This window comes from Leuciscus leuciscus (genome assembly GCF_965113295.1).
Source record: "Leuciscus leuciscus genome assembly, chromosome: 13".
Taxonomy (NCBI): Eukaryota; Metazoa; Chordata; class Actinopteri; order Cypriniformes; family Leuciscidae; genus Leuciscus; species Leuciscus leuciscus.
Genome location: NC_138737.1, coordinates 10,706,166 through 10,767,113, shown reverse-complemented (window position 1 = coordinate 10,767,113; position 60,948 = coordinate 10,706,166). Strand labels below are relative to the sequence as shown.

General features: G+C 37.2%; 4 protein-coding genes across 5 annotated transcripts; all 4 read left to right on the top strand.

Annotated features, from left to right (window-relative positions):
- Positions 1-2,234: 2,234 nt before the first annotated feature.
- rnf220b (ring finger protein 220b) lies at positions 2,235-35,741 on the top strand. The gene is made up of 16 exons (XM_082188489.1): positions 2,235-2,484; positions 3,939-4,676; positions 23,371-23,497; positions 25,042-25,087; positions 25,176-25,268; positions 26,127-26,169; positions 26,913-27,017; positions 27,984-28,027; positions 28,440-28,551; positions 29,320-29,427; positions 29,519-29,618; positions 29,711-29,763; positions 30,632-30,710; positions 33,044-33,152; positions 34,187-34,261; positions 34,422-35,741. The coding sequence occupies exons 2-16, from the start codon at positions 4,055-4,057 to the stop codon at positions 34,491-34,493; spliced, it is 1,788 nt and encodes a 595-aa protein (XP_082044615.1). The 5' UTR covers positions 2,235-2,484; positions 3,939-4,054; the 3' UTR covers positions 34,494-35,741.
- Positions 35,742-38,106: 2,365 nt separating this feature from the next.
- On the top strand, positions 38,107-45,394 carry guk1b (guanylate kinase 1b). Its single transcript, XM_082188523.1, has 8 exons — positions 38,107-39,322; positions 39,430-39,471; positions 39,726-39,803; positions 43,981-44,077; positions 44,175-44,313; positions 44,398-44,482; positions 44,557-44,642; positions 44,754-45,394. Exons 1-8 carry the CDS (start codon positions 39,211-39,213, stop codon positions 44,784-44,786), a joined length of 672 nt encoding a protein of 223 aa, XP_082044649.1. The 5' UTR covers positions 38,107-39,210; the 3' UTR covers positions 44,787-45,394.
- Positions 45,395-45,492: 98 nt separating this feature from the next.
- Positions 45,493-50,829, top strand: armh1 (armadillo like helical domain containing 1). 2 transcript variants are annotated; one of them, XM_082188503.1, is made up of 12 exons: positions 45,493-45,522; positions 46,110-46,334; positions 46,436-46,504; positions 46,780-46,946; positions 47,368-47,564; positions 48,531-48,615; positions 48,700-48,816; positions 49,173-49,239; positions 49,357-49,486; positions 49,700-49,777; positions 50,491-50,572; positions 50,693-50,829. In XM_082188503.1, exons 2-12 carry the CDS (start codon positions 46,129-46,131, stop codon positions 50,719-50,721), a joined length of 1,227 nt encoding a protein of 408 aa, XP_082044629.1. In that variant the 5' UTR covers positions 45,493-45,522; positions 46,110-46,128; the 3' UTR covers positions 50,722-50,829. The 2 variants fall into 2 exon arrangements, with proteins under 2 accessions (XP_082044629.1, XP_082044628.1); XM_082188502.1 differs by lacking the exon at positions 45,493-45,522 and having other exon boundaries at positions 45,530-46,334.
- A 247-nt stretch (positions 50,830-51,076) lies between these two features.
- On the top strand, positions 51,077-57,082 carry mutyh (mutY DNA glycosylase). The gene is made up of 15 exons (XM_082188495.1): positions 51,077-51,521; positions 51,624-51,751; positions 52,195-52,234; positions 52,328-52,401; positions 52,481-52,522; positions 52,611-52,682; positions 53,487-53,600; positions 53,762-53,859; positions 53,958-54,102; positions 54,988-55,078; positions 55,171-55,353; positions 55,455-55,600; positions 55,763-55,912; positions 56,549-56,590; positions 56,693-57,082. The coding sequence occupies exons 1-15, from the start codon at positions 51,413-51,415 to the stop codon at positions 56,822-56,824; spliced, it is 1,566 nt and encodes a 521-aa protein (XP_082044621.1). The 5' UTR covers positions 51,077-51,412; the 3' UTR covers positions 56,825-57,082.
- Positions 57,083-60,948: the final 3,866 nt, after the last annotated feature.

The window sequence follows — 60,948 nt, the reverse complement described above, 5'->3', positions numbered from 1 at the left end:
GTTAGTCACTTCACAGCCCATACACTCCTGATCAGCCCCCTAAGCTCTGTGCACCCGGACTGTTTTCCTTGACCAAAAAGACATGAGGATTTGCTGCGTCCTTTTTTTTTTTTTTTTGCTGCGTCTTTGTCCTTTTTTTTTTAGAAACCCTTATGCATGTTTAGAAAATACACCCTTAAAAATAAATGTTCTTTATTGGAATATGCTTCCATGAAGAACCTTTAACATATTGTTTCGATCCTGTCATGGAAATGTGGTGGCGGGATACTCTGAGTGAAAGAGAATGTGCTGTGAATTTGTAAACAGAGGTGCTGATGGGACACTGAGAGGGAGAGAACAGGGGAGTATCATATTTTAACCTTTTGTTTCCTGCAGCAGGCGCCAAGACTCCTGGGAGGAAGCGATCAATGATGGACACCATAATGCGTCTCGCTGTATTCCTTGTCACACTCAAGCCTTCTGCCTGTTTTGGGAGTTCTTCAGTTCACACACACACATATGCACAGATGGTGAGGCAGTGCAGACAGCTCATCAGTTTGACACTCACTACAGTTCTCCATCCTGAGTCTTTCTCATTATATATACACACATACGTTGGTGCACCTATCATTGAGGACATTCCATATGCGTATTGATTTTCATACTGTACAAACTGTATATTATATCCCCCTACACTAACCCTACCCCTAAACCTACCTACCCATCACAGAAAACATTGTTTCGTATGTTTTTTACGTTTTTTTAATTGAGGACTCAGGAAATGTTCTCATAAACCTTGTTTACGTTGTAATTCCAGTGTAATACCCATGTCATTATACAAATTTGTCCTCATAAAGCACACACACACACACACACACACACACACACACACACACACACACACACACACACACACACACACACACACACACATATGACAAAAGAAAATAACATTTCATATGTAACTCCTCCCAAAATTGAATATTGATATAAAGCTTTTTGTCAATGCATGATATTATATGATGCATCTTTACCCACACTGCTCTCTCGCTTGTCCCAAAAACTTAAAAACAGCAATTAAACTCCAATTAGGTTCATGGCTTTGCAGAATTAACTGAACTAATTTGATTCACCACTGAATAAATGAATTTCAAAAAGAAAGAGTTTGACTCAATATTCAAAAACGTGCCTTCTAGCACACTGATTTATTCGTTTATTTTCATTTTAGGACTCGGATTATGAAGCAAGAGACTTAAAAGACTTTGTTAATGATCTTGGAAGTCATAATTAGCGAGTCTGGAACCTCTATTAAACTGTGATTTAATTTACTCCAGCTAATACCTTAGTTGTTTATGAGAGAGTAACTTTATTTTATCTTCCCTCTCTATACAAACAGTTTATCAATGGCCAATATCTTCAATAAATGTGTTTGTTTTTATTTTAAAAAGTCAAACTTTTTTTTACATGTTTACATTAACCAAATTATATATATTGTTGCTGTATAATAATAAAGTATTATAATATTTATAATGCATAATGTAAATGAGAATGTTATCCAAAACAGAAGTGATACAGGACAGTTTTAAAATTGTTCTTTCAACAATTGAACTTTTGATAGAAGGGACATTTTTTTTTTTTATAATAATTTGGCTTGCTGTTTGTGTGTCTTATTTGCACTGGTTTGCATGCTTGATTCTTGTGGACATCATGTCAGATCAGATTCTGACCAGTCTGGGTGGCTTTGGGTCATTTGTTCTGAGGCCAAAGAGCACAGCGTGTTAGCATCTCTTAAAATAATATAATTGCAGTCTTACCGTTAACAGGCCACGTTTTGTCACCGCTTTATATTTGTGCCACAGTTACGCTTACACTGTTTACTTTGTGTGAAGGATGTCAGATTAAGTGAATTGAATGACCCTAACACTAAAAGTGCTATATGATGTTTAACCAGCAGATGGACACCCGTGGTAGCGTATCGAGTCCGTACTAATACAGATAGAAAAAATGTAGCCTATGTTTGAGGCATTGCATTTTTTGGTGTCCAAATTTATGTCTCAGATGAACTGACATCATCCACTGTAGAGGCGCAGAATGGAGATCTACATTTGACAAAATATCCAAGTCGGACAGGGAGGTGGAAGATGATAAATTTAAAGTTAACAGAGCGGGACGGGCTGAGTGGAGAGAGGGAGAGAGAGAGAGAGAGAGCGAGCGCGTGGCGGTACAGTGAGGGGCTCACGCGCATTAACAGAAGTGCGCGCGGATCGGATGTTGACACATCACGCGCATCTGCATAATCTATATCACAGCGGTCGCACGCGCAACACAGCTCAACTCTTTACACCTCCACTATTGTTCTCAAAAAGCGAAAGAAAAGAAAAAAACTTATAACGGTCTTTTCGCGCTTTTTTCTTTCAGTCGTCTGCAAACTCTCCTGACTGACATCATCTGAACTCGAGCTTGGATAAAACAACAGTTGATGATTAAGAGATGCTTGACTACATTGTGAGTATTATAATGAGTCTTTCTTTGTTATATTTTACTAATGTGATATGTGGGGGACATTATATGTTTTTGCAAGTGTTCTTGTTGTGTTATTCTAGATTTTTTGTTTAATAAGGATCAATCACAGTTTGTTGTTGTTGTATGCTAAGCATTAACTTTATTATTAACCAGAGTTCACTGAAACTTTAATTGTAAGATGCATCAAATTTATTAGGCGGTGTTCGAGGAAAGTTTTACTTTTGAGTACGTTTTTTGCGAGAGATATCTCATTCCGCTGCATAAATTACATCTTTCATTGAACTGAACAACACCTGTGACCCGAACAAGTTATAAAGCATTAAAATAGAAAATTGCACTTAAACTTTGAACATAAATGTAACATCTGGCAGAAACTGAAAGGAAATAGGCCTTTTTTCCCCCCTTTAGATCGAATTGAGTTAAAAGCAGATTTGAGTCTCAACATCAAGTCTTAAAAGCAATATTTAAACGCTTAGTTCACTGTCTTGAAGAAAATCACTCACAACTTATGCGAACTGTTATAAAAATGAGTTTTTTATTAGTTTTTTTTCTATTATAAAAACAATCGTCCATCTGTTTAATTAATTCACATTTGAATGAACTTTATCTCAATATTCATACGTTTTTTTTTTTATTATTTTATATTTGTTTTATTATTATTATTAATATTATTATTATTACGGGGTATTATTGTTGTCTTTGAATACGCAATTATTTCCAAATGACCGAGATCGTAAATAAGTAGCTCGGTCTTTAAAAGAAATTAGGCCTATTCGGTTTTTAAAGGACTGTTAAATTACTAATAAGTTCTAGTGTTTTTATTTTATTTTATTCCTTTAAAATTAGCAATCCGGAAAGTTCACTAATCATCATTAATCTATAAAGTGGAATTGACAAATAAATAATGAGTTAAATCGGAAGTTTACGAATAAAAACCTACGTGACATTTTTTCTTTGTGAACAGCACAGACTATTTTTAATTGATACGTGTTAATTAACGTAGAAGGGCAGTTCTAATACACTATACACTTTATATGTAGCCTAGTGATTTTTCTGAAAATGTATTTTTACCAAGATCATTTATTTTGCATTATTTAGCCCAATTTTTGTTTACCTTTTAACATTAAGGCAATAATAATGGATAGACTACTTATTTTAATAACATCTCTTTGTTTAAGTTCACACAATAATATGCCTCCGACCTGTACCCTATAGGCATTTCTTTAAGGACTCATTCTTAGTCTAATTATTCTAGCAACTTTAGTGTTACTGTCTCAGTCACGTCTTTAAAAAGAAAGAAAGAAAAATGCTCTGAAATATAGACTTTAAGGAAGTTTTACATTTCTGCCTTTTGCCTGTTTCTTAAATAACTGTTTTTCTTTCAACCACTTGAAGTTGTTTTTTAGGATCATAATACTGACTTTTTTTCCCAACAGCTTTCTGTCAGAGAATGACTGGTCTGTAAGGCTCAAGTCTATAAGCATTGTGTCCAGTGCCCTTCAGGCCTCTTCATCACATTACACTGAGTTTGGGTAGACACTCCACTGCTCAAATGGACCTCCATCGGACTGCCTTTAAGATAGAGAACTCCTCCTACATGCCCAATCCTCTGACCTCCCCTGCCCTCATGGTCCTGGCATCAACAGCCGAGGCTGGACGAGATGCCTCTGTACCCTGCCAGCCCCATCGGCCATTTGGAGTGCCAGTCACTTTGGAAAAGGACATGCACCTCCCGTTTTCCAGCGGCTCATACACCTTCGCCTCCATGTACCACCGGCAAGGAGGCTTTCCCACTCGAGACTTTCCCACCCCTCTGCTTCACCTTCACCCACAGTTTGCCCCACCCAATCTTGACTGCTCCCCACTGGGTATGCTCAACCATGGAGCAGTGGGGGCCTTCCGACCGTTCTCCTCCCCACCTGAGGAGCGTGATGCAGGGGTATACCAGTCTGCCTTCCTCCCTGCCAAGCGCATGAAGGGCTGTATGGATCCAGAGGCATCACCCCACCTCCGCTACACAGATGTAGAGGGAAAAGATTTTGACTTTTGTGCTCGTGTCCCTACTGGTTCTCCAAATGCCCTGAAGGTATCTGAGGATGCTGGGAAGAAGCTCTTTGGCTTGTCTGGGCTGCTGGCGGAGGGTTCGTCTGGCCCAGAGGAGCACAAAGAACCAAGTAAGTATCACACACAATATATATATACATATGCAAAAAGCCCCCCCCCCCCCCCCCCCCCCCCAAAAAGGAGAAAACTTTATTATTATTATTAATGTTGCAAAAAAACATGTATTTTAATATATAATTAATAATATGTAGTATATATTATGTAATAACTATATATCATTATACATATTATATTATAATAAATGCATTATATATAATTATTTAAATATTATATAAAATAAAACATTCTTTATTTTTATAAATTTGGGGGTCTTTTTGCTTTTATTCTTATAGGACAGTAGAGTGCAGATAAGAAAAGCAAAGGTGAGAACGGAAGGGGAGAATGGGATTGGGACAAAGCCAAGAGCCCTTATATATCCTGAGCATATGTCCCACTGTTCCACATCTTTGGCATGTACTTTTAAAAATAATAATAATAATAATTATTGGTGCTATAGGAATGTGTAAACAATATACAGGTTAATACAGATCAGCCTGAGAGGACACAAAGATCTGCAAATATTTCATGCAAGCAAGACTGTCATAAAACTAAGTTTTGTTTCTATGTGTTAAGTATGACTTACAGCTCCTGATTTTGTTATATAAGTCCCATGCAGTCCACAGACAAATGCCAAAAGTAGGTCTAGTCTAACCTAGTAGGCTATAACCGTTAGGCTATGCATGGAATAAGTACCGAATCACGAACAAATGATCTTGAGATGACAAAGGCGAAGGATTCGCAAATCTCTCAGCTCTAGACAACTTGTCAATGATAACGAGCAGGAGATGCTGCTCGGCAAGCGCGTCTCTGAGTGCGACACCTCCGGCTCAATATCGCCCCCACGCCATCCATCCTGATTTGTTGACAAATGAGTGGGAGAGAGTGTCAATCTGGGCTGTAAGGAGAACGTGGCTGCTCATTACCTTGCTCTGTAATTGGCCGCCGAGGCGAAGGACCCCACGTTCGTGTGGCGCGGCGGGACGGGGAAAAAAAGACGCTCGAGCTTAAATTCGTAGGACATCAGAACTCCTCATGGGGGCGGAGGGGTAGAACCTGCAACATGAAAGACACGACAGAGGTGGCTGATGAGACACACTATCAGAAATGAATGTCAATAGGAAAAATAATGACTGACTTTGACAGGTAGAAGAGATATTGTTGGGAAAAAGAGCACCACATCAAGGTTCTTTTAGAAAAGTTTTTGCCTCATCTAGAAGTGGGTTACCCACATACGTTTGACAGAGGATAGGATGCATATCCATACACCTCAATACACTAAATTAGACTTGGTTGTGTATGTGTACACACGCAGTCGCCTATTGGCCACATTTTCCTTTCAGCAAATTTTTTGAAATATTATATATATATATATATATAAAATGTTATAATATTTTATAATATTATAAAATAATAAAATAAATGTATATATATATATATATATATATATATATATATAATGATTTTTTTTCATTACGATACAAAAAAAAAATTATGTTTAAAAAAAAAAATTCTAACATAATTATTACGTTTGTGTTATTCTTGAGAACTAATTTAGGTTCATGAACTGTAAATCAGAGTTTAGATTCACGTGGCCTGATAACCTGTACACAACCTCACACACATGCTGTTGTGTCATCAGAAAGAGATTTGTCATTTGTCTGATATCTGACCCTTGAGCCATGACTCCAAGCACTGTGTTATTTCAGTGCTTGTCTCTCAAAAAATTTCAAAAGGACAGAGTATCCTCACAGCTGTTTAAACAGTTAGATCTTTTATATTCTTTTCAAAGGACAGATGTCTTCACTGGGCCGAATCATGTTTATTTTCCTTCGGGAGGCATTTTAAATTTTTTTGGTCAAGAGCTGATGAGAAAGAAAGAGTAACAGTAAGTGTGGGTAAATGCCTTGTGCCCTGCTGCTTTCTGGGCTTAGGCAGTGTGTGCTTGGCATAAACTCTCTCAGACAGTGTACTTGTGAAATTTGCATTGTCAGACTCAGAATGTAAATGCAAGTAGCTTCTCACTGTTTAAATTTAGATGTACCTGGGTTTCCACAATACTTTTCTACATTAATTCCATTCTCTATCTATCTATCTATCTATCTATCTATCTATCTATCTATCTATCTATCTATCTATCTATCTATCTCTCTATCTATCTATCTATCTATCTATCTATCTATCTATCTATCTATCTATCTATCTATCTATCTATCTATCTATCTATCTATCTATCTATCTATCTATCTATCTATCTATCTATCTATCTATCTATCTATCTATCTATCCATCCTTACCTACCTACCCATCCACCCATCCATCATCCATCCATCTGTTTGTCTGTCTCAAGAGAAAAATCTTCATTGATGGTGGCAAACATCAGGTTTTCGGTATGGCAGTATGTTCCGGTTTAGTTTGGGATCATATATTGTGTCAATAACTCTCAAAGTCATCAGCAGGCTTTTAGCTGAAACCTTTAGTATTATAAGCTTGACAAAGTGAGTTTCACGTTCTTGCTATCAATTACCTCAAAGTTGAACATGTGTTGAAGTTATGGGTTGATCTGGTCCAGTCAGACTGGGTGAATTTGCCCCTTAGACGTGCAATCTGCGAATGTGTAGAACAGATAGAAACACATCTGAGCTCTGTGGCAATTGTTCTAAATTAAACAAGATGGCCTTTAAGTTAAATTTCCCAATTTGAAATGCATGAGTGCCATTCCATAATATGTTAAACTTTGGAGGGTTTTCCCAGGAAACCATGGGAGACAGAGCTGTCAGTGTTTGGAATTTCATTTCTAATTGGTTGTTTGGACCATTCTGGCAGTTTAGTGATTTGGTGATTCACAGTCAGAATGACAGTTTTATCATTTAAGCTATTTGTCGTGTATTCTCTCTGTGCCAGAGACTGCTGTAAGCTGTCTGGTTTTCATTGATGTTGGAAATTACATGGATCACCTCATTCACAGAGAGAGACAGAGGCAAACAAAAGTCAGAAGATATAAAGCTTATCAGTGGGACAGTGGCAGTGCCACTGACTGGAATAATTTATAACCAGAAAAACGCCCTGTTTATTGCTGCTTATTAGTACAGATGAGCCGTAATAAGCAGCCAACTAATCTACGGCCAAGGTGAAGGTGTACATCACCTTACCCTGTTGTGGGTTGACTTTATTGCCTGGGGTGGTGAATTGAATTTGCCATTGTAAATATTAAGTCTTTTGTTTCTTATCACACAGCAGGTTCTATCTCTAATCCCCATGATCAAACCTGAATGGTAGGGGAGGGTAACATTATAAATCTGCCCAGACCCTAAAATGTTATCACTGCTTTGCCTTCTATTCCCCGAGAGTGCCAAGAGAAGTTGATTCTTGTCTCTATGGCAGTACTGCCCTTATGAAGCAAAGTGATTGGGCGGCCTAATTAAGGGTGCCTGTAAGGGACAAAAAGAGCATATGTATGAGCTACAGCTGGCAGGTGCTATAAAAGGTGGCTCATTGTGAGAACTGCAGATGGACTGTATTCAACTGGCTGCCATAGAGATCATAAATCTGGAGATTTTGTCCAGCGGCCACAGTGTTGTATTGATCTGCTCAATGTTCCTCTCATCCTCTTTCTGTCCTTAAAGTTAGAGGTTTGCAGCATTTTGATATTTAGTTTGGTTCTGAAGAGAATATACAAAGATATATTTTGGCCAATAGGTAATGCAAAAAAAAAATCCTATATTATATTATATTAAATTATATTAAATTATATTATATTATATTATATTATATCATATTATAATTACATGATGATGTATACAAATGTGGAATTTATTTTTGCAGGTGATATATCTTATAAAAAAAAAAGTAGCCATTTACTTTCACTTATTCTGTTTGATGTTAAACGAGGCTAATTTGATATTTCACCTCCCGCTGCTAAAGTAGTTTACTCTCCTAATATTCTCTTAAGTGGGAGAGCTTTCATCCTGGTCGGGGGGCTTGATGTTCTTCTCTTGTTTTCTTCCTAATTCATCTTCTCCGGATGGAAGGAATGTGAAAGAGAGGGGAGGTCTGTGTACCACCCATACTGTACATCACAGCAGTCTTCAAACTAACTCCAATCAGCGCAGCTCAGTTATTTCTCAGTCGCTGTTTAGTTATTGTATTTCTTTTTCTGGTGATGTAAGGTTCATTTGATAATTAAAATATTTAACTCAATAACTCTTACATTCAGTTCAGTTTCAGGGTTTATGAATGCCTAATATGTTTCAATTGCTATGTTTCGGATGTTCAAACTGTAACCAGATGTGCAAACTTTTGTGCTTGTGCTGCAATTCCGCTATTAAACGTGAATACATCAAGACTGTTGCTTAAGAATAGGAGACTAATTATGTTCTTCATTGGCAACTTAGACAAACACCTTACCGCAAATATTCTATCATTTAGAGATAATAGTCGTACCCTTTTAAGCATAACCTAGCATAAAAAAAATCTCTTTTTGTTTTGGCTGTTGACTGCAGATCAGATTCATTAACATGCCAAACAAGGGAGTTGTAGGCCTATTACTGGCAGGATCAGTATGCTTGTCGTCTAAGAGCTTCACAGACTCTTGGGGCTCTTGTTAAAGCAGCGCTACTCCACCCAGGGCTTTTATGTGTTATTGGGAACGTGAGACAAATAAAATAGGGGCTTTAGCCCCGGAGGCTCAGTCAGAGCTACGATAACAGCTTTCTGCCGCCATTATAAACTAATTTCTTCACCTTTCCACTTTTTTAAGTAATCCTATGCAAATCCTATTGCATTTTTATTTGGAATGCATTAGATTTAATTAAATAACATGCTTATTAATTAATCAAGTTGCATAATTGCATACATCATTATTTGCTAAAACAAACCCAAAGTAATTATAAGACATTACATTATTGCAGCAGATGAAGTCAATATATATTATATTCAATATATTGACATTACAAGTCAATATATTGTTTGTTTTATTTCCATCTGTTTTTGAATGCAAGGACATTATAATGTAATAAAGATGCTATAATGCAATATCTGAAAGAGTACAGATTCTCTGGATCTAAAAACAAGTTAAGAAGAAGCAGAAATAAGCGATAGAAGCATTGCTTACGCACATGTAAGCTAACCTGATCATAACACATTCATCTCATCGGCATATTAATCAAAACTGAATGAAGTTTTGAATGAATGAAATGTTGAACCCACAAAGAGGTATAGGACTGTGCAAGCTTTGGGGGTGATAATGGACTCAATGTTTTGATCATCATTCTGAATCCAATCTGGATGTAGTCTTTAAGAAAGAAAAAAATTCCCACCTTTTTTTTAAATATTGCTTTTTTATTGAAACTTACCCAAATTTAAGTGTTGATAAAGAAGAAAGCATGAAGCTAGAATTTTTTTTAAAGCATAGGCTCTCTTATTTCTTTTGATATAATGTGTGTTCAGGCATTACAACTAAATATTCTGCGGGCCATGATTATTAAAAAATGCTGCTGCTGGCTGGCAACTTCGCTATCGGGGAAAGAGTTAACAGCCCGTGTTTTTGCTATAATCCAGTGGTGTGGCTAGAGAAAATCTTAATTAAATGCTGTTTAAGAGCAGTTTGGACTTATTTAGGCAATAGACAGCTCTGAAGTACATTGACACTGCACCTGAGTGACCAGCATTGTGTGTGCCAAAGCGGCCCTCTCTGATCTCACATCAAAGACCGACAGGAGGAAGACTGGAAGCATATGGGGCAGGCCAAGGTGGGGAGGGAGCGAGGGAAGCAAAGATTGTCGATTGCTGGCTCAGGACAAAACAGCACATCTCGAGTCCCATGAGCCCACAAATCAGTCAAGCAAATGCAGAGGGCAGAAAGGGCAGAATGTGGGTTTAAATAGTCATTACAGAGGGCCGACAGAGTCAAAGACAACAGGCAGACGATGGCTTGACATCTACCTCTCGGGCAACCGCTCTGTGTTATCTGTCTCTCTGTATATCTCTTAAATGTGTACGCCGTTCAGTTTAAGAGCATGTGCAGAGCCTTGCATTAAGGCAGCAATTGAAACATGACTGTTTAAAAATGACTTGATTGATATTGAACTTTAGATATGTTCATGACGGACATGTTTCTGTGTACAGAGGTCTTTAGAGAGCACCGATTTGGGCACAGTGTTGTTTCTGTGAATGACCCTTGAAACTCAGTCCACCTGTAGGGCCTCTTACATCTGGAGCTGTCATTAGTGACTGATGCTTGGCTGATGTTTGTAATAATATCCAAATGGCTATTCAGTCTTTTTTACACAAGTCACACTAAACACACAGCTGGCTCACCGCAAAGCACTCTTGAGCTATGCTTCAGAGGTTAGGCGATATTGCGAAAAGATGACACATGGCACTTTCCTTGTGTGTGTAATGAGTGAATTGGTTTCACATAAAACAATGCTGCTTTAATATATAGCATGCAGGGTTTGTAAGAATTTCTAATATAATAGAAGAATGCAGTGTTCATATAGCTCATATTTTTCCAGTTACTTTGATTGGACATCCAAAAAGTAGAAATACGTGATTTATTGTTACTATATTGGTTATTTGCTGATATTAGAGATTGTTTTTCCAAAGTCTGCCAATATTGGATACTTAATTGTGCATGCCCATTTCCCCATTTTTATATTTACATTATCTTTTCCATAATCATATTGAAAAACACTAGTAAATTAATGTAACACTTAATTTACAATACAGTTTCATTTGTTAACTTTAATTAAACTGAACTAACAATGAACAATACTTCTACAGCATTTATTAATCTTGATGTTAATTTCAACGTTAATTAATATATTTTGAAAATCAAAAGTTTTATTTATTAACAACAGGTAATGCACTATTTTTATTATCAATAACAGTGCATGCCTTTCAGAATCCATCTCAGCATTCTGAAACATTGGCTCTGATTTCAAAGTTTTCATAACATCAAATATTTGATTCACTGGTTTACAAAGTCTTATTTCATCACTGACCCCTGTGCACCCTGGTATATGTGTGTATTTGCATGGGAGCGTGAAAGAGCCTGGGGAAACGTAGTTTAAAATCCATTGGGGATTGTGTCATAACCATAAATCACTCCTTTGCTAATTGGTAAGAAAACAACAGTCAAGCAGTATATAATGTTTTATGTGCCTCTTATGTTTTTTACTGCGGTACTAACGAGGGGCTATGTCACAGAGTGGACAGGGAATTAACCTGAAAGATGGCTGCTGTCCATAAGCCTCAGTGTTCTTCAGCTTCTGTTGCTTAAGATGCCCCTAATTTGCATGTGGCAATTAGTATGCTAATTGGCCTAATTAGCCCATGGGACCACACAAGCACTGTGGCATTAAAAGCTTCAGTATCATTATGACTCAACAATTCCCACGAGTTAGCGCAATCAAAAGGCCATCACACCCTCCAGAGCATATCTGTGTTTTTTCTTCTTCCTTAAACGTGTTTTGTGTTGATTACACTTAATCTGAAATGTATTTGAAAGTCAAGTTATGTTATCCTTTGTACCGTAGGCATTCAGGCAGACATTCAGGAGAATTTAGCCTCATTTGCAGATGTTAAGAGGGCATCGATAGCTGCGTCCTGAGCAAATGAGATGAGAGATTGAACTTTTAGCTCAAAGTGCCCTTACTGCTGATCTGTTTCATGACCTGATTGAATAAGAACAGAGACCTGTGGATCTATATCAGCTCAGCTGGCAGTGGCCTTTGTTCCTCTGTGCTAGCAGACACGGAGTATTGGCTCGTGGGATTGCTGGGGTATTGATGGGGGAAGGATGAGATGAGCACATACACGTACACACCCAGAGAATGACTTTGGCAGGCTGGGCAGATGAGGAGCATCGGCTATTGTATTTACTCAGGGCTGTGTGAAGGCTCTGTATGTTTGGTTATCCTTGGCTAGGTGAACAAGGCAGAGATGCTGTCTGGCCATGACCTGAAGTAATGTCACCCGTTGACTACTCTTTAGAAAGATAGACAGGCGGGACAATTTATAAAATGGGACAAAGGAGAATACATTACTTTAGATTAAAAGTACATTATAATGCCACAAAAAAAAAAAAAAAAAAAACGTAGGCTATACAACGTATACAACATAGTAGGACATAAATTCCTAAAAAAATTCCTAAAAAGAGAAAAAAAAAATTTTCAGCAAAAGGCCAGTTATATAATCAAACTAAATACTATAAGCTATACTATTCGTATTCTATATATTTTAAATGAGGTTTTCACATTATATGAGGTTGTTTACAATAAACATTAAACATCAACATTAAATATACAAAATATGTAACATAAAAAAAATGCTATTCATTGTTTATTTTGCAAATTTTTATTGTCTATAAATATTTATATATTATATTTGTTTCACCATTTGTCTATTACTTGACCCTGATGAGTGTAGTCAATGCAATAAATAATTGTAAGATCTGAGAAAACTGGAAAAAAAAAATCCCCCATATCTTCCCATAATGCTGTAGAAAAATGTAAAATAATGTAATTTCCTGGATGTGAAAGTTTTAAGGAACCAAAATATGGAACAACAGCTAAATATTATCCTTCTGCTATTTATGAGTTTTACATTTTTTTGTCAAAAATTGCATTGCTGTTTTAAGATTTTAATTGGTAAAACAATTAAATAATTTTATGTTAAATAATAGTTTATAAAAACGAATCTTATAACATTTAATAAAATCTTATATATTATATAACAATATAAGTATAATCTAGATATGATATCTATATATTTTATTTTATTTTAAATAAAGTTATCAGAGACAAACATGTACCGTAATGGTGAAAAATGCCTTATTTGGTTTTCTCACCTTTGCTGCATCAGTGACTTGTCAGTCTCTTGTATCTCAGACTTCATGGTTTTACTGCCTCCAAGACAACACAGTGTGGCAGAAATCCCTGCTCTTGCACTGCTACCCTCCACTCGTTAGCTGTCTAATTAGCCTTTAGCTACTTAATGAGCTGAACAATGCAGCATTAGTGGAGCAACAAGCTCAGGGCATGTTAGTGGGATGGGGTTAAGGATGTTGTGTTGAATTGGTTGCCTGGTGGCCGTTTTCCCATTGGTTTCTTGAATTATGCCTTGTTCTGTGGCCTTTCTCAGAGTGAAATTTTATAGGGTGATGGTTTGTTGCTTTTGTTTGGGTTAAAATGGGCAGAGAAAGATTTGAACGGGCTCCTTAGACAAGCCACAGACACACAAATGCTCTATCAGTATTCTGTATCAGTAAGGTCAAATTCTTGCTATGAAAAGTTTTATTTAACTTTTTCATTCATTAAAGTAGTCTCACATACTTTTTTCAGAATAAAGTGTATTACACTGCAGCTTATTTTTGCCATGTAAAGCAACCAACCACATTTCTTTTCGGTTTTAATATGTTTAGTTCTGCTCATGATGCAATTTGATGCAACTAACCCAGAAGTTATTGATTCTGATTCTGATTGGAGCTCGGTGAAGAAAAGACTGGAAGAGGAATATGTGGTTTTGTTGCAAGTTGCTACAACCGCAACAATGCATGTAATATATATAATTGCATTTGTCAGTCAGTGTGCTTCTAGGATTAAAAATCTGCCAAAGCCATGCTGACATATAATGTCTTACATAAACTGTCTGTTTGAGTTAAGAACCGAATTCCCAAGCATACATGGTCGAATGCCGTCCAAAACACAGATGCTATTTCAGCCCATAATGGGCTTCTAGACGTTCAAGATGAAGTCATGTTTTTCTGTGCTGCAGGAGCTCGTCTGTGTTAAACTCTCTTCAGACTGGGTGGCCCAGTCCTCCCACAGCTTCCACAGCAGGTGGAAACCAAGAATTGCTATTAAACGAAGGTCAGAGGACTGTCATTAATAACAAAGTGTTTGTGTTTTTTCCTTCGTCGTGAAAAAAGGCACACAGTACAGATTTAGCTAATGTCAGGTTCTGGGAATTTCAGCAGTTGAAATTGTGTTAACAATAAAGACTGCTTTGCTTCTTTCACATGTTTTCATGCAGCTATGGCCATCTTTTTTTGTGCATTTTTTCACCTTTGAAGGTCACTGCAGGAAGGGGGCGCAATTCAAGAAGTCGTTCCTCCTTCAAATTTTGGCGAACTGAGCATACAACGATCCCTTTTATGATATTTGCATCTATAATTATATGATTTTGGGTAACACATCCTCAAAATTCCTTTTAAAATCTTAGGTAATTTATGTATCTTACCTGTGATTTTTCACACCTAAGGACTATATTAGTGCCCTGTATTACATATTTCAGTGTCTTTAAACCAAAATGAAACGGGCCAAATTTTCTTTCTTTCACCTAATTATTTCGGAATCATTTTGTGAGCTATTTCCTCTGTGGTGGGCAACCTTATTACCATCTTGTCCAATGTTAGAGTTTTTCTCTCTCTGTGTTTGGCACTGGTAGAGACTCCAGTGAGGCAGTTGTGTGCTTAGGCTGACTGTGTCTCGCTGGCTGGCTCTGAACAAGCATAGGCCTGTTCTACCCCGGTGGCCAATAAAATGAGAAAATCAACCACTGTGCCACCATCCACTAGCCAGCCAGATAAATACACTTGTCTCTGTGTGAATGTGTGTCAGCATGGCTATGTTGATCCAAAGATTTCATCCAACTGTTCAAAGAATGATACAGGAAATCATTAAATGGATAGGTCCCCCAAAACAAAATAAAAAATGTCATCATTTACTCACCACCCGATAACAAGTATTCACAGCAGAAAGTTCAAGCTGCTCCTTTCCATACAATGAAAGTGAATAGAGATTTTTAGTGAATAGCTTTAATTTCAAGCTATCACATGACTTGGGATATATGTAACAGACGTAGGCCAGTAAGAGCTGTGTGTGTAAAACCTCACTCTCCTTGAATAGCGACTAACGATTGGTCTTTAGCGTTTTTGTTAGCGCTCACACTGGAAACCTCGGTTCGAATCCCGCTCGGAGCGGGTTGAGTAGGACCGGTTACATTTGGTGCCGTGACCCGGATGGGAGTGAGGGTTAGGGTGGTGAGTGTAACAGACGTAGTCCAGTAAGAGCTGTGTGTGTAAACCTCACTCCCCTGGCCTCAAGAGGCACGCTAGCAATTGAAGCTAGTGGCTGCAGTCTTTAGCGTCCTTGTTAGCGCACCCACCTCCCACGCCGGAGACGCTGGTCCAAATCCTATAATTAGGGGTCAATTAGGACTGGTTACATATAGCACTTTTATATTTTTGTTTATTATGTTTTTTTGGAGCTTGACAGCCCTTGGTCACCATCCACTGTCATTGCATAGAAAAAAGCAGCGTGAACATTAATCAAAACATCTCCATTTGTTTTCCACAAAAGAAAGTAAGTCATATGGGTCATGAGGGTTAGTAAATGATGATTTAAATTTTTAAGTCCCTTTGATCAATTCCTAAGTCCACTAATGGTGTTCCACCGTGCAGATAACTTGCAGGTGCGCTTAATCAGGGTGATCAATTTTGCTCTTTCATCCTTGGGTTATTATTAATTTTCAGAGTGCTTCCGGCTTTTGTGAAAGCCCTGTTACCCTCTTTGAGGAACCTCTGATCACATCCTCCAAAAGCTGTCACAAAATCTGTATTATTCCAAAACAAGATCATCTTCAAAGCATCACAGGCTTTCTTTACCTTGTAAGGGTAGCTGTATTTGACACAGCGAATGTAAGGCTATCTGATCTTATCAGCATGTATGTGGGAGTATGTTGCGTTAGATTCAAATGGATTATTATGGTCTATCTGCCTCATTAGTTTGAGCTGCTCACACCTGCTCCATAAGAATGTATTGAATGTGGGTGAGAATTATATTGAGGTAGAATAATGACAATCATATGGTTATTCTGTATTTTTAATAACAAGAACATACAGTGTAGCTTAGCACCCGCAGGTGGTGGCAAAACCATAAACAGCAACATACAAGAATGTAAAATAATAATTATAAGTTTGTGTATTGGTACATGGGTCTGTGTATAAGAATGTTTGTTTGCATATTTGTTTGTATGTGTGCATTTCTAATTGTTTGTGCGTGTGTTTTACAGTGAGGCTTAGTGCAGCTCAGCCCCTCAAGCTCAAGGTTTATGAGGTGTTAGCTGTCACTTCATTGACTCCCGTCTGGCCCATTACGCTCTGTGCAGACAGAGCTGTCTCAGGTGGAGAGTTGGGGTTTAGCCCCACACACACACTTGCACAAATTAATACACACAGACATAGTCAGAGGCATTCAGATTGAGTTACGCTTAGATTTTTGAATGGGTTTTTTATGCAACTTTATGCAATTTAATATATATATATATATATATATATACACACATGCACACACACACAGTTGTGTATCTAATCTATATAGTATATATATACAGAGAGAGTTTTTTTAGTGTTTATTGATCTAGGTTAATGTTAATTTATAAGTATATTATTGTTCATGTTTGATCATACATTAATGATAATTTATGCCACTTGACGTAAAAAAAAATCAATTAGTATATATAGAAATCACATTTACATACTAATACATACTAATTCTATATATACTAATACGTTTTTACATGTCAAGGGGAATAAATTAACACTAATGTATCATCAAACATGAATTGACATCAACCTATTGTACATCAATAAATGCTTGTTAGTTCATGATACCTAATGTCTATAATGTTAACAAATTGATAATTAGGTTGCACAATTATTGTAAATTGCTGTGGCTAAAAATAATCCATTTAAATTTAGTCAGTTCAATCAAAAGTTCTGTCATCATCATCTCAAAACTTTTTTTCCCCTGTGAAACTTTTTTTTTGTTGAAAATGTTATATTATTATTAATATAACAATTTCAAGTGATCTCATGGCTGTCAACTCCAGTCACAATTTTAATTGTTTTATATAATCATTATTTATATAAATATATAATTATTTATCAAGTCATGATTTGAACTCAAGCAAATTATATACAAATAGTGCCCCCTCAACAAAAAACTGTTCGATGTTACTCCTGTACATAGATACACATGCACTCGCATTAGCTACACACACACACACACACACACACACACACACACACACACACACACACACACACACACACACACACACACACACACACACACACACACACACACACACACACACACACACACACACACACACACACACACACACACACACACACACACACACACACACACACACACACACACACAGGTGTAGTTACTTCAGTTACTCTGTCTGTGTGGCCCTCAGACAGGACTGTCTGTCCTATCCTCTGGTTTGCAGGTGTGCATCTTCATTTGGCCAGTTTCTCAGACTTGGTTTATTTGAAGTGTCTGCCTTCACAGCCCTTTACCTCCTGCTGATGAGTTCTTGAGGAGACCATAAAAGGGCAGCACACCCATCAAATAATGGAAGTTTATCTCAGAAGGGAGTGATAGTCTATGACCATCTCAGTACAGTTTGAGTCATGACACATGGATGGATGATGGTTAACGAGTGTCATTAGAATATCATGCTGACTGCATCATATTGTTGCGGTGTGTATTGTGTAATTGTTCCTCCATAGACTTGACCCATACACAAGGCCATTCATTTTCCCCCTGTGTTATTTTCTTATTGTCTTTCTCTCGCTTTCTTTTACACACACACTCTCTCTCACATAATGGTCTCTTTGCTCATCACTACTATTGATCTGACTGTCTCTGTTATTTAAGATTCCCTGAATGCTCATTAATTAAGCCTGTTGAGGAGATCTAGAGAATAATTCCCACCCTCAATATCAATTACTATCAAAAAAACCTTTTGAACAGACACACTGTAGCCTTGTTGTCTGCTAATAAAAATCTGCAGCACATTTTCTTTATTAGCAGCTATACAGATATATCATGTGTTTAATTATAAGTAAAAAAAAAAACTCCCTCGGGAACACTTTATAATAAGTATACAGTAATAAAGTATTTACAAATACAGTAATAGACTATATACAAACAGTGAGTTCTTTATTCATTGTCACTGTAATTTTTTTATTAGCTCATATAAAAAGAGTTAGATAATGCTTTGTTAACAACTTATTAACCATAAATAGTTCGCACTTTAGATTAGGTCACGGAATATCGGAAAATGTCATTAAGTAAATGCCTTAAGCCAACATTTATTGGACATTAATTGCATTCATATTCAGTGTTCCTTAAAATGTTTACAAGTGTGTGTGTGTGTGTGTGTGTGTGTGTGTGTGTGTGTGTGTGTGTGTGTGTGTGTGTGTGTGTGTGTGTGTGTGTGTGTGTGTGTGTGTGTGTGTGTGACCGCGTGTGTGTGTGTGACCGTGTGTGTGTGCTAAATGTATTTGTAAACATTTTACATATTGTCAACAAGGCATTATCTAACTCTTTACATATGAGCTAATTAAACAATACCACTTTGTTAATTACAGTGACAATGAATGAAGCATTAACTATACTGTATTAACTAGTTTATAAACTATTAAAAACTTTAAACTAATGGTTTGCAAATGATCTACAAGTGCTTTGTTACTGTATACTTATAAGAAAGTGTTACCCTTTCTTTAAATAAAAATTGTTTTTAACAATTTCCTTCACAAAAATCTATATATTTTGAGATTTTAATCTGTGTTGATTCTCTGTAGTCAGCTCTCCTGAGTATCTTAAGGATTGCATGCTTAAATACTTGCTTTTCTTGACAAACCAGACACATTGTATTGATTTTCTGGAGATGAGCTGTAGAGTGGTGGTTACAGAGATTTGTTAAAGGATTGCTGAAAAGGATATTGGATGTATGTTGGTCACACGAACAAGTCTGGTTGTGAGTTATTTTAAGATTACATAATACTGGGCATGATATGAGGACAGAAAATACAGTAATTTGTTTTTTCAACCCCTCCCTTTATCTTAAAGTTGGCATGAAATGGAAATCTATTTTCTAAATGCATTTGATTGATCTTATTATAATGTTTTTTGTTGTTGTTTTTTTACCTAATAATTTGGAATCAAACTAGAAACTAGACTTCTCTCGTAACGTATGCTGGACTTCTCCAATCATTTAGTTTGCTTAAACCCCGCCCCTTTCTTACAACACTACATGCTTACATTTAGCCGATCTGCCTCCATCCAATCAACAATCGATAGATAGAACCAAGTCCCCAGCCTATATATTTTTTTATTTTACAAAATATTGTTTCACTTGAATGTACGTCACAATATCCCAGCTAACTAAAATATGTTCTAAGAATGCTAACGTTCCCATTAAGTTATGAAAATGTCATTTCTGAATGTTTGTTGAAAGTACAAATTTTAAAATGTTTTTTCTTGGTTATGCAAATGTTAATGGAACATTCCATTTTGCAAACATTATGGGATTGTTACTTTTGAATGAAATAAAGTGGTAACATTTAAAAAATCTAAAAGTCCAACTAAAAATGTTCAGAAAGAAAACATTTTCCATGAACGTTGTATAGATTACGTTTCTGTGCTAACGTTTTGAGAACATTATTAAAGACAGATACCTTGCTAGGTTGCTAGAACATTAGTTCTGAGAACATTCCCGGTATGGGATGGAAGAAAAGAAAATGCTTATCTCATGGTGGAAACATAAATTTCATGATAAAAATAAAAAAAGCACGATAAATTTCATATTTCAGGGTTTAAATGTGTAAATTCCAAGAGATTTAATAAGAGATTCACTTGAGTCTGAGCTCAGGGAATCAGTTGTATTTGTTGTCACTCACCTGTCTTCCTGTAGAGCTGAACCTGGTCTTAAATGTTTCTCCAGGGCTGAACTCTTTGACACAGCACACAGTTAAAGGCAGCAATCAGCTCTCTGGAGTGATGAGTGCCACAGCTTTATCGGGCAGCTGTATATATGTCGATCCCTCATCTTTATGGGGACATTTATGATGGAGGGATTTCTGAGACACTGATCACTCTCCTCTGTATCTGGGTCTATAACCTACAGTTTCATGTTTTTTTGTGTGTGCTTTGTTGTTGTTTGTTTACTAAAATAATATATATTGTAAGTATTATCCTGGAGAATACATTTATATCTAAATCAAATATTTCCAAGTTATGTGTACTATTAACTAGCTGCTTTCAGTATGTTTTTTTGTTGCATAGTCATGTTAGTTTTACATGTACCATTATTTTAGTTTGGCAGGAGTTGTTTCAGGGGGTTTTGATATATTCAAATATTCATTAAATATTCATTAACGAGACACTGATTGGCCAGTAAAGTATGCGGGGAGGGAACAGAATAGAATGAGCTCATTGACTTGACAGTAAGGATGTTAATGGAAGCCATTTTCGCTTTAATCTAATAGGTTGCTTTATAATATCGAACGTGCAAGTGTGCACATCTCTCTCACAACTGCGACCCAGCTCTGTAGGATTTATTGTGGTAATATTTCCACTATACCTTTCATTTCAGACATTGATCACTCTCAATAACAGCAAACTTGGACTTTTTTCCACATGTACCTGGTCCAGTGCCAGAGTGATTAAGCCGTTTCTAAGCCGATTAACGAAAGAAGGTCCGAATCAAGAAAAAACCTTTGAAAATGAAGGAAATGACTTTCCACAGCAGATGTGTTGCTACATTGCCTATTATGTTGCCTATTAAATAGCCTTTTTCAATGGCCCATTATTTTCCTCAATAAAAACACTCAGTGGAGCTCGCATACTCCCCTGCACTTCTGAAAGCATATTGAAGGAACGATGAAATCCCCTGTATAAAGTGAAACATTTGATGTCTTAAACACGAACCAGACGGGTTCAGGCTACTTGACGGGGCTTCATGGCAGGTGTGGAGTGGGCCAATTCTGTTTTATAACTGCCACTCTCCTCAGAAAGTCTGCCAGGGAACAAGCCCCCTGCCAGTCGCCTGCCTCTCGCATGCCCTCGGATTACTGAAAGGTCGCGCCCATTATGGAGTTATTGAAAGGCAAAATCATGGCAGAAACCATTAAGGGACCTCCTTTTACGTGACTTCATATACTCTATTCTGTTCTGTTAGAATATAAATTATATTATATTCCTTTCATATTTAAAACATTCTACATGGATTACTGAACGTAAGAAACTGATGTGGTCTCAAACCTGGTTGGCTGTCTGAATTTTAAATGATGACATTTTGAAAAAGCCATTGCAACCAATACATTTCACGTCAATCAATTACAGAGAGAGCCACGTTCATCTGGCCTCCAGTAATATGACTGTTTACCCCTTCGCATGCAGCTCTGTGAAATGCAAGCCTCTAGTATTGTCTTTTTCGGGCTTCTGACATATTGTCGTAATGTGACAGAAAGCCTGGATGAAATGTGGCATTTTGGAAAGGTCAGTTCATGGCCGTCTCAGAATTCGTCTCCCATCATGATGATGACAGTTGTCATATGGATGTTGGCATGTGCAGTCATCCTATAACTTCGGGGAAAAAACGCTATATCCATATCTTACTGTGGACAGTAAGGTTTTTTTCTTTTAAGAAATGAATACTTTAATTTAGAAAGAATGCATTCAATTGATAAAATGTGACAGTAAAGACATTTATAATGTTACAAAAGAATTCTATTTCAAATAAATGCTGTTCGTTTGAACTCACAATCCTGAGAAAAATTATCACCGTTTCCACAAAAATATTAAGCAGCACAACTGTTTTCAACATTTGTTTTCAACATCAGCATATTAGAATGATTTCTTGAAGGATCATGTGACAGAACAGTGGAGTAATGGTTGCTAAACATTCTGCAGAAATATTATTATAGTTACTTTAAGTTGTAATACAATTTTACAATATTACTGTGTTTTTGATCAAATAAATGTAGCCTTGGTGAGCATAAGAGACTTCTTTCAAAAACATTAAAATTTTACCAACCTCAAACTTTCAAATGGTAATGTAAATTAAATTAGTTAAGGTAAAAAATGTTCAGAATTGTATTTCCCAAAAATAACTATTACTGTTACTATAACTAGGCTTTTATGATGCAACATAAAATAATAAAATGACAGTAATTTCTTTTGTTTTTAGATTAAGCAGTTTATAGCTACACCTTGGTGTTCAGTTTTTGTTCTGTGTATATTAATTAAGGCAGTGTATCCATGTTAAGGTTTAACATTATCATTTTGGAATTTCTCTCAAATGCCCCCCATGAGAGACTCTCCAGCAAGAGGGAAAAAAGACACGCTCATCCCAGAATCAAATCAAATTCCTTTTATCATCTTGTTATTTGCAGACGTTATCTGTGCAGGTAATGCGGTTATAAATTCAATTTGGGCCTTGGGATTTCATTGTTTACTGATGTTGGTTGCCTTTAGGCAGAGATGCAAGCAGTTAGTACTCGTCTGTGAATTTATTTGAGCTGTCCCGTAGATGAAATTTTAAAAGAGATGGGACTCGCAGGGGGGCCGACTGACACTTTCTCAAGGGCATGGCTCCAAGCAGCGCTTACATGCAGATCCATGTTTTATTCAGATCTGTTTGCTTTCATTTGGCCACTTGTAAGCCTGTGATGGCTTTGCTATGAGACGGGTACTGCTACTTGATGTCTCCGCTGTCAGTTGACTGTATTGATGAGCTTTATTTAGATAACACGTCTGCCTGGACTAATGATGTTTATTATTGAAAAGAATTCTCTTTATTGCTCATTGTAGGTTTATAATGATAAAGCATCTGTCTCTCCAGGTAAAGTGAAGGGCCTGTATGACACTCAGACGCCCATGTGTCCGATCTGTCACGCTGTGCTGCGGCCAGGAGAGCTGCAGGAACACATGGAGCAGGAAATGGAGCGTCTCATGCAGCTGCACAATAGGTACACACTCCACACCTGAAACAGTCTCTTACATTTTCTTTTTATTTCCTGATTCACAATCATTATTTTTACCCATTTATTTTGAAGTGGTGCTTGAATGTTTTGTTGCCATGAAACAACACTTATTTATTAGTTTATTTATTAATTCAAACCATATAGAAATAGATCAGTTATTTCATTTTATTTAAAAAAAAAGATTTTTAAATAGAGCAAGAAAATAAAATATAGCATCCCAGTGCTTTCCCAATTTTTGTGGTTCTTAAATGTATTTTCTTGCCATAGTCCAAAATCCATATAAAAATGTAATTTATGTATTTATATAAACTATATAGAAACAAATCCATCCATTCACTGGGATAGTGGAGCCTAATATAGAAATACATGATTTATTTTATTACTTATTTATAATAAATAAATATTTAAATAGAGTAAAAAATAAATAGAATAGAATATCCCAATGCTGTCTGCTATCACGCTCTTTTATTCCCCCCTCATTCTCCACCTGTTCTTCTCATGGAAATGGGAAAAATGAAACCTGTCATGTTCCTCTAATGAACATGATACAATCCATATAATGACTGAGACAATCAATAATCTATCAACCTCCCTCTGCTTCGCTCATGTCTTCTTTTGTTTTTCCATCCGTCCGGCTCAATCAGAGATCATCAGCCGATCAGTCGAGGGTTGATTTGATTTTTTTGAACTGCCTCAGTCTCTTTGTATCGGCCGGGACATGTAGACAGTAAAGTGCCGCTGACAGTCAGCATGCTCTTCTGTCACTCTAACTCAAATCTCATCCAGGCTCATGAAAATGCATCGCCGCCCATAGTAAAGAAATCAAAACTGGAGACAAGAGCCGGAAAGATGGAGGAAGGGCAGATTTAAAGCAGATTGAGACACTGAACGCACGCACGCACGCACACATACGCACGCACACAAACCCTATAGCCTGTCCCTTCCAAAGGCACATTAAATGCTTCCAGGTCTTGATGGCATATTTATCTACAGCCTCTGGGCATGTGCACCATGCCTCCACCCCTCTCCCTGTCTCCTCCATCATTGCAACATCACAAATTACAAGCTGTTACATTGTTCCTGACATTTCACAGCTAGTCAAGCTCAAGGCAGTCCTCGCGAAAATCATAGCAAGCTAATAATGCGTTTCTTCAACATTTGCTATCAGCATCAGACGAGGCAGGGCGGCACATTAGCCACTCTGAACACATGAAAGATTTCTCCAATAAAGAAATTATAGCCATAATCTGCTTAGTGACAGAGCTGTGGACAGTAATTGTGTCAAATTGAACTTGGCCCCAGGGTGTGTTAGAACTATCCTGCCGTACAGAACCCGAATGGAGACAGCTTTATAAATATATTATTTTTATTTGACTGCGAAGGAAATGTTGTATGCAACCTGATGCCTCGTTTCTGAGCAGGTTTGCGTATTCTGATTCACACTTTGTGTTTAAAACAAGGCTGAGTTTTGTTGGTAATGGGATTGTGGTGATGAAATATGTGTTAATAACACTCTCTCCTTTTTACAGTCAAGGTCCCGCGCAAAAGGAGTGTCTTGCTGCTGGGCCGCCCAAGGTACATTCTCTCCAATGTACTTCACAACACTTGTTATATACAATTTATTTATCTCTACAGGCAATAATAACCACTCTACCTCTCTCAGTCTTTGTTTTCTATGCACATAAAGAGAGAGGGTTCCTCTTCTGCCTCTTCTCCACGTCCTGCTGATGAGGCTGTGCACTCCGACAGGTACCAGGTGAGCACAAAATGCACGTTATATACGTGTCTAGCAGCATTAGCTTGCACTTCTCTTGAGGAGCATACTGAACTTTAATTAATTACTGGTAGAATCAAACTCATTTAAGAGGGGACTTTACCCATTCCAAGACTACATGTCAATCAAATGTTTGAGACAGCCCTCAGTGTAGTGCTGCCATCTGCTGGACTTCAATTGAATTTAAATTGATGTTTCTGTTCTAAAAAAAAAAGAATTTTAGAATTTTGAATATTTCATTTAATTGGGAAAAGTATTATTATGTAATTGATAAGAAATAAAAGCAAAAATGTATATTTAATTCTATAATGTAATTCTAATTTTAATTCTAAAATTAATCTAAGAGTAATCTAAATATACTCTAATAGTGAGTAAAACATGAGCTGTAACAAAAACATACAAAAAACTAACAAATTAAATATTGTCCACATTATATTAAAAAAATTATTTAGGTTTAGTGCAATGACAATATAAAAGCCAATTATTATTTTTCAAACAATGTTGTCCTTACACTTACTATTTTTACCATTTTTTGCACAGTATAAATTTGTCTTCATATTTTAGGCTTTCAGAGGATCATCATTATTTGGGAGTCCTTAGCATCAAAAAGATTCAAAACACCTGACTTATATAATCATTAAAGGGAATTGATGTTGTCGATGAATTGATCAAATGTTGTTCATAACCTTTTTTTACTTCCATTACATGACATTTGTGAAACTAAATATTCAATGAGAAAAATTATTTTATCATTCCTTTCAAAAAACTCTTTAGTGTAAATTTAGGTATTGAAATTATGGGTATTAAAGTGTCCCTTTTCTTCCTCTTTTTTAATTCCAGACATTTTTGCGAGTACGAGCAAACAGGCAAACAAGACTCAATGGTACGTTTTCAATGAGTATATCTCAGTATTCTCTCTGGATTTCTCTCTTTTTTATTTTGCATTTCAGTCATTGCCTTTACATACAGGGTCATATACATGCATTAAGAGCTTAGATCTGACCAAATTCAAATTTCTCTATATGAATATTAAATAAAAAAATAAAAAATAAAAAAGTTTTATTCCATAAATAGATGTTTATAATGAAATCATCAATCTTTGAAACTCATTCTCATGATCACAAATTGTCCCCAGATAGCACTGGTACACTTTCAGTCTTAAGGCCCTGACACACCAAGCCGACGGTCGGGCCTTTGTTGAGCGTCGACTGGCCGCACGATCCGCACTAGTCGGAGCCAGTTGGGGGCGTTTTGGCCGATTGAGCATGTTGAATCAGCGTCCGTCGGCATTGGTGCCGTCGGTGAGAGAGAGAACTCTGATTGCCTGTTCCGCTTAGCGAGCTAGTCTAAAATGCAAAAGAGAATAATAGCAAAAGTGATGAAAGCGAGCAAAGAAAGCGATGAAAGCAGTCGCCTTTAGTCTTTGTATTGTGGTCAAGCGCAGCTTTTTGACCGAGACGCAGCCGACGAGAGGCGACAACTCAGTCAGCTTTCATCGCCGCTTGTTCTTTGGCCTGGTGTGTCACAGCCTTTAGTTCAAACAGTTAAAGCACCACCCGACCTTTGACCTAGCACCCTCACAAGCAGAGCAGATTATTGACCTTTGACCTTTTGATATGTTAACAGTTAAGGAGCTCTGCTGGTGCAGGTGCTACGCCAAACAGAAAGTGAAATCTGTTCATGTTTGGACTGACTATGGATTCCCACATGTATCTTCTTGCCCACTGTCTGGTAAGATATTCTCCACACATGCCACACAACTGCCATATTTAAAGAGGCTTTATCTTCTAATCAGCACTGATTTAAAATAATCGTTCAAGGAGCAAATGACTGTAGAATCATGAAATGGTGAAAATTATATACTATTTAATGCAATATTACGCCCCTTGGCACAGTAATACTCAGAGTATTAAGTCTTTGTACTGTGAAATATTTGTACTCTATCATGTTGAATTTTTGGTCATTTATCAGGACTGTTAATTTTTATGTTATTTCATTAACATCTAAAAAAGGTGCACTGGAAGATTGGTCAAAGCTAATTGATCAGATTCTCTCTCTAATTAATGATCCTCTCTTCGTTATGGTCAACTTCACTGTGATTGTAACAGGCTCAGCTCTGTTTCCACTGTCCTTTCTGACTATATCATGAGCTGAGGCTCCTAAAGATTAATGTCCCTTAACATCATTAGAAGCTCAGCAAAACAGAGATTTTAATGGAGTGGTGGATACCGTTCCACCATCCTGAATTTTACTTCCTGTGTGTGTGTGTGTGTGTGTGTGTGTGTGTGTGTGTGTGTGTGTGTGTGTGTGTGTGTGTGTGTGTGTGTGTGTGTGTGTGTGTGTGTGTGTGTGTGTGTGTGTGTGTGTTCGAGAGAAGGAGATTCAGAGAATTCTGGAAATCTTTTATGTCTTTATTTTATAATCAGATAAACAGATCAGTCCAATTCCCTTGCCATTTATTTATCTTTTGTAGGCCACAGAGGCCTTTCTGTCTTATCAGTTTATGTCAGCTTGAGATCGTATATATTTCCATCATAAAACTGCCAGTGGAGAAAAACAAAAACAAATCAAAAGAATTGATTTATGCTTCATTTTTTTCAGATAAGGTAATATGAAAAGTGCCATGCATCACTAAAAAAATCAGCTTTTTTGCTATTGTTTTTTTATTTTCATTTTCTTTTCTTTTTTTTTTTACAGCACGCATTGGGAAACTGAAAAGACGGAAAGCAGAGGAAGACCAGGTGTGATGGAAATGCAGCTCATTTGTAATTGTGCATGTGTTTATAGGTCTCATTCAAAACAATGAACCTTCCTTCCCCTGTAGTCTGTAGTTCCTCTAGATCTGCTTTCACTGACAGATCACAGGCTGTTTGTGATGTCTGTATTTGACTGACAGGCGGCAGACGACATGCCGTCAGCTGTCCTGTTCTGTTAAGTCAGCCGTATGATGTATAAGACAGGTAGATATGTCCAGAAGGATCAGACAATCTATATACCTGCATGTGAAATGTCTGTTTCTTTTTATTTTCCATTTCTTTCAGCTGTAAACTAATGCCAAGAGGGCATTCAGGGCAGGTAGCAGATGAAAGCGGTGTCTTGAGGCTGGTGGAGACATTTTCACCATACATGCTGATATGTGTGTGTTTTCAACAGAGAGATGGTGTTTGTGTTGTTGAAAATGGCTCCATGCTGTCAGGCGGGAGGGAGTTTGAATGGGCCGAACAGAGAAGAATACAGATGGTTTCTGTTCTCAGAGGCTTCAGAGGTACAAAACACACAAACGCTGCACAGCAATTGAACTACACACTAAATACTAAATTCAAAGAGTAAATGTTCCGAAGGAGTGAGTTACTTTCAGTTTCCAGTGGAGGAGCCAATGTGTTGTAGACAGCGCCTAAAGGCTGCAAAGAATTGTAAATACGGAGAGAACGCTGCAACAGAAAATCAGAAAAACCTCAGTGTTTGTAGTCAACATTTCAAACTGGATGACCACGAACCGAACACAGAATTTTAGGCCAATCGGAGGGGAAAAAATGCCGTTCCGTCAGTTCCAAAAATCTGCAAATTTACACTTTAAGTGCTGTTCAGTCTTGAAATCAAATGATCAAAAAAATCGATTTGTAGAGTTACTGCCTATAAAACAGCGTACCAAATATAAAAGCAGCTCACTTGGTTTTGCAACAGAGCTTGTGTGTGTATGTATGTGATTAGTTCACAACAGACACGTGAGGTAATGGGAGTGGGGTTATCCTCTTGAGAATGAGATTACTGTCAAATAACTTAGCCAGGGGTCAAAAACAGAGACAGAGACGATCACAAAGAAATCAGAGGTCATACAGACCCTCACGTACTTATAAACACTTGATTTTATTAACACTTTGCAGTTCATCAGTAGTGCACATTTGTATCTCAAACTATTTTTAAAGTACAGTGTGTACAAGTACCAAAGGAAATCCATTCCTTTGGTACTTGTTCTGTAATAAGGCTTTGTGTTTCCTGTCATTTAATGAATGCTTATTTTAAATATCTTAAGGTTTGGTGAGCAGCACATTGAAGGAGCACCAGGACAGCGATGTGGATCTGGACGTAGACGGTGATGATACTTTGGAGTATGGAAAAGCCCAGTATCCTTATTTATGCTGTAAGATTGGCACAGCAAGGAAGTGCATTGATTCTTTTTTTCTTTCCTTTTTTTGTGAAAGCGTTTTTTATAATTAAAAATGTTTCCTCAGCAAATGATCGCAGATACACAGAGGCGGATGTGATTCCCTGTTCAGGAAATGAACCCAGAGATGCAGAGGAGAGACAGGCGTTAAGAGGAGCTGTTTTAAAGTATGCACAGACACAAACAGCACACATTTTATTAGTGCTTCCAACTACTTTATCAATACTTAGTTTCTTGTTTGTTTGTTTTGCTTTGAAAGTGGAGAGACAGTCAGCCGGTTATCTCCAGAACAAACCAAGTCTGCAAACTCAGGTGAGCCAAGAGTAGTTGATGTTACTCTAATTCAGATCTTTATTGTTTTTGTGCCAGGTGTAAATGCAGCTTTAATGTAGTTCGCTTCTTTTTGGGTGTACTACTACATTTTGGCGGCAGGTGTATTAGCCTGCTGTCACTTGAAGACCTGATTTATGGACCCATTATACTGTTGACACATGCATTTTCTTTCTCAACTGTTTACATTCACTTAAAACATAACTGACTGTGTTTACATACATACTCCCCAACACCGGCATTTTGTCATAATTTTGTGTGTATTTGACTGTTTAAGTGCAATAAGCAGCGAACAAGAACTCAATTTAGTACTGAGAGGTGGCTTTATGTGCACATACTTTGAGTTTGAGCACAAAATCTGCAGGAATGAGTACAATTATACATGCAATCCCACTCTGAAATTCAAGACCAACACCAACAATATTCATCCGGAGCAAATTAAATGAGTGAGTGAGGGGAGGCGGGTTTGTGTGTCAACTCACTGTCCGAGAGAAGAGAGAGCAAGAAAGCCAGCTGGTATTGTGTATCTATTCTGCGGAAAATGAGTTTTGGAAGAGTTTGAGATATTTTAGTATCAATATGTAATCGAAAAATCGATATTTTTGCACTTAGTTTATTATTCCAGATGCCTATTTAAAAGACTACAATTGAAAAATGTATATATGATATGTAAAATTCAAGCCGCCAAAGTGGCTTGTAGGAATTACTGCATTACACACAGTGCAGGTGTTACTGTCAAGCCCTGTTATATACAGTGTGTGTGTGTGTATATATATATATAATAGTGCCAATAAAAAGAAGCTATATATATTGCATAAATGAAATAAACAATGGTGTTCCTTGTCTGCAGAAGATCCAACTACAAGTAATGGAGACAACAATACAAGCACAACATCTCCAAGAACCTGCAAGAACAGCGAGTTAGAGGTGTAAGTGTACCTTAAAATCGGCATGAAATGAAAATTCACTGTATCTATTTTTTAAATGCATGTTATACATCTTTTTGTGAACTATTCATCCATGCATGTTTCATTTTTATATATTTTTTTAACCTTGTAATAAACATATAACCGCACCTTCCAGTTAAAACTAACGACTTTTCTCTAATGACGTATGCCGGACTTCTCCAGTCATAAATCCCGCCTGCAAGCTCACATTAATCTGCCTCCGCTTTTGAGTTCAATAGGCACATCTCAAAATCCAATCAACAACCACTGCATAAAACCAAGTCCCCACCCTACATTTTTTTCTTTTTCGGCAATCCATTTCACACAGATGTATGTCACACTATGTCACACTCACAATATGAAGAAAAAAACTGTGGCTACTTCAGTTTCATCACAACTTTAATGTACACTTTAAAATGCATTATTTGGGTATACATCATAACATTTTGCTCATTACAGAACACAATAGCAAAGCTATTAAAATGAAAATTGTTTGAAACCAATCCTAATTGATTGAATTGGTATACAAACACTGTTGGAGCTATGGCGTAGTGGTTTGTGCGCATAGGTTATGATTCAAGTGCATCCATCCACTCTCTTCCATCCTCCTCTCTCCCAGCCTCTCCAACATCCATGTCATTTTCTTGGAAGAGATCTCTGCTAGATCATGATACAGCACTTCTTAAATCCTGTTGGGAAAAGAGATTTGAACTTTTTGCTGTGTGCACTGGAACAGATTTTTATACATTACTAATCGTGCAACTGAGGTCAAGTTTGCTCATGGAAGGAAGGGACACATGAGGAATTACACATGGTTGACCCATTCAAAAAGAGTCTCACAAATCAGTTCTTTCTCAGCGGGGTCACATAATGGCGAGTCCACTGAAGCGTGTTTGACTCACGTTTCGGAGTGAATCATTAATCAGCTTGATTGATCCATTTATCAGTTGAGGAGTGTCAGATTGCAGGGAAACTATGAAATACTTTTTAGTGATTCTAAATGTATTATGTGGCAGTGATTTGTATATATATTTGCATGTTCACCCACAGGTTAGAGATGTTGCTGCATCATCACTATTAAATAACAAGGTCTCTCTCTCTTCTCTCTCTCTCTCTCTCTCTCTCAGCGCTCTCTCTCTCTCTCTCTCACACACACTATTATATTTTATTATATTATATTAAATTATTTATAGGCCTATTGTATATTCCATTGTTCCTCATGAATGGTTAGCAACATTTAATCTTATTTGGAATAAATATCTATCTATCTAGATCTATACTATATATATATATATATATATATATATATATATATGTGTGTGTGTGTGTGTGTATATATATATATATATATATATATATGTGTGTGTATATATATATATATATATATATATATATATATATAGTCTGCACTTCTGTAGATTTCTGGTTTGCAGCATGTTTTTGTACCTGATCCGTCACCACTCTCCAATAGGTATTTAGCCTGAGGACGAGAGCAGTTATTTCATATTTCCACCAGACAGCTACAAGAGAAAAAACAGCATTCATTATGCTTATATTTGGCGGCTATTACATGAGGCATTTTTGATGGATCACTTAAACCCCCTGCTGTCATAGTTCAATTCCTGGGAGCTGATTAAATGGGGATGCGTTGGCCAGGATGTTCCTACCGGGGATTAGGGGGCTCTGAGCGAGTGTTATTTAATTGTGGGGAAGTGGAAACACTCGAGTGAGGAAGGGTTAGTGAGGCGGGAAGGAGGACCGTTCCTGACAAATGACAGCGCGCCGCGGGGCGCTTGCAGCCCGGCCCTGTGTGGACACGCTAATAAAGCAATTACACTGAGACAATGTTTGCACACTGCGTTGACATGTCTGTCCCTCACCTGCTGTGCCGCTACAAGGGAGCATCTTATGCTTTTTGTGTCCATACTAAAAGTTATATAATTATATTGTACTTGTAATAGGTCTACAAGTTACCGTACTACAAATTTCTGTTGTTTTTGCTTTTACTTGAGTCATTCTTTTTTTTCATTCTAACCAATCAAATTTGGCTAACATTTATTTGAACATACACATATGCAGTGTACGCTCTTCATATTTCACTGTCCGATGTGGCAATATAATCTAGAGAAGCGCACACTCATGTATTACAATGTTGAATTTGCTTCTTAATGCACCTCATTTAATGATGCAATCTGTCTTCTGATTACCGTTCATGTGTAATTTAGAATTCATAACGTGGCCTTCAGCGACAAAGCCCTCAGCACGCTGTGACTCTCTAATCAATCTCTGATGGATTTGTTCTTTGTTTCGTTTAGCTTATCGGATGACCCCTCCCTCAGTACGCTGGAGGCCCTGAAAACACGGATCAGAGATCTAGAGAAGCAGTTCACACGAGGGGACAGATTCAAGTGTCTCATCTGCATGGTAAGTTTGAGTTTGCTGTTTACACATTTATTCAAAAAGGACTAAAAACATAGTAATAACTAATTGCAGATAAATGTTAATTATATGTATACTTTATATTAATTATTTAAACACTATAGTTCATAAGTTGGCGGTTGTTAAACATTTCTGTCAGGACCACTATCTTCAAATACGATTGACAATTAGCAGTTTGGATTGGCGGTATGGTTCTGTTCTGGGCAATAAATCCCTGTGCATCAATGCAGCCAAACATGGATAAGAGCAGGGAGAGCAGCAATAACCCTACTTAGGGTAAACAGAACAGAACTAACATGAATGTATTGCAGATTATGTCCATTTTTTTAATATACAACATAATTCGAGAATTTAGTCTGATTCAAGGGGAATCAGAATGCCAAATCCTGACTGACGATAGGAGGACGCAGTAATTAAGGGTAATTAGCTCCTGAGAAACACAATAGCTGTTGATAATACTAAAGGAGCTTATATATGGTTGCTGTGATAGACGTCGTAATGTATTCCTATAGGTAGACGTGGCTAATGCGAGCTTGACTAACGTGACCTGCCAGAACTGACGCTATACGCTTGATTTTGGGGATTTTATGCTCACCAAGCCAGCATTTATTTGACCAAAAATACAGTAAAAACAGTAATATTGGGAAATAGTATTACAATTAAAAATAACTGTGTCCTTTTTTATATATTTACAAATTATTATATAATCCTGTGACAGCAAAGCTTATTTTTTGTGCAGTCTTCAGTGCCACATGATCCTACAGAAATCATTTTTCGTGTGTGTGTGTGTGTGTGTGTGTGTGTGTGTGTGTGTGTGTGTGTGTGTGTGTGTGTGTGTGTGTGTGTGTGTGTGTATAATTAAAAAGATATACAGTTCTGTTCAAAATTAAGACAGCTCTTTTATTACGCTAATTAAATGTATATAATAATATAACTTGAGATTAGGCTGATGTAGGTTACATTTGTCTTATTTATGTTCATTTATTGTGCAAAGATATATTTTTCTCTAATTTTTTCAGGACTCCTACACTGTACCTCTGACCTCCATCCAGTGCTGGCATGTCCACTGTGAGGAATGCTGGCTTCGCACCCTGGTGAGATACACAACAGTATCATACTGTACTTACAAAAGATACACATACTGTACAAAAGATTTTCAGCACAACCACATGACTTGAGCAAGTGAACCCTGTGTGTCAGTATCAGTTGTTTTTTTATTGTTAAATTATCTTCATTGGTCCCTCTTTCTCGCAGGGAGCAAAGAAACTTTGTCCACAGTGCAACACTATCACCTCACCCGGGGACCTGAGACGAGTGTATTTATGAAGAGTTATAGCTGTCCTGTCATCTGCCTGTTTGCACTCTACTCAAACGGATCACTTTTACTGAGAAGAACATTTCTGGGCCCATGCAAAACTTAGAGTATGTCTTGCCCAAAAGAATAATTTAAATAGTTCCTGTCGGAATGCAACCCGGTTACATAAGGACCACTGTGTTCATTGATGAAGTATAAATCTCCACAAATATTGTGCTGTAACAATATTGTAAGGACAGTAAAACTTGTTTTTATGTACAAAACCTTGTTTTATAAAATATTGTTAAGTTATTCTCATAGAGCAATCTGTCCTATAGTTTTGTGAATGTTTACACTGAAGAACTCTTTTCTAATTTGGATCTAGCAGTGTTGATATATTCAAAATGGTAAACAGTTAACATTTGAATCATTCATAAACTGTGTTTTGTGTAGAATGTGCAAAAGAGCAATGAATCTTGTACATTTATTATCCATAGTTATGTAACTGTAATTTAATAGTGAATGGGATCTTTTAAATATGGTTTAAGATAAATTATCATTTTAGCTGATACACGTGATATAGTGTAATAGTTTATTTCATGCATTTAAAAAACATTATTGTGTAAAATCTCAAAGACAAGACACTGAACATGATGCAAAATTACAAAGCCATGGATAAATAAAAATCATTTTTACTACAAGGTTCGGCAATAGATATTCTGAGTTAAGTTAGTTCCCTGTATATTTTCAAAATTTTCTCTCGTTCTTCAACTTTGATCTAAGACGCTGTGTAGATGTAATTGTCTACATTCTTGTAATGAACTACACTGATATTTATATTGATATATATCGTACTGTATGTACAGCAGAGTTGCATCAAGGAGCTTCCCTCCCTTAGTAGGTGTTGAGTTGATTCTTAATGCAGTATATGGACGTTGAGGTTGATCTCTGCTTATCCTTCACTCCTCCCAACTGCCAAGCAGAATAAAGGTCTCCTGACACTGAGTCACTGTAGGCTATGACATTAGTACTCAAGGAACTCATATCAGAACTAACAGAAAAAGAGTTTCCTTTGTGGTATTTTAGCAATAGTTTTGTTACTAGACTCTCTAGTCAAGATACAACAGGTAACTGAAAGATCGTAAAGCACTTTTTTTGATAGAACTTAAATAGAATGAAATACAAAACCAGCTTTGTATTACGATTATGTATTTTGTACAGACTCATCTGTTTTTCTTTGACAAATAAACTAAACTAAAGTTATTGTCTAACAAATGTCATTGCTGTGCCCTAAAATGGTTTTCAACATATCAGACTGGATCACATGAGTTGGCACCATCACTGGACCAAATGACAGCATTTGGCAGATGCTTTTATTCAAAGCTATAGTACTCACATTGCATTATTATGTATACATTTTTATCAGTTAATGCATATCAAAGCCATTGTGGCATTGCCTGCACTGCTAGAGACACTATAGTAACCTCAGCATTTCCTCTTGCCCTTCAGTCTATTTATCGCATCACAAGTATCTTACCTGGCCAGTTCGTTAAAGACATTCTTAAAGATGCCTTTAATGAATGACCTCATAAAAGGATGTCTGGCTGATGTCCTGACATATCTCTAATTAGCAGGAGTATACGGACACTCATGTGGATTTAGGTTAGCATTGGATTAGCCCAGCCATGTGTCTAATGCAAAGGAAGTTACCTTCTGCACCTCTCTTACAGTGTTGTATCAAAACGCCCTAATGAGACAAAACACACACAAAAATCCTAAGTTGTGGGATGTTTATACTTCCGGTCCCAGCGACACTAACTAATGAAATGATTTTGACGTTTTGCAAGGGATATCTTAGAACAGAGAGCAGAAATAGCATGACTACTAATGTGCAGCCATTAAGGAGGAGATTTATGGAGAAATATGCAACTTTATATGACTGTCAACTGCGTGGAAAGCCTTAATCTATTTCTTAAATAATATTTGTAGTTGTCTATGCATTGTATTGTATTATATTATGGATAGTTTAATATCAATATTTATATAATATTAATAATAATTTAACATTGCATTTTGTGTCTTTCAGTTTGATAGATGCGCTCTATGATAGATTCAATGGTTGGTGAATTTTATTTTTTAAATTCCATATTGTCTTGAAAATATAAGCACACTAAATATTTCTCAGGCTGTGTGTTAATCTAGGCACATAGGATTTGACAAAAATCTTTTGAACATTTTCACCATTATTGCTCAGGAAAAGCTAGTGATCAATAAAATATGAAAGGCTTTTCAAAGTTTAGTATGATTAGTAACCCGCTATCATTGTCATAACAACAGATACACAAGACCTGCGATTTGATTGGCTGAGAGTCAACGGAGGAGGTGGTAATTGTAGCTGGCAGTAAGCTGTGGCAGTTAGTCAGTTAGAAACACTTACTTACATAGTCACTTCACCTTCTGAACTACACAGACAAGGTAAGAACAGGTTTTTCATTTTTTTCTAGTGTTCAAAATTTAGAGGTCAAAATGTATGGTTTATTGTGATGTAAATTAAGGTATTAAAAATGCATGAAATATGTTTAATCTGAAAAGAATTACCACACACACACATGTACTCGATTTTATTTTTTTTTATTTTATTTTATTTGCTAATTTATTTTCTTTTATTTGCTATTCTTTTATATATAAGTATTTGTTTTATTATTTAATTAGCAAAAATTAAAAGCATATTCATTTGTATTCATACATTAGTCAAAATTTGACATCAAGTCTCAAGGAGGTCCATAAAGGGGAATTTTGATAGAATAAACAGAGTCTCAGTCAACGTGAGAACCGCTAGGAGACAACTGTATGTTTATTTAGCGTTTTCCCAGATCAGATTGTGTGTCCAGTTGGTTTGTTAAGTCTCCTGCAGAGTCCCTAAAAAAAATGGACCGGACATGATTCAGACATTGTAGAAAACATTGAGACAGGCATCAGGTCACTGGGCCTTTGTCATTTGGCTTATGCTGGGTAATCCTTCATTGGCCTAACCTGACTTCATTAAGACATTTTCATGGTACTTGACATTAACATGTAAATCCTTTGCTATCATGTAAATGCTTTGCAAAATTGCATTAAAGACAATATTTTTTTTTAAATATAGGTTTTTAACTCTTTTGAGCTGCCCAGAACATCATCAACAAATTTGACATTTTTAAAGTTACGTTAAAGACTTACATGCTTCCATTCTGTTTTATAAACTATGCTAAAAAAAAAAAAAGAGAGAGAAGAAAAAAAAAGATATAATAATATTTCTTCGAAAATTGGGAAATTGTCTTGTTCTGTTTTTCTTCATCTGTCCTGCTCTCCATTACAAGGCCCAGTCCACTGACCTTAAAACAGAATCACTAATCACCCGGATCAGTGGATTAGTTCCTGAGCTTCTCTGTTGGAGAGACGCAGCCGTGCAATAAGCTCAGTGTCTGTCCATGTCAGCTTCTCTAGCTTACAGCACTCTTTCTCTCTCTCTCTCTCTCTCTCTCTCTCTCTCTCTACTGGGCACCAAGAAAAAAGCTTCCTGCTTGACCTAATCCATGTTCAATATGGAAGGTTTTTTTTTAGATGTGATTTAATAATAAAGATTTTGATACACTTTTAAGTATAAATTACTCTTAAATACATCTTTTATAGCACTACATTTCAGATTGTAGCATGCTACAGTATATCTCTAAAAATATATATTTATTGAATTTTGATAATTTCATAGTCACATGTACAGCGCAAAATCCTCATTGCAAGTGAACCCATATTTAATGTATTCTATTTTACATTTTCAAATGTAAACATTTACTTGTTTAGGTTTTTGGCAAGAAGACATGTCACGCAACCTGTCCATGTTGGTGTCTATCTAGTTTGGCTGCTTGGTAGAGTGACAGATGGAATGCTGATGAAATACAGTAGAGTTCGCCAAAATACTGTATAGAGTCTGATCGGACGAATGTCTTTTGAAGTCAAAGGACATGGGAAGCGTTTCACCTCAGTTGTAAAAGTTGATATGCCTTTTTATTTTGCTGTCCTGTTTATGTAATATTGATAGCATTTGTTTGCATTTAATTACGCTCACATTCAAAAGTTTGGGATCAGTAAGATTTTTTTATTATTATTATTTATTACGTTTAAGTTTAAATATAATGTATAATATTACAATATTCTTCTGTTTCAAATAAATGCTGTTCTTTTGAACTTTCTAATCATCAAAGAATCTTGAAATATTAATATCTGGGTTTCCACAAAAATATTAAGCTGTTTTCAACATTGATAATAATAAGAAATGTTTCTTATTAACCAAATCAGCATATTAGAATGATTTCTGAAGAATCATGTGACACTGAAGACTGGAGTAATGATGCTGAAAATTCAGCTTTGCCATCACAGGAATAAATTACATATTGAAATATTTTATTTTGTAATAATATTTAACAATATGACTGTTTTTACTGTATATTTGATCAAATAAATGCAGCCTTGATGAGCATATTTCATATTTCTTGGAGAGACTTATTTACATTTACATTTTTTTAAATGTCTATAAAATATTAAAAAGTTTTTCCATTACCCTAGAACAGACTTGGACTCATTGAAATGTTGTGTATTTATTGACCAAAAATCAAGTCAGTGAAAGTTCAGCATATCATACAGTAAGTGGCTTAAAACCAACATGTCACATGCACACAACACATGAATCTGTTTTGATTCTCCCGCAGAGAAATGTCAGGACCCAGGCCTGTAGTTCTGAGCGGTCCATCAGGAGCTGGGAAAAGCACCCTATTGAAGAGACTCATGAAGGAATATGAAGGGGTTTTTGGATTCAGCGTCTCTCGTATGTATCAGCATTACAGACAGATTATAGACATCAAAAGACAAGTAACCAGATGCCAAGAATTCTGAATGAATAGTTTGATAACATGAACTCCCTTTCTTCTGCAGACACCACCAGAAATCCTCGGCCAGGAGAGGAAGATGGAAAAGGTAGGGCAGGATTTCCACTTCACAACCATACTAATTGAAAGGCTTGCTTTATCAGTGAAACAAAAAGCCCCGCTACCCCCCATCCCTAAATTCCCATTCAATTCGAAAGGTCCTCTACCCAAAACTGTCTTCCTCACACTCCTTTGCTGCTTCTTACTCCCAAGTGAACTGTTTACATTCATTTCCAAACATATCGCCACAGGGGTAAATTTCTCTTTTTATTCCCCAATGTGCCTTTGTTGTTTTCTCTATAGGGCTGAATTGTCTCCCAATGCTTCTGGGGGCTACATTACTTCCTGTAGCAGACATCCTATCCTCTGTGTCATCTGAAGGTGTAGATTTGTTTTGCATTATTGGACGTAATTAGTTATCACTGATTATTCAGATATTTAATGTGATGAGAGAGTAATGGGGGTTACTTTCATCTTTCTCAAATCTAAAAGTTTGGAAGTCATTTATATTTTAGGCCAAAATGATTGTTAACATCACATGAATGCCAGTGTGCACTTTGGAGTAAAAAGCCTTTGAAAATAGCCCCCTGTGTTCCCTAGTGGTTTTCCATGTGATGTGAACTATGACATCACTTCCCCACACACCCAGAGACAAATCATTAGCATCACAACAACAGAACTTTACAATACATTTTTGGGACAGTCGAACAAGTCTAATTGGTAGCCTGGGAAAAAATATATATGCAAAGAAATAATCAACAATATGTATAGCCAATTTAAATCTGTTATAGGTCACTTGGGCAAACTCTGCTTATTTATTTTAATGCAGATTATAACTTCCCCAGCTATCAGGGAAATTTCGAAGAACTTTTTGGCTAATGTTCTGGCAGGTTTCTCTCAAGTTATGAACCAAAAAGTGTTCCAGTAAGGTTAATAGAATATTCTTTCAAAGTAATCTGGTCTTTAATAATGTTAACACAAAAACGTAACGTTTCATTAAAAACGTTTCATTAACGTTTTCATTACTTATAATGAACATTACCAAAGCGTTCTTAGTAGGCCCTTAGCCTGGGTTTCCCCATGCTGCCTTGAGCGCAGCGCGATTTTATTCACGCTGCTAGGCAGCCTGGACACCATGGACTAGATTTTCCCCTCAAAAAGGGATCCAATCACAGAACGGGGAGGGAGCAGCAAGACGATGACGACATTTATGAGACGCACCGAAGCAGTTTGTTTATATCTATGGATCCAACATGGCATCAGACGCGAAGTTACCTTTCGATGCAGCCTTAGATAGTGTTCTAAGTAGTTTAGAACGCAAGTTTATTTCGTCTTCTTCCTCGTCGAATTTCTGTCGCTCTACATACGTCATCTGGTATAATTGAAACGATTGGCTATGAGGTACGTACAGGCGCATTTGATAGACATTCGTAGCGCCCAATAAACGGCTCTGGGCATTCGTAAACCACGCCTCAAATACGAGAAAATGAACATGTGGTTCCCAGACCACGTCTCAGTGAGATGTGGTCTGACGTTAGCCAGGCTAAGTAGGCCCTACTTATTTTTGTTAGCTGGGTCAAAGGATAGACTGAAAAACAACAGATGAAAAATAGCTTAATGAAAAATATATATTATTTGAGACTTTAAGGTGGAACGGAGATATACGGCATCTAAGATTTTTATGCAACTAACCAACCATTGCTGTTTTTATTTTTTGTCATTCTTATGATGTTTTTCCACAGACACATGTTGTTATGCTAATGGATATTGCATTGCTGCCATGGATTATGTCAGTGTTTTACCCTCCTGTAGCTGTGAATTATTTGTCTTGTGTTGTTGTTGTCTGCAGAATCATTACCGTCCCGCTTTAGATCCCGTCTGATGTGCTGTAGTGGAGTTAAACCATCAGAATGGTACGAATCCAGCAAAATGCAACACTAGAGCTTTCTCATGGGCTTTACGTGAAGGATTTTGTGTGTGTGTTTGTGATTATAAATAAGGGAAACCAACTATTATTGTATTTTAGAAGTTTTACGGTAACACTTCAGAATAATGGTCCTTCATTAATAAGTAACTATGCAGGAAGTAATACAGGACTAATGACTTTTAACTAATATGGAAACAATCATTAAGTAATATCAAATTTAGGAGATAGTTCATTATTAGGTAATAAATTATTACTGAATGAGATTGGCATCATTAAGAACTAATAGGTAATTACTAATTAATTACTAATTAATTACTAATCACAACATTAATGTGTCTGAGACGTTAGCAATTGTCTTCTTTTACTCTCAACATGGTCTTTAAAATAACAGTCCAGATCACTAGTAGTTCCTGCAGTCACTAGGTAACACTTGAGTAATTAGTGGTGCATTTTATGACTAATTTCAGAGTAAAAATTATGACTGATTACGTCTCAGACACACAGGGGCGGACTTTACCATTAGGCAAAGGTCGGCAATTGCCTTGGGCCCCGAGCTACCTAGGGGCCCCCAAAATGCCCTATTAACTTATGCTTAATTATTATTTTTTTCTATTATTTTTTTTATTATATATTTCTAAAACTCCGTTTGCGAAAAATGGCATAAAATCATTATTGTCGTGTCGCAGACAGGAGGGGGCCCCCCGCCTCACTACATTGGACTATTCCATTATCTCACTTACTGCGCATCTGCGAAAGTGACAAGGCTGTGCCAAAAAACTGACGGAGAAAAATAAGTGATTGACAGACAGAGTGTACAGAGTGACAGACTCCAGAGTAGTAGACAGAGTAAAAATGAAGCGAAGCTAGCTACCCAAGCGGTGCCGAAAAAAGGAGGAAGCGGGAGGAAAGCAAAAAGTATGTAAAGGTGCGCGGCGCGAAAGTTAAACAACACGCAGTAACAGGAGGACTGGGAAATACACAAACAGAGCAAGACGAGTCTAAACGCGAAAATTTAAAGTTTCGAAGTTACCCAAGCAGCTAAAAGAAAAGAAAAAAGTGAAAAGACGCTGATAAGTATTTGAACGCTGCCAAAGATGACAAACTTTTTTACGGCTACTGTTGGGGATAACGTTACAGATCAGGAACAACAACGTCCAACGCACAGAAAAATCGTGAAGCAAAGAGGACACGCAGATCGACATACAAAACTGAGCAGTTTACTTATGAATTATGATATTTAAAAAAAAATATCAGCTCTCAGATTCTGTCAATTCTATTACGAAATTCAAACAATAAATACCGTTTTGCCATTTTAATGTGACGTGACAGATTCCTATAGCGGCACGTGAACTGATCATCTCTAGCTAATAGTAAATAAACACGAATTAACAATGTTGAAAGATACAGAATAACTTACCGAAATGTATATTCCTCATTCATCATAATATCGATCAATAAGTGTTTTTCAAACGCGGAAAGAGGTAAAACAGCTGGAGAACAATCGTCACATAACATTTACCTCAGGAAAGGCATTTAATTGGCTAGAAAAAAAAAGAGCTAGAGAGTATTTGGCTAAATATGTGTACTATATTACTTATTTTAACCTTAAATTATACCAGATGATAGGGCTTTTTTTTCTTGAGAAAAAGTAACGCCTATCTTGTGAAACGTTACCTAATATTTTTCCAAATGAGTCAATATTGAATCAAATCACAAGAATTGAATCGAAATGGTGAAATTTGTCAAGCAAAAAAAAAACAAAAAAAAAACATAGCTTACCAGATATTGTACCATGTAAACATTGTAACATGTTTCTGTTTAGGAGTAAAGAAGTGTATGCAGGGTTAAAGGGGACGTTTTTTTCTCCTCTCTAACCTTTACTTCCCCGTAGATTAGCTTTACCTGCCTATCCACCATTCAGTCGGTACATATTTTTTTCGTTCTCTTTTAAAGATTGGATGGGGAGGGGCCCATACCTACCTACCTTTGCCTTGGGCCCCCGATTTGCTAAATCCGCCACTGCAGACACACGATAATGTTCTTAAGAAGTTGTCAGTTAGTTAATAGTTATTATTAAGGCTAATCTCATTAAGTAATTATTGATTAGGCCTACCTAATAAGGAACTAAATTTGAAATTAAGCTTGTTTCTATATTAGTTAATAGTAGTAGCTGAAGTGTTAATGTATTGCTACTCATTAGTCCTGCAATACTTCCTGCATAGTTACTTATTAGTTATTAATGACAGACCATTATTTTAAAGTGTTACCAGTTTTACTCCCACCATTTTGTAAGATATAGAGAACGGAGATTCTGAAATAAATATTTGTCGCCCCCTGCTGACCATAATAGAATATTGTTGTTTAGCTGTGAAAAGACTTTAGAATTGTCAGTTTTACTTCATCCAAAAATGTATCATTTAGTCACCCTCTGAAAGTTATTTCTTCCAAATATTTATTTTAATAGTTTTCTAGTACTTGATAATTTAGAATAGCCTATGTCAAATAAAACTTTAAGGTCTTTTGATAAACTAGCAACAGACTGGCTGACAATGCTCTAAAGTGCATTTTATTATCGGTCATAATTTGGTTGGTTTTACTTATAATCTTCTCTTATTTCTGTCCTCAACCCAGATTACCACTTTGTCACAAGAGAGAGCATGCAAGAGGGAATCGACAAGGGCGAGTTCATTGAGAATGCAGAGTTTTCTGGGAATATGTATGGAACCAGGTAGACTACATTTTCTCTGGGAAATCTGATCCTTGTATTGTTCATAACAACAAAAGAATTAAATGTAGTTGCTCATCAAATGTACTGTCACTTGCAGCAAATCATCCATAGAGGACGTTCAGGCACAAAACCTCATCTGCATCTTGGATGTTGACATACAAGGAGTACAAAACATCAAGAAGACTGATCTAAACCCCATTTATATCTCCATTCAGCCACCTTCAATGGAGATCCTGGTGAGTTGATCAAAGATCTCAGTTTTATACAGCTTTTAAATGGTCATAAAATACAGGAACGTTTTAGAGTATATTTTTGTACAGGAAAAGCGTCTGAGGGACAGACAAACCGAGACAGAGGACAGTCTACAGAAGCGTCTGGAGGCCGCGAGGATTGACATGGAGCTCAGTAAGTGACACTCTCAGTAAATCAGTTGTGGTTGAGAGAAGACATTTATTCCCTTGTCATTTTCTCCTTTGCAGGTAAGGAACCTGGAGTTTTCGATATTGTAATCATTAATGATGACCTGGAAGGAGCCTATGAGAAGCTCAAAAGTGTTCTTGTTGAGGTAAAATTATTTCATCTCTGTAAAAATATTGTGTTGGCAATGACATGCATAATTTTTATTAATTTAATTAATTAATAAATAAACAAAGAGTTGTTGATTTTTTTCCAACAGGAAATTCAGAAGGTGCAAGATGCCAAGAAATAGGAAAGGCTGACGGGACTTTTTACCTTTTTGCCCGTCAACACAGGACATGAAGCCTTTTTTTCCAGCCTTGTACGGTGCAATTATAGTGTTGGTTCTCATGTTGGACTCTAAAAAGTCGATTGACGTAAAAGGTTAAACATCTCCGTCTCAGTTGAGGACTCATCTCTATAAGAGCATGTGTGCACCTTGTATAACGGAGGGAGAAAACTGTATGGTAACCGAAAATGAGTTGAGTAAGCGTATTGATGACAATAGTTTGTTTATCATCAGCATGTTAGTTCTATAATAGAAAAATGATTGTTTTTCAATATTTGTGATTTTTGTAGAGAGCTAAACTACAGCATGTTTGACTCTCAGGTAACAGGTTTAAATGTAGCCTATTCTGTTGAATGGTTAGTATGAGTTGCACCTCCATGTTTATAAATTTGTGTTGAATAAAAAATAATGAAATTTTTGGTTTAGCTCAAATAAAATATAAGAAAATAAAACTAAACCTACATTTAAACATTTCTCCATTATCTTTTTTTTCTCGTTTCCCCTCTGATTCATCTCAAAGAGAACTAATTCACTCTACTTAATGTAAAAGAGAAATAAAGTAAATAATCTCTTCGTTGATTCTGTTATAAACATGAATTCACACCTCTTAACATTTTCACACCTCTGACCTCGAATGTTCCGAAACGGACACCGTAAACTTCAGCAACCATGGAAACCGCAAACATCTGCGGAAGTGAAGGTGAGTTTGGTTTTATCATAGATATGTTTATGGGTTTCATGGTGTTCTAAATGCGCTGTTACCTGGTAAACAAAAAAACATAAAACTGTTAAGATTTGTATACTAAAGTAAACGTTAACGAATTTATTTTTCTTTTTTGAGTGTGCGTTACAGCACATGGGAAACAACCATAATCTGACGAAAGCTGTTTTATAAAACATTTATACTGATAAATTAATTACGTTCGTGTCTTTCTATTTATAATGGAGAAATTGACAATATGCGGTAACTGAGTTTTTTTGGTGTAATTCTTCGTTTAATGTCCGTTTTATGTTCAGACATTAAATGAGCTTATCTTAATCTACATTTTAGGGAGACTGGGGTTAGTTTTCATAAACACTAGGCCTATCCCATAAAATTTATTTTGGGGGTAAGTTAGCTTTCAAGTTGTCGCATTTTTTTATGTGTTGTGATTTTATTCATCTAAATCTATTAAATATAGGCTATCTAAAATGTATGATCCAAATCTATTAATTATAATATACAAAAGTACAGTACAAATGTGTTTGTTTGTTACATTAGCTCATGTTTTTCATCGTTCTCCACAGTCTGTGAAATGCTTGAGTCATGTCTAGCAGTAAAGAGCAGACATCCATCAGTCAGGTGATGTGTTTCCTCCATGAGTGGGACCAGGGCAGTAAGACGGTGCGTAGTCGAATGCTGAGGGACTTTCTGGCCAAGAACACAGGAAAGACATGCCCTGAACTGGAGCTTGAGTTTGCTCAAGTTGCCAGCCTGTTCCTTGCTCGGCTCACTGCCTGGATTAGACTAACGTATCCACGCATATGGTCATGCTTAACCCATCTGTGCTCCTGAATCTCAGACTAAAACTTTCAGTCATGCCATTTATGCATCCTTAATTTTTTTGGTCCAGCTACATGTTTGGATCGTGTCTAGACCTTCAGCTGAGAGCATTGGGTGTTTTCCTCTCTGCCAATAGCAGGTAAAAGACTAATATAATTGAAGTACTAGAGGTTAAATATGCAAAGTAAAAAAAAAAATCTAAAATCCTACAATCAACTGTATATTACATCACTGTAACTTACACAATAAAAAGCTCAGGTTTAGCAGTAAAACTTCAAAACAAGAGAAAATAATGCAGAATGTAATGCAAAATGACAACTTTTCCGTAAATAAAAGCAAATACACACGCACCAGAAAACAGAAACACTTTCAATCCTAAAATGGTATCCTTTTGTTTCATGTAATGATGATCAGTCATAAGTACATGATGGAGTTTCTGGAGGTGGGTGGAGTGCTGACCCTGCTTGAGATTCTGGGGCAAGACAAACTCAGAGAAGAGGATAAGACCGAGGCTCTTCACCTGCTCCAGATCATCGCCAACTCGGGCCAAAAATATAAAGAGCTTATCTGTGAAAGCTACGGTACTCACACTGCACTAACGGTCAACAAACTAACAATCAAAAAGCGAAACAGTTCTAGCTCATTTTTCATTCCTGACATTTTAAGGAATGAGAGTTTGCAGCATTTCCATAAAATATTGTGAGGTTGAAACCTTGCATGATCCAATCTGGATATGTTTTGAAGGTTGGGGATTTTGACAGGCAAGTCCTGACAACTTTACACACACACACACACACACACACACACACACACACACACACACACACACACACACACACACACACACACACACACACACACACACACACACACACACACACACACACACACACACACACACACACACACACACACACACACACACACACACACATACACACACACAGGCTTATTTTCTCTTAGCTATTTCAGCTCTCGCATCTGTTCTTCTCTGATTGACAGGTGTGAAGGCTGTAGCTGAATGTTTGGCCAAGTCTAAGACGGAGGGGACTCAGGGGACCGCCGCCGCCCTGCTAGAGTCTTTGGCCCATGGAAACCCCAAATACCAGAATCAGGTGTACAAGGGCCTGATCGCCCTGCTGGCCTGCACCTTACCAAGAACACAGCAGCTTGTTTTACAGATTCTACATATAGTTCAGGTACAGCAGTGTCGCAGGATGACAATCAACACCAGAGGAATTGTTTTAATTGTAAAAAGAACACAAAAAAAACTGTACTTTTGTATATTATGTATTTATAGTAGTGGCCAAAAGTGATGTCCAGAGGGGCTATTTGTTTTTAATGACCCTAGAAGTTTGATTAAACCATTCAAATATGAGGAAAATATTTTATATTTTTTAAGAATATTTGAGAAATGAGGGAAGAACATAACACTAAACATGGTTAAGGTATTTATCTGACAAAATTATTTTGCAAAAAAAAAGGGCAAGCTATAGCTTTTATCTTACTATGCAAAAAAAAAATAATTGCATAGAAAAACAAAAAGCTCACAGGAAAAATCATACAGGTACATTGACTACAACATAATAAGTTATTCATATTTTGTTCTCTTGTTTTTGCATGTTCATAATTGACCACCTGGACAAAAAATATGCTAGCACAATTTGGCATGTTTCATTGCGTTATCACAAATAAAACAATTGACTCCAAACACTAAGCAATAATACAAATCTTTAACACTTTTTAAAATAATTTTGGAATAAAAGGTTAAGATGTCAATTTTCCTAGGCCATACATCACTTTTCACCACTGTGTTTGTGTAACATTATCTTTTTTTTATTAAACATCAATATTTAAATTAACATTAATATGTTAAAAGTATACATTGTATGTGCTATAACTGATCACTATTTTATATCACCTATTAGCTTTTTTACAGCTCACTTTAATCATCCTGTCGTGCGACAAATACATTTTTAAAAGTACAAATATTTGAAATAGTCTTACTAATAGTATGATGAGCTCATGAAAACTGCATTTATGATAAATAATTATATACTGTAAGAACTAGAAAAATTAAATAGTTTTAAAATAGTTTTAGATCATATATATGGGATGTCATGCATGAAATGTCAGCATATAATTTTTGTTTTGTTTATGTGCAGCCCATTATAAAAACAGCCCATCATAGCATAGTGGAACCCTTACTGAATCGGCTGAGGTCCCTCCATTTAGAAGTACAATATGAAGGCAAGTGTACATTTCAAATTTGGCATTGTTGTCTACCCTTCTGTGAAGCTCACTGTTTCATTTTCACTTTTATTTGACTTCCAGCCATAGAACTGATAACAGAGCTCATGCAATCAGAGGTTAGACCAGCTCTGCTCAGGGGTCTGGTGGCTTTTCTCAAACCAGCTAAAGAGAGAAACCCCAAACACAAGATTCTGGATGGTATGATCTGTTGCTCATTTTCTCTTAATTAAAGCAAGGCATAAAAGTTGTGTAACTGCCAGGGTATTTGTTTTTTGCAACTGAAACTTGTTGTTCTCCAATAACAATACTGCTTTGAATTATGACCACATTGCAGCGTGGAGACATCATGAATTTAACCTCTCAATTGTTACCTTTTGGGCTTTGTAAATTTATTTGGAGCAGACGCAGATGAGATGAGAAACAAACATGGATTGTGTCTTGAATTAACATCTTTCACAGTTGTTGATTTGTCTGTCGTGAGAGTCATAAATCTGAGAGTCCAGTGTTGTATTTGAGATTCAGCTGAAACAGTTTGAGTGTTTTGTTTGATACAGAGGTGGCCAAAATGACTGATTCGCTCCCTGTGCTCCTCCTGCAAGCAGCTTCTGCAAAAACCATCAGGTGAAATCAGTGACTTCAAATAATGGACACATTAAAGACATACAGCATGCAAAATATGATATAAGACGTGCTGATCTGTGTGTTTATTACGTATGGTATATTGACACAATGTTACAGGATTCTGGCACAGAGAAGTGAGGAGATATCTAAAGAACTCCTCTCTCTCAGAGTGATCCATCACTTACTGTATGCAATGGGTAACCAGGAACATGCAGATGCCCAGAGACAAGCCAGCCTGGCTTTAGAGGTACAATTAAAACATCCACCCTCTCTCCCTCACTCACTGTCACTCACTTACTCACTGTCAGTCACTCGTTCACTCTCTGTCACTCACTCACTCACTCACTCACTCACTCACTCACTCACTCACTCACTCACTCACATATGTTCATTCTGCATCTGGCATAAGTAAATGCAGTATTGGGCAAGAAAACGATATTAATGTGTAATGTCTGTTTAGCATTTTGTCCGCATGTACCCAGTGGTGGAAGAGCATGTACGCAGAGCAATGGGCAGCACACTGTTTGAGTCTTTTATGGTGAGGTCATTTCCTGCTTTACTGTTTCACACACACACACACACACACACACACACACACACACACACACACACACACACACACACACACACACACACACAACACACACACACACACACACACACACACACACACACACACACACACACACACACACACACACACACACACACACACACACACACATACACACACACACACACACACATACATTGGGTTTTCTTTTTTTATGGGGACATTCCATTGAGATAAGTAAGGGATAATCCACAGCTAGCTGTGCATCAAACAAGTGTAATGCACAACGTGGAGGCAAAGAACCACCCGACGTGAAGCTAGCCATGGATTATCCCGCTTATACCACAATTGTGCGTGAACTTCTATAAAAGCAGTGCATTCATATAAAATGGTGATTAAACTGGTTTGGAACTATCTGTGCATTACATGGTTTTATTTCACACCTTCCAGTCAATCAGAATCAAGTATTTAGACAGACCTCGGTATAATGATTTTTATACTGTACAAACTGTACATTAAATCCCCTAACCCTACCCCTAATCAACCCTCACTTTAAGCTTTCTGTATTTTTACATTCTCAAAAACCTAATTTACTATGATTTATAAGCTGTTTTCCTCATGGAGAAATTTAAATATAAATATGCCGTTATCACTTAAAAAACAGTCAGTATGTGTGTTTTTCTTCAAATTGTTTACAGCACAATGCTGATGAACTGCATTTAAGCATGGATGATATTCAAGCTGACATTTTACGATCAAATAAAGTAAACATTTCATGTGGTGAGTTGATACATCTCAAGATCGATTTTTTTTCCCCATTATTTGAATTGATGCTTAATTTTGACCATTGAAAATGATTGTATCACAATGTCCTTTCATTTTCCCCTTATTTTTCTGCAGTGCTTGAGGAACAGATTTCAGATTCTTGAACACTGCTTAAAACAAGCTTCAAAATAAGAACAAAATTATTTGTGGTATTTTGTTGTTGATGGTGTTTTTATACATAAAATAATAAAAGTGGTCACAAAAATAGTGAACAGTCTTCTGTATTTCTTTGGTTCACTTCAATATGGGTTCATTATAAAACTTTTTAAATTATATATTAAAAAAGATTTCAATGGCTATGTGATATAAGCATAATATAGTATGCAAATTATAGTATTCAATTTAATAAGATACTATATGCATGTTATAAGTCAAGGTTAAAATGCAACACTCATTTGTATACAGTATGTAACAGGGGGTGCCTGCTCTGTCTTTGGGTTCCTCCGAGGCCTGAAAACGAAGGTTGAAGATTCATTATTCAGTCAGAACCAGAACAGGCTTTTGACCACGCCAACATTTTTTAAATATGCAGTGACGAGGCGTTCCAGTGTCAGCTATTGGTTCAAATACGCCCCGCCCTTCAGGAAGTGAAACAGAAGGCGGGAACGGTACTGCTGCATGTTATGAAAGATTGCGTCCCTTACTGTATCTCTTAAGCCTTTGCTTACTGTCAGCAGTACGTTTTAATGTGTGATTATTATTATTTTAACACACTGATGTTTTTCCCCGACTGATGTACTTGTTTCAGTTTGTGCTTGATCTTAATCTGAAGTAGTGAAAGATTCGTGCAGCGCTATGAGCAGGTTAAGATCAGCAGTGCAGAAGGGGAAGACTGCGGCTCTAGAGAATACAGAGGTGGTCAAAGCCAGCAATAAGAAGAAATCAAAGCATGCCATTAAAGAAGGTGAGTGGTTCTCTTTGTGCTACTGAGAGACACGATTTCAAGGCAACTCCATGTTTGCCTTTAAAATTGTTTGAGTTTTTCTTGATTTCTTATTCCCATCAGAGGAACCATCTGAAACTGAACCTTCATCATACCACTTTTTCCATGATCCATCTGAAATCTCTCTTTTCCGCTCTCACCTTCTGCAGTGGTATGATCAAAATAAGAGAGAGCTTCCCTGGAGAACATTGGTAAAGACATCTAATATAACACAATCTAACACATTGTACATAATGTTTGACCATTTAAAGGGCCCATCATGTACAGCTACCTGCACTTAAGATTCTTTTTTTTTTTCTTTTTTTTTTAACACTGCAGAAAAAACTATTTTAGGCCTAAAAATAAATATATTACATATCTGTGAATTGTCTATAAAACCCATGTATATTGTTTAGTTAAAGTTGAATTATTAAATTAAACATTTTCAACATAATGTTGGCTACATTAGTTGTGTCAGTGGCTTAACTAATACTTCAAAATGAAGTAAATACCATTACAAACTGTTCAGAATTGTTTAATTGCATTTAAACATTATAACCTTTTCTTGACCTGTTTATAAAAAGGAGCAGGACATTTTTTTTAAATCTGATTAGGACTTTTCCTAATTGTTGTTCTTATGCTGTAATCCATACAGGCTTTGACAGAACCAGATGTTAATATCAGGACATATGCAGGTATGAAACAAAGGGTTTTAATGTCGTGATGATCATAACCTAAATCCTTTTTTATTATTAAATAATTAATTAGTATTTTTTTTCTCATGCCAGTGTGGGTCTCAGAGATCATGTTACAACAGACTCAAGTTGCCACAGTGATAGACTACTATAACAGATGGATGAAGGTAGACAAGCTCCTCAGGTGTGATTTCTCCTCTCACAGCTGCCACACATTTATTCTGTTTCTACGTCTTTATTTTTTAGAGATGGGCGACTGTGGAAAAACTTGCTGCAGCTACACTGGAGGTGATAGTTAAATCTATAGACGTACACAAAATAAACAGACGGAGACACAGTGAGCATCTGACAGTTGTGCGTTGTTGTCTCCTTGCAGGAAGTGAACCAAATGTGGGCTGGTCTTGGATACTACTCTCGAGGACGCAGGCTGCATGAAGGCGCTCAGAAAGTAGGTTTAAACGTAGTAATGCAGAATTTAGATCAGGGTTTCTCAAACTCGGTCCTGGAGGGCCACTGTCCTGCACAGTTTAGCTCCAACCCTGATCAAACACACCTGAGCAAGCTAATCAATGTCTTCAGGATCATAGATATCCATATAAGGCTAGATGTCTTAAGGCGGAGTCTCGAACGGCATCACCGGCGGCCATCTTGTCATAGGGAAGCTTTCTGGCGAGCTCTGTGGTATCTGAAGTAAGGTGAGTGATCAGCACGAACACAAATCCTCTTATCTCGCTGAAATCTTGACGGATTTACAAGCGGCTTGGTTTCTTACAAACGTTATTAACGTGGCTATAATTCTGAACGCTGGAACATGTTGAAATTGCAGATTTTCTTAATTATTCATATGTATGCAGTGTCATAACTACATCTCTGACGTTTATAACAAACCAAACCGTTTGAAAATCGGTAGAAAATTGAGCAAGTTATGGTTATTTAAAAGTACATGCACCATTAAAACACAATGTTACGAGTGAGCGAGCTCCCTGTGGCAAGATGGCCGCCGTGTGCGGACGTCGACCTCCTTTGGCCAGCAGCGCGGACGAGACATCCAGCCTTTATTATGTGATCTCTATGTTCAGGATCACTTGAAACTCACAGCTAGGTGTGTTTGATCAGGGTTGGAGCTAAACTGTGCAGGACAGTGGCCCTCCAGGACCGAGTTTGAGAAACCCTGATTTAGATGTTTGCCTTTTTATATTTATGTAATCTGCACATATTATAAAGACATTTTATGCATGATTCTTTAAAATAGGTGGTGTCAGAACTGAATGGACAGATGCCAAAGACCACAGCGGGACTACTGAAACAGTTGCCTGGGGTCGGACGTTACACCGCCGGGGCGATCGGTTCTATAGCACTTGGACAGGTAACTGTTTTTTATTGATGCATCTGATTTGGACCACTTTCAAATGTGGTTCTTTATTTATTTATTTGTGTGATCAACTGAAATCAATTGGTGCAGCACTGTATTGTCAGGATATCAAACACTGTGGATATTTAGTTCCAATGGTGTTTGTTGTTCTCTAGGTGACGGGTGCAGTTGATGGAAATGTCATTCGAGTTCTGTGTCGCGTTCGAGCCATAGGAGCGGACAGCAGCAGTCCCACTGTAACAGATGCTTTATGGTACTGAAAGATCCATCAAGTAGATTTACTGTTCATAAAATGTAGGTCTAAGTTGTAAAATGTTGGATTTAATTGTGATGATTATTGGCCTATTTCAGGAAAATTGCTGATACACTTGTTGACCGAGAGAGACCTGGAGATTTTAATCAGGCTATGATGGAGTTAGGGGCCAGAGTCTGCACCCCAAAATCCCCTCTCTGCAGCCAGTGTCCCATTCAGTCCCACTGTCATGCATTTAGGAAGGTACTGCTGAACAGCTGTCACCAATATACGCTCACCGGCCACTTTATTAGGTACACCTAGTAGTACCAGGTTGGACCCCCTTTTGCCTTTAGAACTGCCTTAATTCTTTGTGGCATAGATTCAACAAGGTGCTGGAAACATTCCTCAGAGATTTTAGTCCATATTGACATGATAGCATCACGCAGTTGCTGCAGATTGGTTGGATGCACATCAATGATGTGAATCTCCCGTTCAACCACATCAAAAGGTGCTCTATTGGATTGAGATCTGGTGACTGGAGGCCATTTTGAGTATATGTTAAAAAACCCAGTTTAAGATGATTTGAGCTTTGAGACATGACGCGTCTTATCCTGCTGGAAGTAGCTATCAGAAGATGGGTACACTGTTCATAAAGGGATGGACATGGTCAGCAACAATACTTGGGTAGGCTGTGGCATTGAAACAATACTCAGTTGGTACTAAGGGGCCCAAAGAGTGCCAAGAAAATATCTCTCACACCATTACACCACTAGCACCCTGAACTGTTGATACACGACAGGATGGATTTTTGCTTTTATGTTGTTTATGCCAAATTCTGACCCTACCATATGAATTTCACAGCAGAAATCCCGTCTGGCACCAACAACCATGCCACATTCAAAGTCAGTTAAATCACCTTTCTTCCCCATTCTGATGCTCAGTTTGAACTTCAGCAGAGCGTATTGACCATGCCCACATGCATTGAGTTGCTGCCATGTGATTGGCTGATTATATGTGTTAATGGGCAGTTGAACAGGTGTACCTAATAAAGTGGCCTTCCTTTTAAAACTGTACTTTGAGTGTACTTCCTTTTAAAACTGTCAAATAACCTATTATATATAACATTTTCTGTCTTTTATATTGTAGGTGAGCATTAAACAAGAGATTGACTCCAAAAGACTTTTAAGTAAACTTGCCTCAAATCTCAATAACTCTGTTCCTGACATAGAGAACTGTTGTAAGTCTTGTTTAAGAAAAATCTCTCATTATTCATACATAAGCTCATCAAATCAAAAACCCTGTCTAATGTCTGTTCATATTCTCTGACAGTGGCCGGTGACAGCTGTAACTTGTGTCTATCAGAGGACTGGGACCCTCAGCTGGGGGTGCAGAATTATCCAAGAAAGCCTGTTAAAAAGGCTCCACGTGCGGAGCAAACACTAACCTGTATAGTGGAACGTAAGCGTGACGGAGAAGATATGGAATATCTGCTCACTCAAAGACCAAGCAAAGGTGAAACAGCAGTTTTGACTGGATGAATTAGTAATTTCTTCCAGAAAATATAATAAAATTGCACAATTTTGGATTTACCGGCATGTGTTTGCCTTTTGCAGGACTCTTGGCAGGGATGTGGGAGCTACCCAGCATGCTCTTGGAAGCTGATGTTTCTGAGAGTAAATATAAAGGCTTGATATGTGACATGATGCAAAAACTGCTGGAAACATCCCTGGACACTCACTCAGTTCAGTTTGTGGGAGAGGTGGGAGTTTTCCCAAATCATATGTTCTTGGGTTTTGAATAGTTTTAAACTGATCAAAATTTAATTAACAAACGTATGATTTACATCTTTGGTCATGTTGTGCACTTCTTGTTACAATGCACGCATTTGTTATTCATCAATGTCTTCTGTGTTCTCTGTCAGGTGGTTCATATTTTCTCCCACATCCATCAAACCTACATTGTCTTTTCCGTGCATGTGTCTGACTGGTCAGATAGAAAGCGAGAGCAGAAGACCTGCTGGCTCAGTAAATCTGCTCTGCATGAGGCGGCTGTATCCACTGGGGTTAAAAAGGTTTGTGTTTTGTGTCATGGATGTCACAGCAAAGCCAAGCTTTCTCTATATGAAATAAATATGACATGAAATAAAATAAAATATAAATATATTAGCGCTGTCAAATCGATTAATCGTGATTAATCGCATCTAACATAAAAGTTTGTAAGTATATAATATGTACACAAATATTTACAAAACATTTTTTGTTAGATGCGATTAATCTATTTGACAGCACTAATAAATATATGAATATTTGTTATATTATATAAATCCTGCCTTGGCAACTAACTGCAATAAAATAAGTTGAAGTACTAAAATAAAAAATTGAAAAACAGGGATAACAATAATTTAAAGCGAAATAGAAATATAAAAATGACAAAAGTACAGAACAAAATTGCTAAAACTTTAAAATGAAAATACTAACATAACACTGAAACTAACCTGGAGGAGGCCAATTCAATAAAAAAAAAAATTTGTTTTAATTTTACTAAGATCTGATAGGACAATGAAAGACTTTGTTATGACTTTGTTGGGTATAGTTATAAAATTATGGTTTAGTGTTACATTCACTTTTGTGTTTAAGAAATGTGTAATGAGATATGTGTTGTTATTACTGTCATTTTGTATGTAAATCTTGTATATTTAATTACACAGATTATGAAGCTCTATGAATCTTCAAGCAAGGCGGACATCAAGGTATGTTTTCCTGAGTTTGCATGTGCTTTATATTTTGCACTGCTTGGTATGGATTTAAAAAAATATGTTATTGTCCTGTCCTGACTTTTCACACTCTTTAAGGAAAAGAAGAGAAAACCCAGCCATGAGGTACGGTCAAACAAAATAAAAAAGCCAAAGAGTGCTGCTACTAATGGAGGACCCAAACAACTCAGCCTCTCTAAATTCTTTTCTACCTCAAAGGCAACAGTTTAAAGCCAAAACTGTTGACAGAAGCTACTCTGTATACTCTGTATGTGGTTATCATGTAAATTTGCTATCGTGTCAAGAGAGTCACATATAATAACACATATTACCTACATCTGTTTTATTTTTAAAGTGATAATTCATTGTTATGAGGTTTATTTTTAAGTAAATAATAAATGTATAATAACCCTGATGTTTTTAGAATCCAGAATAAAAGACGGATGTTTTTAAATGAATCTGCCCTTATATTTCATGATATATTTATGTACAATATTTCTCACTACCTTGTTTAATTTAGCTGCATACTTTATTATTATTAGGGGTTCAAGCATGAAATGCTGAAACCCTATTGTAATTGTACTGATTTTTATTATTATTATTATTATTATTCTTCTGCCGTAAAACGCATTGTGCAGCCCAAACCGTAACAGCTGGAACCTTGAAACTTGGCCAAATGATAGTGCTCAATTTGGGGAAAACCTATCAAAATATGGCCCAGATTGGCCAATAGGTGGTGCTATAATGACCACATTTACTAAATTGCTCATAACTCCTACATACTTTGTCATAGAGGCTCAAATTTAGCATCACTGTGATCCCTGGCTCCAGACGAACAACCTGGCTATCTCCAAATCGCGAAATTGAAAATTTATATGGCCACTTTTGTCCAAAGCCTACTTTGGCAAACTAGTCCCTGGTTTTTGGTCCAATTGGAACCAGACCAGTCTAGGACAATTCTCTGGACTCTCTAGATAAATAATTATCGAAAAAAAGTTGAACTTTTGCATTTGCCTGGCTGTAACAGGGTCATTTAGGAAAGTGGAGGGACAAAAAACACTCAAAAGCCTATACAACCTAAGGGAAAACCTCAAACTTCACAAAAATCGATGAGCATATGTGTCCTAACATGGTGAAGAAGCATGCCAAGTTTCGTGAAGATCGGACAATAGGTGGTGCTATAACTGGCAAAAACGTCTCTTCTTATTAGGGGTTCAAGCATGAAATGCTGAAACCCTATTGTAATTGTACTGATTTTTATTAGGGGTTCAAGCACGAAGTGCTGAAACCCTATTGTAATTGTAAGGATTTTTAGGGGTTCAAGCATGAAATGCTGAAACCCTATTGTAATTGTAAGGATTCGTAAAACGCATCGTGCAGGACAAACCGTAAGGCCTAGAGACGTGAAACCTGGCCAGATGGTAGGCCTCAATTTGGGGACAACCTATCAGAGTATGACCCCAAAAGGCGGACAAAATGGCTATCTCCGATTTGGATGTAGGCAGGGAAAATTTTCTGCTATGTCGGATTTTGTCCAAAACCTACTTTTGCGAACTAGTCCCTGGTTTTTGGCCCGATCGGAACCAAACCAGTCTAGGACAATTCTCTGGACCCTCTAGATCAATAATTATCGAAAAAAAGTTGAACTTTTGCATTTGGCTGGCTGTAACAGGGTCATTTAGAAAAGGGGCGTGGCAAAATACACTAAAAAGCCTATAAATCCCAAATGAAAACTCAGAACTTCACAAAAATTGATGAGCATATGTGTCAGAACATGGTGAGGAAGCATGCAGAGTTTCATGGAGATCGGACCATAGGTGGCGCTATAACTGGCAAAAAGCCTTCATTCTTATTAGGGGTTCAAGCATGAAATGCTGAAACCCTATTGTAATTGTAAGGATTCGTAAAACGCATCGTGCAGGACAAACCGTAAGGCCTAGAGACGTGAAACCTGGCCAGATGGTAGGCCTCAATTTGGGGACAACCTATCAGAGTATGACCCCAATTGGCCCATAGGTGGCGCTACAGCAACCAAAAGTACTAAATCGCTCATAACTCTTAGACCGTTTGTCCCAGGATCAAGTGTCTTATATCGTTGGAATCCTTGGCTCAAGGCGGACAAAATGGCTATCTCCGATTTGGATGTAGGCAGGGAAAATTTTCTGCTATGTCGGATTTTGTCCAAAACCTACTTTTGCGAACTAGTCCCTGGTTTTTGGCCCGATCGGAACCAAACCAGTCTAGGACAATTCTCTGGACCCTCTAGATCAATAATTATCGAAAAAAAGTTGAACTTTTGCATTTGGCTGGCTGTAACAGGGTCATTTAGAAAAGGGGCGTGGCAAAATACACTAAAAAGCCTATAAATCCCAAATGAAAACTCAGAACTTCACAAAAATTGATGAGCATATGTGTCAGAACATGGTGAGGAAGCATGCAGAGTTTCATGGAGATCGGACCATAGGTGGCGCTATAACTGGCAAAAAGCCTTCATTCTTATTAGGGGTTCAAGCATGAAATGCTGAAACCCTATTGTAATTGTAAGGATTCGTAAAACGCATCGTGCAGGACAAACCGTAAGGCCTAGAGACGTGAAACCTGGCCAGATGGTAGGCCTCAATTTGGGGACAACCTATCAGAGTATGACCCCAATTGGCCCATAGGTGGCGCTACAGCAACCAAAAGTACTAAATCGCTCACAACTCTTAGACCGTTTGTCCCAGGATCAAGTGTCTTATATCGTTGGAATCCTTGGCTCAAGGCGGACAAAATGGCTATCTCCGATTTGGATGTAGGCAGGGAAAATTTTCTGCTATGTCGGATTTTGTCCAAAACCTACTTTTGCGAACTAGTCCCTGGTTTTTGGCCCGATCGGAACCAAACCAGTCTAGGACAATTCTCTGGACTCTCTAGATCAATAATTATCGAAAAAAAGTTGAACTTTTGCATTTGGGTGGCTGTAACAGGGTCATTTAGAAAAGGGGCGTGGCAAAATACACTAAAAAGCCTATAAATCCCAAATGAAAACTCAGAACTTCACAAAAATTGATGAGCATATGTGTCAGAACATGGTGAGGAAGCATGCAGAGTTTCATGGAGATCGGACCATAGGTGGCGCTATAACTGGCAAAAAGCCTTCATTCTTATTAGGGGTTCAAGCATGAAATGCTGAAACCCTATTGTAATTGTAAGGATTCGTAAAACGCATCGTGCAGGACAAACCGTAAGGCCTAGAGACGTGAAACCTGGCCAGATGGTAGGCCTCAATTTGGGGACAACCTATCAGAGTATGACCCCAATTGGCCCATAGGTGGCGCTACAGCAACCAAAAGTACTAAATCGCTCATAACTCTTAGACCGTTTGTCCCAGGATCAAGTGTCTTATATCGTTGGAATCCTTGGCTCAAGGCGGACAAAATGGCTATCTCCGATTTGGATGTAGGCAGGGAAAATTTTCTGCTATGTCGGATTTTGTCCAAAACCTACTTTTGCGAACTAGTCCCTGGTTTTTGGCCCGATCGGAACCAAACCAGTCTAGGACAATTCTCTGGACCCTCTAGATCAATAATTATCGAAAAAAAGTTGAACTTTTGCATTTGGCTGGCTGTAACAGGGTCATTTAGAAAAGGGGCGTGGCAAAATACACTAAAAAGCCTATAAATCCCAAATGAAAACTCAGAACTTCACAAAAATTGATGAGCATATGTGTCAGAACATGGTGAGGAAGCATGCAGAGTTTCATGGAGATCGGACCATAGGTGGCGCTATAACTGGCAAAAAGCCTTCATTCTTATTAGGGGTTCAAGCATGAAATGCTGAAACCCTATTGTAATTGTAAGGATTCGTAAAACGCATCGTGCAGGACAAACCGTAAGGCCTAGAGACGTGAAACCTGGCCAGATGGTAGGCCTCAATTTGGGGACAACCTATCAGAGTATGACCCCAATTGGCCCATAGGTGGCGCTACAGCAACCAAAAGTACTAAATCGCTCACAACTCTTAGACCGTTTGTCCCAGGATCAAGTGTCTTATATCGTTGGAATCCTTGGCTCAAGGCGGACAAAATGGCTATCTCCGATTTGCTCGCCCTTCATGCGCCAATTTCGAGTAAATTGCATTTTTTTGAAAAACCTATTTTTGCGAACTTCTCCTAGGTTTTTGGCCCGATCGGAACCAAACCACTGCAAGAATATTCTCTGGAGTCTGACAATCAATAATCATCCAAAAAATTCAAAATTTCAATTAACGGTCGATAAGGGGAACCAAAATATTTGATGGCACCAGGGCCACTTTTTCTAAAACGGTTATAAATTGTGAACGGAAAGAGATTTTTTTGCTAAACTTGGGATACTTCT

Bases quoted from the DNA above. Each gene is read 5' to 3' on its own strand.
- mutyh (XM_082188495.1), top strand. From the start codon at position 51,413: ATGAGCAGGTTAAGATCAGCAGTGCAGAAGGGGAAGACTGCGGCTCTA. The intron at 51,522-51,623 runs GTGAGTGGTTCT...TATTCCCATCAG, and splicing joins AAAGCATGCCATTAAAGAAG to AGGAACCATCTGAAACTGAA. The intron at 52,683-53,486 runs GTAGGTTTAAAC...TCTTTAAAATAG, and splicing joins TGCATGAAGGCGCTCAGAAA to GTGGTGTCAGAACTGAATGG.
- guk1b (XM_082188523.1), top strand. From the start codon at position 39,211: ATGTCAGGACCCAGGCCTGTAGTTCTGAGCGGTCCATCAGGAGCTGGG. The intron at 39,323-39,429 runs GTATGTATCAGC...TTTCTTCTGCAG, and splicing joins TTTTGGATTCAGCGTCTCTC to ACACCACCAGAAATCCTCGG. The intron at 39,472-39,725 runs GTAGGGCAGGAT...TTTTCTCTATAG, and splicing joins AGGAGAGGAAGATGGAAAAG to GGCTGAATTGTCTCCCAATG.
- rnf220b (XM_082188489.1), top strand. From the start codon at position 4,055: ATGGACCTCCATCGGACTGCCTTTAAGATAGAGAACTCCTCCTACATG. The intron at 23,498-25,041 runs GTACACACTCCA...TCCTTTTTACAG, and splicing joins CTCATGCAGCTGCACAATAG to TCAAGGTCCCGCGCAAAAGG. The intron at 27,018-27,983 runs GTAAGATATTCT...TTTTTTTTACAG, and splicing joins ATCTTCTTGCCCACTGTCTG to CACGCATTGGGAAACTGAAA.
- armh1 (XM_082188503.1), top strand. From the start codon at position 46,129: ATGTCTAGCAGTAAAGAGCAGACATCCATCAGTCAGGTGATGTGTTTC. The intron at 46,505-46,779 runs GTAAAAGACTAA...AATGATGATCAG, and splicing joins TTCCTCTCTGCCAATAGCAG to TCATAAGTACATGATGGAGT. The intron at 50,573-50,692 runs GTGAGTTGATAC...ATTTTTCTGCAG, and splicing joins TAAAGTAAACATTTCATGTG to TGCTTGAGGAACAGATTTCA.